Genomic DNA, 72,089 nt, shown 5'->3' with positions numbered 1-72,089 from the left:
AATTGATCCAAGAGAATAAGATCAAGTTTATAGTCCAAATATTATTATGAGACAATAATATTTGACTTTTCTATTTTTGACAGCCAGTCTAAAAATAGACTTTGATCACCCACACTTTGGTCACCCACACTTTGATCACTCACACTGTGATCACTCACACTGTGGTCACCCACACTGTGATCATCCACACTGTGATCAAAAATAGAACTTGCGCCATAATTTGCCTGCGGGCCCACTTAGTGAAGGCGACTTTTTTCACTAAGCTCCATCATCTTGTTGCAATCTCAGCAGAAGGTGCATTGGTAAGGCCAAAAGGCATGACCAAAAATTCATAATGACCCTCATGAGTTATAAATGTTGTTTTCGAAATGTCTTCAGTCTTCATTCCGATTTGATGATATCCTGAACGAAGGTCCAACTTGGTGAAGTAAATTTCTCTATGTAATTCATCCAATAATTCATCAATGACAGGAATGGGAAATTTATCTTTAATAGTGAGCTTGTTGAGCTCCCTATAATCCAAACACATGCGCCATGATCCATCCTTCTTGTGCACCAATACTACTGGAGTAAAGAAAGAGCTTTGACTAGGTTGAATTATACTGGCCTCTATCATTTTTGCAACCATACGTTCAATTTCACTCTTTTGGGCATAGGGATATTTGTAAGGCCTGATGTTTGGAGGAGAACTTCCTAGAATCAAATGAATATCATGATCATGATCACAAATAGGTGGGAGGCCTTTGGGAGTCTCAAATACCTTGGAATGATTGTACAATACTTTTTGGATATCTGGAGAAATAGATGATTTCGATGTGGAAATCTCTAGCAAACATAATTGTGCAATTACGCACGTTGTTCTTTATTTAGAAGATTTGTCATGCCGTTAGAGGTGATTATCTTTCTCGGTTTCCCTGTGATACCCATTAATTCGACTTCCTTTTGTTATGATTTATTTTTCAAGAAAATTTCTTGAAAATTAAAAGCTATTGTACCCAAATATTGTAGCCATTGGACTCCTAGTACAACATCACCACCACCCATTGGAATGGAAAGAATTGGAATATTCAACACATATTCTCCCATGGATTACTTGATATTATGGCACTTTCGAGAGAAATTTATGGTTCCTCCATTTGAAACCATCACTTGAAACTCTAGTGCCGGATATAGGAAGCAATTCAATTCCTTCACTATCTTAGAATGAATAAAATTATGGGTACTGCCCAAATCAATCAACATAATTACCTTTTTCTTATTGATATGTCCTTCTATATTGATAGTTTGAGGAATGGTAATTCCGGACAATTCATTACAAGATATGGTTGGATTCATTTCTTCTTTATTTAGGGTTTGTTCCTGGTGTGTATCCTCTTCTTTTGATGTTTCTTGTTCCTTTTCTTCTCCCTCTTCACAATCTATGTAAAATAATTTCTTCTTAGCACACTTATGACCTTTAGTGTATTTGCTATCACAACTGTAACAAATCCCTTTTTATTTTTTTTTCTTCCAAATGTTGTGGTGTCAACTTTGTAGGTTGTGGAAGGCTAGGGGCAACAACACTTCCATCGTTTTAAGATTTTTGTATCAACGTTTCGAATCCCAAATGGGATCCATCATCAGGATATGAGAATGATGATGAGCAGAAGAGCAACAAAGAATTGATAAATAGTGATGAGGAAAAATAATTAAAATGACAAACTGTCGGCTGCCATAATTTTGATAATTTTAATTAATCATTAATTTGTTTAATTGGTTTTATTAATTTCATTAATTATTTTATAATTTTAATTATTTTTAATTTTTATAATTTCAATTAATTTTATAATTTTATAATTAATTATTTTATCATTTTATAATTTTAATTAATTTTAATTTTTATAATTTTAATTAATTTTATTAATTTGATTTATTTATTATGTTTATTAATTTAACATTGATTTATTAGAATTATACCTAAATGAAAATAGCACTAACCCTAATAAGAAACTAACCTAAACCTAAAAGAAAATAAAATTAACTCTAAAAAGAAATTAATTAATAAATTGTTTTATTAATATTATATGAAATTTTTTATTAATTTGTATTAATTAATTAATTAATAATCTATAATCTTCTTTGCCTAGTATGATAAAGAAGATAATATTAATTAATTTTAATTAATTATATTAATTTGATTTATTAATTTGCTTCATTAATTTAATTTTGATTTATTAATATTATACTTAAATCAATGATCACTTAGGATTATTTTCATTTAATTTGATTTATTAATTTGTTTCATTAATTTAATTTTGATTTAATAATATTATACTTAAATCAATGATCACCTAGGATCAATGATTTAAGTATAATATTAATAAATCAAAATTAAATTAATGAAACAAATTAATAAATCAAATTAAATGAAAATAATCCTAGGTGATCATTGATTTAAGTATAATATTAATAAATCAAAATTAAATTAATGAAGCAAATTAATAAATCAAATTAATATAATTAATTAAAATTAATTAATATTATCTTCTTTATCATACTAGGCAAAGAAGATTATAGATTATTAATTAATTAATTAATACAAATTAATAAAAATTTTCATATAATATTAATAAAACAATTTATTAATTAATTTCTTTTTAGAGTTAATTTTATTTTCTTTTAGGTTTAGGTTAGTTTCTTATTAGAGTTAGTGCTATTTTCATTTAGGTATAATTCTAATAAATCAATGTTAAATTAATAAACATAATAAATAAATCAAATTAATAAAATTAATTAAAATTATAAAAATTACTATTAATTAAAATTATAAAATGATAAAATAATTAATTATAAAATTAATTGAAATTATAAAAATTAAAAATAATTAAAATTATAAAATAATTAATGAAATTAATAAAACCAATTAAACAAATTAATGATTAATTAAAATTATCAAAATTATGGCAGCCGACAGTTTGTCATTTTAATTATTTTTCCTCATCACTATTTATCAATTCTTTGTTGCTCTTCTGCTCATCATCATTCTCATATCCTGATGATGGATCCCATTTGGGATTCGAAACGTTGATACAAAAATCTTAAAACTGTGGACTCTCCGGTCATGAATTCAAAAGATTCAACCCACAGATCTCTAAAATCCAACACTTCCATCTTTATAGTTGTGATTGGTAGGTTTCCTTGTTGCCATAATTTTGCTTTCAATTTTTCTTGCCAACCTGAATGCCTTTTCCAATGGATCAGGTTCCCAGAGGCAAACCCCATGTTGGATGCTATCCTTTAAAGCCCCTATGAACACATCAATCCTATGCTCCTCTAGAATATCTTTTACCCTTATATTAAATTTTTGGAAGTCCTCATTGTGCTCCACCATTGAACCCTTTTGTTTGATATTTATCAATTGGCTAAAAAAAGTGTTGCTTTTTGTATCCTAATAATGTGCTATCATTTCTTCCGTAAAAATTGCCCAAGTGGAATTTTTTTTACGAGAGCAAAGCCATCGATACCATACAAACTGATTTGGTTCCAAATATAAAGTCGCAATGCGTACCTTTTGGGTGTTTTGCACATTATGGAGATCGAAATATTGCTCCATCTGTAATATCCATGTTATGGGATCCTTGCCATCAAACTTCCTCATATCGATATTTGGAACATGGTGGGTCTTCAATCCAACATTAGAGTCTATGAAATCATGACTAACATTTCTTTTGTTCTCATTATGAGTTTCCTCTACTACCTTTTCACCATTAGGAAGCATTTCTTGTAGCAACTTTGCCAAACCTCCTTTCAAACCTTCCATGTATTTCTTCAAATCTTCAATGTTTACTTCTAAACCATCCATCTTAGCTTCTACGCCATCCATCTTAGCTTCCACGCCATTCATCTTAGCTTCCATGCCTTTCTTTAAACCATCCATCTTAACTTCTGTTACTTTTTGTGAGAGTGAAATTTGTTGCACTTGGTCTCGTAATTTTGATATATCATGTTGCATTTCTTCCTCTTCTTCACGAGTCATGCTAGAGATTTCAGGTTTCTTGCTAGGTGTTTCCATTTTCTTTCTTCAGGGCATCAATTAATGATAATTATTCTTCACTATGTCCTTTGAATTCCTTCAAACTAAATTTTCAAACCAAACTTATGCAAAATTTTAAAAAGAGTACACACCTTTTTTCGCTTTGTAGGAGCTCGATATTGAATCTGTTATATCTCTGTAATTTGGATCTCCAAGGCCTGAAATCACATCATGAGGTATCCCTATTAGGTCTTTTTCCAACCTTGCAAGTCTGATTAAGATCAGATTCTCCAAGAAAGAGTTATTCCAAATCTCCCACGATGACCCGATTATAGACTAGTTCATTAGAGCGAACTTGTACGAGGTGCCACGTGTCACTATTTCGACCTTCGAACCGGAAACAATACAAAGAAAACCAAAATATATCTTCTTTCTATACCTTTTTACGAAATTTCAATCTGATGCTCAGAGAGAAAGTTATGACGATTTTCCCCAGGTCATCTGTTTGAGATATAATCCGGGAGCCTGCAAAAACCATAACTTCCTTGGATCATATCTCAGAAACTATAGCGAGACAAGATCCAAAATTCGTACTTGAGGTTCATCAATATTTTCTATCAAATGGGTTTTAATTTCAACTTCTAAAACTTTGTAGAAAAAAATTATAGCGAAAGTTCCACGATGACCTGTTTGAAGCAGCGAAACCCTAGAATCCAAAGCTCCGATACCAAATGTTATGCAACCAGCTCAAAAAATCGAAGAAAAGATAGATCAACAACTTCAAAATAAGCCTCTTCGAGGGGGTAACCTCTATTACATTACACAAATGAAATTTTTTTCGATGATACAAATGACAAGACCTCCTTTCTATATATAGGAGTCTAAGGGGTCACAATATAATCAAAGCCGAAATAACAATAATAATGTAAGGGCACAACAATAACAATAGTGGGCTTCTATGGGGAACAATAATAACAATATGCGGACAAAATGTGCACAAAAATAATAATAAGGGGCTACAATGACAATAATAACAAGGGAATACATTAATATTATAGAGACCTAACAAATGCGGGTTGAGGATATATTCTTGTGAGATAATAGATATTAAAGACACGATAGTGTAATGCAGACAAAACTTAATTTGGGTAGGAGAATTTATACATACAACCTCTAAAATAATAGGCGTTTTAGTGGCATAATGCACATAACTAGCTTATAAAGCCTGGATACAAGATCCCTCAATTAAAGGAGGTCTTATTGTAACCAAAAACATCCTTCCATCATTTCATAAAGCTATCATATATTGTGTGAAATTTTCCCAATCAACTGTGGATAAGAACAAACAAAGTGAAGGGATTTGAGGAGATCTCATGCAATAAGAGAAGCGAGTGACTATCTATAGATTCAAAGCTTATACTATGCAAACAATGAGTCCTATTTGTGATTTGGCATGTGGCTATTAGTGATAGGGTTTCATTAGGGGATATCTAGTTTGCTACAATACACCCTAGATAGATGATGAAATTGACAGAGAACCTCTCCCTCAAAATAATACCTCCAACATAAATATTCATTGCACTAAGCTAAAATTTAGAGAAATAACCATAATATGGAAGTAAAAGCAACACAAAAACCTATCTTAAGAAAGATGTAAGAATGAAAATCATCATTAGTTATTATTAATATTTGGAATTAGAGTTACATTTTCATAGCAATGTTAACTTCACATATACATGGTTTGATGGCTTTAATATTCTCCCCTCCTAGTAAGCAAAAACCTTTATTATAATAACGTATAATTATATATAAACATGTCATGGAAGTGCAAAAATCTCACATCATACTAAGCAAAAACCCTTATTATAATAGTGGAAGGACTATATATAAACATGTCATGGTGGTGTAAAAGTTTCAGAAAGTTTTGGAAGTTTATTTGTCTTGTACTCAACTTTTCATAGCCATCGGGTGCATGCCCAAACACGTCATTTCCTTCTAAGATTGGAACATAGCGTTCAACAAGCTTGCATTAAAACCTTTACATTGTCTCAACAAGTTTGGTGACCATTAATTTTTTTACATTCACATGATACCAAACCCTATGCTACTATTATATTCATAATATACCAAAGCCTATTACATTCATAAGATATCAAACCCTATTAAATTCATAAGATGACAAACCCTACTCTACTTGATATACATCACGACTTTCCCTTTATATACATCCAATTCAAAGGGCGAGTTATTATTCTTGCACCTTACTAGCAATATTCCATGTAGTCTTTTTAAATTAGATTCTAATTTGAGTTATAAAATTAATGTACTCATCTAGTGTAGCAACTTCAACACCTTTAATGAGGGGCTATTCTTCATTGGGGCACTTGGTAGCATCTTGTGACACTTTCTCTTTATTTTGTGTCATTGTTGCTATGTGTTGTCCCCTAAGTCATCCTAAATCTCACAGGGGATGAATACTAAAGCATAATGTGCAATATTACCTTCTTATGTCACTCTAAGCCTTCAAGCCAATCCTCAAGCTAGAGGGGGGCTACCCTCAAATGTCTTGAATATATTAGTCCTACATGCCACATGAGAAATTTTTTATTTATGATGCCTCGATTAGATTTATTGCAAAGACATGGTGATGCACAATATTTTGCTATGCATTTTTTTAAATATTACACAAGTATTGTGTGTAGTGAAAGGAAAAATTGCTAAAGACTATTAGATATAAGGTTATAAGGGTGCTTTAATCATGTTTTAAAGGACATAATATAAAATAAATATGAATGTACATCACAAAATGAGGTTGAACACTACTTTCTTATTTAGCATATTAATGAGACTAAAAATAAAATTGGCATATATTTAGACATAGATCCATTCATTCCTTCAATGTCGGAGTAAGACAAAATATGGAAGAACACCAACATAACCTTTTTGAAATTTATTATTTCATCAATGGTAATGTGTCTTGGTTCTTATTGTAGAATAAATTCAATAGTTATTTTATTACAATGAGCACCAAATTAGACGGGGAGTATAAAATCTTAGTCCTAGTCCTTTATTACTTCCCTTCAAAAATTTAGATCTTACAAATATGTTTACACAAAACAAGAGGAGTAGAGTAAAGAAGAAAATGGATCCAATGTGACATATTCTCCAAACATGGAGCTAATAAAAATTATACAATGAAAGGATTTAGCTATCTCAAGATTCTAACTGCCTAATAATATATAATTTCCCAATGCTTGGACCCATTACTAAGCTCTCTTCTTATGGAATTGGTTAGGCTACTACTATTTCTCACTACTCCCCACTTTCTTAGGAGATCAATTATCTCATTAGGGTCATCACTCTCTCTTAATGCTAGTTGTAGTGGTGCAATTATAGTTCTCAATACATAGGGAAACAAATTCTAGGAATGGGTATGCCTAAGGAATGATGTGTTAAGCCAAGCTAGAGGTCTATTTGGGGGTCTTTGTTTGTTTCTATAGGAATTGACCATAGGCCTCTATACATTAGGAAGGTGTAGCATATTGTACAACTAGGGTAGACGCAAAGGGAAAATTCTCTTTGAAAGAGGGATATTTAGAAGATAAAATGTAACTCATGTACAAATGATAACTCAAGGACTAAAAGAAAGACTCTTTGGATATATATATATTCATGGTGGAAAACGTTATTAGAAGGGAAAAGCACTAGGTTTGGGTGAATGTATAACTTACATAATTAAAACAATAGTACCTAGTTGGTGGTAGTAAGTGTTGATTATAATAATGGTAGAAATATCAAATTTAAATGATGGAATTTAGAGGTATTGTGATTTTTTCCCTTTTTCACTAAAGGTCACATTTTCTTTAGGTTTTCATGTGAAATTAGGGAGGATGAACATTTTTCTTTTATTTTAATGGTGAAAACATCTCTTTATGTGAACATTTGCTTTGAATGTAGCCTATAAATGGAAACACAAGGGCCATCATTTTCCTTTTTGGGAAAGGATAGTGGCAACATCCCATTAGTAGGGGAATATAGCCTATGGGATCTTAATTGAATATTTACCCTAATTGGTCATTTCTCATTCTTTGTGCGCAAATATTGTTGAGGTAGTGCCACAATTTTTAACACTAATAATGGGTTGTCATTGCAAGAGATTGTAGTTCATTGATCTTATGGGATGGGTAAAATGCTATACATTCATGGTGTATCTAAATTTTGGGACCTAATGGAATTGATCTTCATGATATGACATGGATTATCGATTTGCCTTGCATTGGTGTACACTAGTTGTTTGTGGCATTTGTTTTTGAGACCTCCACACATTAGGATTTCCCATGAGTTGAATCCTTATAAATATCCTCAAGTGGGGATAATATTGACCATTCATAGCGGCATAAACTTTTTGAGCCTTCAATGGATTTGACACCCACGTGAGGGTGTGGGTCATCAAGATATTTGACTGGGAGAAACCTCAATCATTCATGGCATGCATTTCTTTTGGGCTCCCAATATTTTCACCTTCTCACAAACAAATAAGAGTTGTCGATTTGATTGATTAGGAGAAACCTCAATTGTTTTTTATAATCTTAATATTTCACTTCATTGATGGGTCAATATCCTATGCATGTCTGATGACCCTACATTTTTCTTCATGAGGTTTTATTGATTTGTTGATGCTCCCTCAGTGTAGAGTATCTACTCCCCCACCCATGATACTCCAAACCCGATTTATAATGGGGATCTTGTATGCGACTCAATGGATCACTACCATAGATAATCATTTCTCAATTGTACAATGTGGGAGTGGATTAATTAGAATATTTTTAAGCACATGGCCATAGAATGGGATAAGTATATAAACTTGTAGGGTCAGTGTTACTAGAAATAAGGGGTGAAACTTAATGGAATTAGGATAAGGACCTGAAAGGATATTTTTTTTGGGTTTGGGTGTCCTAATTCCTAAGGTGACAACTATTTCTCCTTATATGGGATGGAACCTCCTTAAGATATGTTAAGAACCAAGCCTTGGGTGAATCAAACCATTGCCTTGTCCATTAGGCCATGGAGTTGCAATTGGTCTATGTAGTCAAAGTGTCTATTTTAGATTTCTTCAAAAAGCTTCATGGAATTGAAAAATATGAAAATAAAGGGAAAAAGGGAAAAAAAAAAGAAAAATATATTCTACTATAGTACATGCTAAATATTTCTCTTTTAGATTCTTATTCTCAAGCAATGAAATGCTTGAGATGCTTTCCCTTCATAAGAAAATCTAGTATTTGTCTCTCCTAATTTTCCCAATGGAAAGAATAGGGGACCTCTTCCATCACATAATGCACTAGCCACAAACTAAACATTCCATGTTTTCCAAGATCCTCATGCTTATATCCAATAACATGAGGATAAAGTCCCCTTCTGGAAATATTTTGGGTTTTTCCTTTTTTTATTATTATTATCAAAAATTGATTTCATCTTTTGTTAATAATTTTCAAACCTATGATACATCTTGTGGCTTTTCTTTTATACCTCCACCAACTCATTTATCTTGTTCTTGTTCTTGTCTAGTCTAGACATTATGTCTTGCAATAATTTCACAACAGTTAATTCCAACAATATAGGCAACATTTCCTCTAGACCATATACCACTAAGAATGGTCATTTTCTTGTGGGCCTCTTTGCATGGATCCAACCACCAATACTACATACCTAAGCTGAGAACCCCATTCTCTTGTTGTTTGTTAATTTTTTATTTGAATATTTTCATGGTATTTTAGTTAGAAGACTCAACCTAGTTATTTCCCTCTGGATAATACGTGGAGGAATCCTAGGATCATGTTATAATTTTATAGAAGCCACTAACATTAATGAATTAAAAGTTTGTGAATTATTAGTCACAATTTTCTACAATAAAGAAACATGGATATGATATTCTATTGAAAGGAACATAAAGACAACCTTATCTATCATTTTTAAGAACAATCTGTGTTGGCCACTAGAGGGTGGATGTATTTCTCTTATGAAGTCAAGACCCATTGCTAAAAAGGTGCCTCCACTTGGGTAGGCTTTAATGGTAGGAAAGACGTCCTTTGTCTTCCAACACATATTTTACAATCATGGTTGACCCTAACATATCTATAAACATAAATAAACAAGGTAGGATAGTAGTATCCAAGCCTCAAAATTTGTGGGTTATTTCCCCTGTCTACATAATGTCCTCCATAGATCCCTTAATACATTTCCTTAACTAGATAGTTCACTTCAATTTCTAGCATGCATTTGAGTAGCAGTCCATCAAGGTCTCCCAAATCTAATTTAGCATTCACTACACAATATTAAAACTTTTATAACTTTAATGACCTTCTTTGTGATGTGTCTATCCCTTGAGGGCATTAACCTGTGGTTAGTATACCAGGGAGGTGTGTCATTGCTTGATATGGGTTCCCACTTCTTCTTCCTGAGAATTTTTCATGCATGCCTCAACTATGATGACTCATATTGCTTGTAGATTCACTTCTACCATTAGTTTTTATAGTCCTTGTCCTTTGATCAACTTGGTTGGGCTATCACCATATTGTATTCTTGAATCTTGGTGTTCCACTTGCCTCTTTTTCCATCAATATTTGGTTCACACAACATAAATTTCATGGAAATAAGAGGTGCATAGGAAATCATTTGGTCTTGCAACACATTTTCCCTAAATTATTTTAAATACTTGACAAAGGTGTATTTTTGCTTCTCCATGATACTACCGAGGGCCTTGTTGAAAAAGGAAATTGGTGGTTCAGTGCCTTCATCTTTTTTTTGGTAGTAGCATTTGTAGCTATGGTGTGCTTATAAGCAAAAGGGAAGGTCATAAAATTGATGGTGTAATTAGGGATTATTAAAACATGGGTCTCTCCAAGAACCTTCTTTATTGCTAGGAATTATTCCCTAGTAAGGTCATCCTATTTTATTTCTTTGATTTTCTTCAACATCCTACTCACATTCTTAGGGAGTTCATTAAAGTTGTGGTTAAACATCTAAGGGACCTTCATTTTTCCAATGAATGATTGAATATTTATTTTGTGTTTGGATAGGGAAATTGTATTTATAGCCTCAACCCTCTTTATATCAATCTCCACCCTTTAATCACATACATTAAGTCCTAGTATATTTCCTTCCACCATCCCAAAGAATGATTTCTTTGGGTTGAGAGATATGCCAAACAATCTACACCTTTTCAAAGAATTTGTTTATGTGCCCAAGGTGATAAGATACCTTCTTAGATAAAATAATGACTTCATCAAGATATATCACAATGAAAATTTCCTTGATGTATGCAGAGGCATAATCCATGGCCCTTTGAAAAGTGGCCCCACATTTGTAAGTCTAAATGACATCTTCACATATGCTGAAGTGCCCCACAAAGTTGTAAAACAATCTTCAACACATCCTCAAGATCAAATATAACTTGATTGTAGCTAGAGAAACCATTCAACATAGAAATACTTTCATATCCTACCATATTTTGCAATATTTGATCCATTTTAGGAAAGGGGTTGTTATTATTAAGAAAGGAATTATTCAAATTTCTAAACTCAATACATACCTTATTTCTTTGTTATTTTTTTTATAGGCACTAGATTGGCAACCTAATCTAAATACTTGATAGGGATGATTATTTTAGTAACACAAAGCTTTTAATTCCTTTTGAACAAGAGGATATCGTAAAGGATTTAGGCACCTTTATTTCTTCTTGAAAGGCTTGATGTATTCTTGAAGTGAGATTTGATACTAAAAAATAGATGAACCACAAGTTTTCAAATTCTCATATATATAGGAAACAACATCCTTGAACTCCATGAAAAACTTTGTATATTTTCCCCTTTCAATAGGGGACAAGATTTTGGACAACTTGACAAATTTGAGATATTCTTCTATGTCCAAATTGCATTCTTCTATGTCAATTTTTTTTGGCTTTATGGAAGGCTTTAGGGGGCACATTATTCAAGTAAAAAAATACTTTCTAGAGGCACCAAACCTCCAGGGATAAAATGTATCTTCAATTGAATGATATTTTGTCCTCCCAATAAATTAAGGGTAATAGAGTTATAAGATTGTCCTATGTATAATTCATATCCTTCTCACTCCTCATGTAATTCTATATCCATGTTTACATATTCATCCACCATGGTGATGAATCTCTTGATTTTATCATCATCTACAAACACTTACATAACCTAACAATATTATAATTAGTAGAAATGTGCAAAATCTTGATGGAATAAGAAAAATTGTTGAAAATAGGAGGTTTGATTTTACAATAGTCAACCAAATTATTAACCTCCTGGTTTAATTATCTGGGAACAACAACGATGTTAACAACATCAATGAAGTTATTGAAAATATCACAAGCCTTGTGATTATATTACTTTAACCTTGAATCTTTAGTGTGGTAGGCCCCTTTACTTGGTTTACTATTAAATCAAGATTCCCAAAAGACTTGAGACTTATACCCATCTATCTTGAAGTGTTCAAACCTAGGATTAATGCTTCATCTTTTGCCGCATTCTTGGAGTCTTCAAATTTCCATCTTTAAACCTTGAGGAAAATCCTTCCCATTTGGAGAAACTAGGAATACCCTTACACTCTTCCCACTACTATTATAGGCCCAAACAAAATGAAAGGTACATAAACCAAAAGGATTAGGCTTTTGTTCCTAAAGAACCAAACTCTCACACGCATATATATTAGTCAATTAATAAGTTAGAAGGATATTTCCAATGTCATTTTAACTATAGGAGGGAAAGTGAGATGGATTACTAGGGTCACTAAGGGTATATGTCATTTTATGTCCTCTATAGGTATAGTGGTAAGTGTCACCCCAAAATATATGTATGGTGGCTTATGATAGGTCAAATGACATGTTGTCACCTGCAAAACTTCCCCATTTCCTTAATAGCAATATTCCATACGTGGGCGGGACATCTGCAATAACTACATCCATCACAATAAATGTTCTTGGACTTTGAATCATTCTCACTATTGGGTATTTAATCATCCCTAGGCATTAGGCCCTTTTGGAATCAAACAAGTATAGGTCTTTATAGGGCCTTGTGATTTCCAGTCCCAAATTGTCCATGATTGCTAAAGGAACACAAAATGAGAGGCTCTAGAGTCATGTAAACAATTGTGGAGATGAAGATTTTGGAGCTCTAAAGTAATATAGAAAAGGGTAGTAGGCTTATCCCTTCCATTCGATAGATTTCACAGTAAAATATTTAGGGCATAATCTTGTAGGATGATCAAGTCAACATGTAGAGTGATTTCATCTTAAAGGGCCATGGCATTTATGTAATATCCCGGTTTTCACCTTTGGCATCTATTAACTGAAAATTATGGAAATTTTGTAAATGTGCTAGCAAGGATTCCTAGTGCGAAGCTCAAGGTCAAGGCTCAACTAGTGAATAGTTAGGCATGCATGATGTAAATATACTTATGTAGACCATGTGTTAAGATTTCCATTGTATAGTCAAGTTATATAGATAATAATGTTGGAATGAAATATAATGGTCTAATATAGCAGTGTAAAGCATAAGAGGGGATATGATTCCACTAAAGGGGAAGAGAAAAGGGGGCTTGTGGAAAGTTAATGTTAAATCTCCTAATACCAACCTAGATTTATTTTCTCATGGAAATTATTTATTCCCAACAATTTATTTAATTAACTAAATAAATTCTTAATTACTAAAAAATTCACTAGTATTTTAACATCTTGAAACATATGCATTGGAAATAAATCAGAGATATCAATCACACATTGCAATAGAAATAATCCACCTGCAAAAATTCTCTGTCGTTTATTAATCTAAAAATCAGGGTTTCAACCCATAGATAATTTACAAAGAAAAATACAGTGACTAGAACATGTAGCTCGACCCCACTAGAATAATTCGGTCCAAGGAAAATCAACCAATTGGAAATCGACCTTTGAAGAAATTTAACATAAAGAAAATTGGCCCACCTCTCACTAGAAAATCAGCCTTGCACCTAGCTCTCACTTGGCCCCTGCACACTAATAACTTGGCCCCGGTAAATCATCCTCCCCATCAATTGCGCCTCCTTCTCACTTCAACAATTTGGCCTCTCCAATTCCTAGCAAAATCGACCTCCTAGAAACACCCTAAAATTATCCTTGTATTCTTCTTCCTTATCCTTAGTCAAATTGAGCCTCACGCTTTAGAGAATTCACTCTCTCCTTGAGAAAATTTCTTTCCCAAAAATGTTGTAGCTACCTCTCTCTCTTGTGTTCTTGTTTCTTCATGTCTTTGTTAGGCTTATTTTATAATCCTCATTAAGCCCAAATCCCTAATCAGTATAACATTAAGAAATTAGATCTACTCTCTAGATCTCACAACGACATTTAGGGAAAATATTTGGAGGAGAGAGAGGAAAGTATCACAAATGGTAGGATTATATGGGGAAATGAGATCTATAGTCCAAATCCCATCACGATACTTTGTGACAAGGGGAGGGCTTGATGGGGAAAGTCAACATTGTTAGATAAATAACTGAGATTTCCTTTTCTAGTGTAAAAAATTGTGGTGCAACCTCCACATATATTCCTATGAATATTTGCCAAGGGCCATAATGAAGTGAAAGGAGGTTATGTGAAGGGCAACCATGACAAAATGGTTATATTAAAAGCTAAAATGTACACACCATGACACATTAGTGGATTTTTTTCTTTTTTCTTGGTATAAAAATAATTTTGAGCTAAATTTTTGTTTTGGACATAATTTGAGCAAACAAACTCCAATGAAGGTGAAATTTAGGTGTAAGTCCATAGTGGAAAAGGATACAAAAGTGTGAGTGAAGATCAATTTACAATTCCATTATGAAATCTTAGATTGTGTAAAATTTCAGTTTTTAGAGAGCTAGAGTGTATTCACTTCTAGTGGTTCCATCAATAACAATTATTTTATAGTATGGAGTGGGGGAAGATATGAGAAAACCTAGTTAACTATTTGGGAAAATTATAAAGGGTTTGGCATAGAGTTGGATAAATAAGACATGATACATTATTGCAAGAAACTTTTTGGAACTTTTTGAAACTACAAGTGGAGGAAAAGTGAATCAAAATGGAAAATATGGAGAAAATGAAGATGCTGCCATTTGATAATATCAATAATTTGGATAACTTTGTTATAGTAAAAATTTTGTGGATCCTCATCATTTGAAAGGCATTAGCTTTTGCAAATTTTTCAAGGTCTAGAAAACATGTGAAAAGTGGAAATCTAACATTTCTAGTGTGATGTATAAATTAGAGCATTCAATTAGTGGGATAAAGGGTTCTACTTGCTGATAATCATAAATACTATTTATTCTTGATATAAATGTTTCTCCATTTCTTGCTCATTTTTTCTCTACAAGTAGGGCAAGTTGGTCTTAAAAATTGATTGCACTAGTAGAAAAGGTGCACAAGTTTGACATAAAGGGTAACTCTAGGTACTATAGATTTAAGCTCAAACCACAAAATTGAGTGTGGGTGTAGCCATTGGAAAGATAATCCATAAGAGAATAATATTGGAGGCTTGTATTATGAAGGAGTACTTCTTAATCCTCAAAAATTTGGGAGGAAAAGAACCTATAGCCTTTATTTGACAAAAATACTGTGAATATGGGTAGTTTCCAAAATGCATGGAAATTAAATTCTTTATAATTTTGAGGATGAATGTATCTAGCAAGTGTGATTGTGTGAACACTTTTACAAATACATTAATGTACCCAATACAATTAAAGGCCAAAATTCAAAGTAATTGAATTAATAATCCTTGGTCTTAGTTGGGTCAAGAGATTGTGGGTGATACATAAAAACCTTAAGAATTTGAAACATATGGAATGAGTGAAAATATATAACTTGGAAATGTAGAGACAAAGTCTAACGAAAGTAGAAATCATGTGAATCCTCTTGATATTCTAGAGACTATGAGAAGTCTAAGAGTGGAGTTACAAAGTTGTAGAATATACTATGAAAGGATAACAAAAACTCAAGAGGAATGAAAATAGTTGGATGTAGCCATGATCCAAATTTTACAAACATACAGAGAAAAGTGAACCATGGACACAATTTATAAAATTTTTGTAGGATCAAGACATAGCCATATGAGTCATCTTCATGAGAGGTCCCATTGTGCAAGAAGAAGATCTAGACATAGGATATATATGTCATTATAATGCTCTTCCAATGATTAACCTATCCCTAAGAACTAATTTAACAGTTTAATATATTCTTCTTATAGGAAGAATATTAAGAAACCTCTTAGAGATAACTCTTATGGAGAATTTCAAAAGTAAAAACCCATTGCATTTGATGGTGGAGCAAAATAGATACAAGAAGTCAAGGCTTGGATTCTTAGAATGAGGAAGTATTTCCAATTCCATGATTACTATGGGAACATGAAGGATAGAGTGGCCATATTCAATCTAAATGGTAGAGCATAAATTTGGAGGGAGCATCTTAGGGAAGTTAAGAAAATATTGAGAGAAATTGTTTCGAAGCAATTCAAGAAGTACTTAAAATAAAATTATCTCTCCAATAAATACTATGATGGTAAAATCAAAGAGTTCCTTGACTTAAAGTTCGGGAAAATTACCATGGATGGATATGCAAATAAACTCTTAGAGATAAAAAATATATATTAGGTACATCACACAAGAGAATTTAAAGATCCAATAACTTTTAGTGGATTACTTTAGTCCTACAAAGATAAAATTGAGTTTGATAAACCTAAAATTCTATATTAAATCATTAAAAAGGCTAAGTGTTACTATGAGTAGAATCAAAGCGAGCCAAAAATCCATAAGCCATGAAAGGAAAAGAAGAGGAAGAATTTTGATCAGAGAAAGAAAGGGTTCAACTTTCCCATTATAAAATTTAGCAAAAGCCACCAACACAAGGTGAGAATAAGATAACAAAGTTAATATGATAATCTAAGGGATACCATTCAATGTTTGGGATGTGGAGAAGACCATTTGCTTCGAAATTGTTTACATCAAAATGGGAGTGTCAAGAATTTTCACAAAATTCAGGAGGCCATGATTATTAAGGATGTAGCAGGGGTTGTTCCCGTTGAGAAATCTAGGGCAAACAATTATGATATTTATTTAATTTGATTTCTCTTCAATCCATGACATTTTCTCGTGACATTATTATTATTAATATTTATTTATGTTCATCATTAAGACACATGTCGATAATAATATCCCAATGAAAACACAAGAACACCAGATGTAGGTTGCTAGCTAGGGCCAAAACCTCTCATAGAGAGTAAAACCCACAAAAATCTCTTCTTATAGAATTTCAATTAATAATTCCAATACATTGACCTTGACCCAAGACCAAACCTTTCAAGAGATGATCCATCCAAACCCCAAAATTGTCTCTACAAAATTGGAACTGGGGAAACCCTGGATCCTCCAAAGAACTCACACGCGTGGGTAGGTTGAGACAAAAATTCACTCCTTCTACTTCCTCGCTATCCTCCTCAGAAATTCACTCCTCTTTCTGCTGGATCAAACCTCTTCTATTTGCGCTGCTTGGATCAGAGGTCTATATTCATGGTGTGTACCTAAAATGAGAGGAGGACCCTCTTTATATAGGCTTCCTTAGTGTAGATTAGGCCTCTTTAGGCTGACTTGAGGAAGGTTGGCCGACCCATCTCTTGGAGGCTTCTTGACACAAGGAATTGAAATAAATATTTTTCCTTCTTGTAACATGGGCCCTAAAGTGCTCAATGGGTGCTTTGACCTAGGAGCACAACATGATGGGCAAGAAACCCATTTCAATAAATTTTTTTTTACTTTTACAAATAAATTTTCTTTTATTTTATTTTGACAAGTACATCAAGTCTTGACTCAAGTATAATTATGATGACTAGTTTCATTTCAACACTCCCTCTTCACTAGGGAGGTATTTATAATTGACCACAGGTACAAGGACAATATTTTTGTTGAATCATTATCATAAGAAGAGTCAAATTGGTAAGCCATCTTAAGCATCAACATTTTGATGAATATACAACCAACATTGTCAACATAGCAAGGCCTTGACTAACAACCTCTATCTCTCCATAGATCAGAGCACAATGCTGGGAGATTTTACATGGGACACCATACTACCTCTTAAGGCACATACCCCATCTGAATATTCACAAGGTATGTCCTTTCAAGACCAATTCCTGTCTTGGATTACACATCCTCAAGGAATTTCCTCTTTGACTACTCTTACCTATTGGATGCCCTACCTCATCCTCAAAGAGTACCGGTCACCAAACTACTTCCTATCTTGGATTCCAAATCCTCAAGGAGTATTTATCTCAGATGCTTACCCAATCCTCTGGATTCCATTCTCTCCTCATGGCCTTCAATAATACTTACGGTTGTTAGTCATGGTCTAGTGCATGACACATGAAGCAAAGAACCATATCCGTCACTCCCTCTCAACCAGGGAGGAGCTCCCTCTCAACTGTTGAGAAATCTAGGGAATTAATAATTAAAATATTTCTCTTCTTGATAATTTCTTGTGACATACTTTTACTTCTAGCTTATGATCTTTTCTTTGTTATGTTATTATTGTGTTCTTTTCATCAAGACAATTACCAATATGCACAATAAAATACAAGTGACACAGTATGTAGGCTTGTCATCCAGGGCCAAAACCTCTCACCTCTTGAGAGGAAAACCCGATCAAAATTATTCTTCTAGATCTTCAATTGATGAGTACCAAGACCATGACACAGACCCTTGAATCTAGTATCCTCCCAAGAGCCTTGTCACTAACCTTGATGCTTTTCCTCTTCCCTTTCACGCCTTTCTTCTTGACCTCGAACTACTCTCCTCAACTCCTTCTAGAGAAACTCGGTATTTATACTTTATATTGCTTCTCTTCAGCTTTCCCTAAAGAATCTCAATCTCTAATCTCCACACTTCTCTTCTTGGCTACCTCTAAAGAATCTCGGTCTCTAGATCAGAAACCCTAGTATCTATATTGCTTCTCTTCGATCTTTACTAGATGCCTTTGATTATTTTTCAAAAAAAATACCCATAAGAAACCTTCCTTCACTAACCCTAGAAGAATCTCTCCTTGTTTCCCTAGAAGAAACTTCTCTTTGCTGCCCCAAAAGAAACTTCTCTTATCCTTTTCGCACTTCTTCTTGATAACCTCTTCTTCACACTTTTTCTTCAGCGAATTCTTGTCGAGTTACTTGATCTAAGTGAGGCCGAGTGTGGCTTATATACATATTTCCTCATGTCCTTTAGGCTGACATGATTACTTATAGTTAGACTGACTTCTTCTAGTAGTTTCTCCCATAGTTGTAGGCTGACTTGAAAAGGATAAGTGACAAGGTCTTGGAGGATAGTTTACATAGACAAGTTTGACCTTTTACAAAGTGTAACATGACTTCATTACATGAAAATGACTCTAACATTTTATGACTATATGAAAAATAGATCCTAAATACTCCAATAGGAGTCTTGACTCAAAAATAAAATCTCTTGCTCATGAAACTGATGAAGCAAGCAATACAATAAATTTATTTTTCTTCTTTACATCTCATTACATCTCATTATGAAGACTGAACGTAGTTACACTTTTCAATACTCCCTCTTAACTAGGCAGGCATTCATAATGGTACTTGGACTTTCTCAATCTGCAGAATTTATCATAAGAAGAATTCAGATTGGTAACTCATTTGTGTTACATCATATCAACCAACATTGTTACATAGAAAGGCCTTGACTAACAATTCATTATCTCCACAAGATCTGAGCTCAATGTTGGCGAGACCAATGACTTATAGACACTCTCATCATTATCTCTCTTGGAACATCCCTACCCGTGTACTCAGGGTGTGTTCCAAGAGGACTACTCTTATCTTGGACTCACCAACCCTCCAAGAATATTAGTCCTCCACGACTACTCTCCTATTGGATGCCTTATCTCATCCTCAAACAATATCAGATGCCAAATGATTGCCCAATCCTACATTTTGTCTTCCCAGGTGAAGACTAGAATGACATGTTTATCTCTCCCTTTCAAATAGGTAGGACACATTCCAATAAAGGAATGTACTCATTCCTACCGAAAAGGAATGTACCTAAGCTCCCTCTTGGCTTAGGAATTTCCAAGTTTCTTCCAATTAAGAAACTTCTTTTTAGGCTCCCTATTAACTAGGGACCTACAATAACTCCTCATGTGGAACATCCAACTGCCTGAAGAAATCCTCTCTCCTTCGATGTCATAGATTTATTTTTTCATGGAGTCGTCATCTTTCAGGGATTCCTTCATAGGGCATAGACCATCCATCACTTTCATCCATGAGTTAATCATGTCCTCATTTCATCAGAAAGTGATCCATCACTTTTCCATTTGGATTTTCTTAATGTATTTATGCTTTCATGCCATATTTTCCGGATGGATATTACATCCTTCGATATGGTCTTCCTGGAAGTCATCCATAGATCTCACCTTTGGTAGTCCTACATAAGACCATCCAGATATTAGTTCAAAATAAGAGATGAACACTTAAATCAAAATGAACATTGTGATGGTCTTTCATCATGACATATTCCTATAGCTATCAACATCTTGCACGCAGATTGACACATTTCCCAAAGATATTCATTGTCAAGGGTTTCCATATTTTTCCGACTCCTATCAGAGTCTTCATATATTTCTGGGAGATATTCTAGTCAACTCATCTTGGTATCAGATGTTGAATGCCTTCTTATTTTGTTGCATATTATCACAATCTCTTCCTTTCTTTTCACACTTAATTCCCAGGAGATTCCAATCAGAGGTCCTCAATTGTAGTCAACTTCCTCATGATTCATATGAGGACATATTATGTTTATTTCATATAGTGTGACTTATTCCTTTCTGCAATCTTTAGGAGGAGGAGATCCCTTCTTCTCTTGATCATATTTCCCAAGATGGAAATAGTGATCCATATTATTTGTAACCATATGACACGACTTTCATAATAACCTATGTAAGTGTACATACCTCATATTTCCTTTCGGTCATTCAGACTTCTTGTAGCAGATTCATTTGAATGAAAGAAATTTACCCTTTAGACCTGATTTCCTATTATGTCATCATACCATCATCCCTTGAATCCCATGAGCTGGAATTCATGATAAAACTCTTGCTTCCTTTCTAAATTGATGAATCCTTTGATAAGGATTCCATCATAGAAACTTGAGGATCTTTCATATCCTTACTTGGAAGATGTTTCCTTATTGACTATAGTATGATGATTTCAGTTGATGATGACCTCTACTTCTTTCTATAAGTATCAATGAGGTTTCCAAGAGCCCTTATTCTTCATAATAAATAGAATTTATTCCAAAAATCCCATATCAAGAGCTCTTACTTCTAATGGTTCTATGATGCTATTTTCTAATTTGATGCATACTATCTTATTTACATTGCTTCCTATCTATAAATTTCAAGTGAAAAGTACCTTCTAGTGAAGAAGATCATCCTAGTCATATTAGAGATCTTTTTGCTTCTTCCTTCTTAAGCTTCTTTATCTCAGGTTCTTTCACTTTCTCAGTAATATCGGCTTCTTCCTTGTCCCTCTTACATTTAGGAAAATTTCTTCTATAGTTCCCAAGTCTCTGAAAACCGTAGCATATTTCCTTAGCCATGTTCTTATTTTTCTTTGGAGGACCAAACTTTCCAAATTTCCCTTTTCTTCATTGATTGATCCCTTCTATCTGAACTTTTGTTACTTTATTTCTTCAACCTGTCTTCTTTTGTCTTGCAAAGAGACCATAATTTGATGAATGGGATGGCTTCCTCTTCCCTAGTAGATATGAGGTTACCTTTTTGGTCATTTAATGCATTTAGAATAACAAAGATCATTTTGTTATCAGATATCATCTCTCCTAGATCCTGCAATTGACCTTTTATTTGAGATGCTTTTGGGAGGCATGATGATATCCATTCATCCTTTGATACTTTCAATTTATATATATTAGATCTAAGTGATATGATATTTTCTATCGTGCTCTTAGAGAAAATTTCTACCAGCTTATTATCTATTTCTTTAGATGTCTCCAGCTCGGCTACATAGGAAATGAGAGGATATTTAATGGATTCCTTAATAATATTTTGAGCCTTGTGATCCCTTTCCATGTATTTATATAATCCTTGTTCTTTAGATGGATTGGAGAAATTTCCATGGACATGATCAATGACTTCATTTACTTTGAGTACTATGTCTATCCTTATTTTCCATGCAAGGAAGTTTGATATCCCAATCGGCTTATGGTTCTCCTTGAAACATGAAGTCATTTTTATTAAATTAGATTATAAAGAGGGTACTGACTTGTGAAGATAGAATCGTCAACTTGATGACAAACTTGTTGCTTCCGAATATCCTTTAAGAAGGTTCTTACTTTGTTGAGGAAATACTGCCTTCTTTAGGATGACCCTTTTCAAATGAGATCCTTGCTTCAATGGAGAGAAGATTTCTTTTCAATATAATCTTCCTGAGATATGAAGATCTTCTACTTCTTTGGTGATGTATGATCTCTGAAGTGCTTCTAGGGTTTTGGTATTTCTTCCTGCTTCCTTCTTGAAGATAATTTCAAGACTCTTGTTGGTGTAGATTTCCTTGATCTAGGGTTTTGAAGATATTTCCCTTGGTAGCCCTTGGATTTGCTACGATCCTTCTTTGAAGCTTGATTCTCTTGTGTCTACTTGCTTGAATGCCCATTCTTAACTTCAACACCTAATCTTTGATCCCATGTTGAGAAATCTATGGCATTGATAGTTAAAAGATTTCTCTGCTTGATAATTCCTTGTGATATACTTTTACTTCTTAGCTTATGAATTAATTTAATTTAATTTTTTTTTTTTTTTTTAATTTTTATTTTTAAAATTTAAAATTTTAATTTTAATTTTATTTATTTATTTATTATTATTATTATTTTATGTTATTATTGTGTTCTTTTCATCAAGACAATTACTAATATGCACAATAAAATACAAGTGACACAATATGTAGGCTTGTCTGCCAGGCCCAAAACCTCTCACCTCTTAAGAGGAAAACCCGATCAAAATTCTTCTTCTAGATCTTCAATTGATGAGTACCAGGACCATGACATAGACCCTTGACACTAGTATCCTCCCAAGAACCTTGTTACTAACATTGATTCTCTACCTCTTCCCTTTCTTGCCTTTCTTCTTGATCTCGAACTTCTCTCCTTGACTCCTTCTAGAGAAACTCAATCTCTATACTATATACTGCTTCTTTTCATCTTTCCCTAGAGAATCCCAGTCTCTAGATCAGAAACCCTAGTCTCTATACTGCTTATCTTCGATAGTTACTTGATGCCTTCAATTCTTCTTCAAAACAAATACCCAGAAGAAACCTTCCTTCGCTAACCCCAGAAGAAATCTCCTTCACACTACCTAGAAGAATCTCTCCTTTACACTTCTGAGAAGAAACCTTCTTCTCTGCCCTAGAAGAAACTTCTATTTGCTGCCCGAGAAGAAACTTCTCTTATCCTTTTCACACTTCTTCTTGATAGCCTCTTCTTCACACTTTTTATTCAATGAATTCTTGTTGAGTTTCTTTCTCTAAGTGAAGCTGAGTGTACTCGCTTATATATACATCTTTCCTCATGTCCTTTAGGCTGACATGATTACTTGTAGTTAGGCCGACTTCTTCTTGTAGTTTCTCCCATAGTTGTAGGTTGACTTGAAGAGGATATGTGCTAAGGTCTTGGAGGATACTTTACATAGACAAGTTTGACCTCTTACAAAGTGTAACATGACTTCATTACATGACAATGACTCTAACATTTTATGACTAGATGACAAATAAATCCTAAATACTCTCAATGGGAGTCTTGACTCAAAAATAAAATCTCTCGCTCATGAAACCCTTCTTATTTACATCTCATTACATAAAATCATAATTACACGTCATTATGAAAAACAAACCTATCTACACTTTTCAACATCAACTAGGGAGAAGTGTCAATCATCAACTACTATGATAGTAGCACTCAGGGCTCTATCATTATCATCACATGTGTGAGATTTCTTTGAACCTCACAGGGCCTTCTATATATAACATCATTATGTTATAAATAATCTTCAACTTCTTCATCATGGAGCCTTTTTTCTTCATAACTTCTTCGTAGGGCATAGGCCATCTTCTACATCACTTCCCTTCAACAAACCATAGTGTTGAACCAACAATCATGTCATTCTTTTTCTTCCTCGGAAAGCGCAACAAACCATAGTGTTGAACCAATAGTCATGTCATTCTTTTTCTTCCTCAGAAAGCGATATTTTAGTCCACATCTGGTTATCCTTCATACACCTACCTTTTTCAAGTCTTTTTTATTTTAGGATCTTCCATCCAATCACATGAGTACTAGTTGTAGGTGACTTTCTACAACCCTCTTTCGGTAGCCCTATTTCAACTCAACCAGATGAGTTCAAAAATCAAAATGAACATCAAATTAAAGTTTCCTCTTTATGATGGCCTTATGTTATGTCATCATCTTCATCATATTCACAAACTAATCATCATCGAACTCGAACATGGCTCCTTCTGAATATCCGTAAAGTGATCCACCAGGACATGATCATTGAACTGTTAGCAACTTGTTCTCACATCTATCATCGTGGTGTACAACAAATCCTTTGGACCAAGTGCTAAGGCAGAAACCCAGTGGAATCATATTATGACTATCACACATTGTTTTCATAGCAGGATTGCACATAGTATCATGTTTTCACCAACATCATGGTCTTCTTTCAATTATCATCAGAGTCTTCAACAGAACATTGATATCATGTTTTGGCAAATTATCTAGTCTTTCACATCATCTCATTATGTTGCAATCCAACTAGTAGGATTCTAAGATACCTGCTCCAAAAAAATATAGAATGGATAACAATCATCATGGTCATTATTCCAAGCTGAAGAAGTCACTCCATGACATCACAAAGGAGGGTCCAAAAGTAATCCTTTTTTGCAACAAAATCTTTATATCAGCTAGCTGACTACTATATCAGGTTCATGAATTCTTTTGTTTGATGTTATTAACTCAAGCATCCACAGTTGTAGGATAATATCATGAATCTATTAGAGTGCCCAAGGATCCAAGGCTCCTTATAGTTCCCTGCTTCCATCATGCTTACCAAAATAGAGGATCTGCTCATCCTTTACTTCCTGTATTTGCAACCTTCATTGACAAGTACACCCAAGCAAAATATACAATGAAAAAATCATGATGCCAATGTATCAATCTAAGGTTACCATGAGACTAGAGGTTGTATTCCTACGGTTTTCAAGTGCCAACCCTAGATAAAGGGTTTCATATATAACCTATCAACCTTATCCATTTCTACTTGACATGAGACCTAGATTGTGTACAAACCCTAAAGACCAAGGGTTAGGGTTTCTTTGAGGGAACCGAGTTATGGTTTCCATATGAATAAGGTCTTACTTATGCCATTGAAGGTTTTCAAATATGAATACCTATATCAATAGATTTAACAATAAAACTTATAACCACTAGCCCCACAATAGTTCATGGAGGACCCTTAATAAAATATACCATATATACCTTAAGGTTACATACCTTTATCGAAGTGGTCTGCAATTACAGATTCCATGATTCCTTCATCAATTTTCTTCAAGGTTAGCATCTTCACTGTATTTATTTGCTAATATTTTCATGCTTCAGGAAAAATATACTATTTCTCTTCTACTTGTTTATCAAATATGCACATATCTAGAGGACTATTTTCCTTCACAGATATGATTGTCATAACATTGTGACCCTACTTACTACCTCATATTGCTATCCCTCTTCAATATCAACAAACCGCTCTTCTTCTCAATCCACTTTGAAAGATACAGGTCACTGTAGGTGTAACAACAATTCTTATACCCAATAATTTTCTTCAAGGTGTTGACTAATAATGATTGATAACAAACACAAAATTGTCTTGTGTTGATTTATTGTCACAATGATATTCCCACTGCCTGTAGATATATTTCCTTCCCATCATGATCTAATGAATATGAAATTTATTCACTGATGTCTATACCCTAGGATTAGGGTTCCCAAAAATAGAGATCCTTGACATTATTTTCATTGTAGAATGCATAGATTCTTCACTCTTTCGTGGATCTCATACAAATTCTTATACATGCTAGCGAATGCTATCATAAACAATGGTGACTGATGCCAGATGAATATACTCTCTAGATAGGCCTAGAGTTCCTATACCCAATTTGATCTAGGTATCCTCTTGTGAATTTTGAGAGATAGATACACAGGTTTAATGAATAGGATGTTATGCTTTTAACCAAGCCTATGTGATTTCTCGGCTCCTTGCCACAAGATGATTGAAGCCTTCACTATGCAAGATGACATTCAAACCATGCTCAGGACTTGCACTTTGAATGCATAGAGGTAGGGAATGGATTTTTGATTTGCATTGACACTTTCCTTCATAAATTAAACAACTTTGACAATGATTTACAAATATGACTTATGCTCAAAATAGTCCTCCAATGAGTTCATTCTAGGATCAAAGGTATGTGCAGGTGAGAGATAATCTCGACTTATTTTAGAGTCTTCTTTTGTAGCACTTATGCTCAGAATAATATCACAATTTTTTTGGATCTCTGATAGAAATAGAGACTCCTTTCTAGGGATATAGGTATGAAATAGTATGATGCTACAAAAATTTGTACTATGCACAAAAGATTTGTTTCCTTTCTAGAGATATTGTAGATGTCAAAAGATAGTCCTTGGATACCTTGCAATGCTAAAAAATAAATCTGCATACATACCAGACATATAAAGATGCTTCAAAAATTTAGATCCTTGGATGAGCGATGTAGACATTGAGATCACTTTTAGACCTTCGCTTCTATATTAAGAAATGAGGCCTCCTTTGATTAGATTGTCTAGCCTTTCGTTCCACTGGAATAGACCTCTTTATGTCCCCGTTCTTCTATAGATGGGTTTGTGACCTATAATTAGGGCTAATGGGGATGCCCAAAAAGGTTCGATCTTTTTTCCAATGAGAGCGACCTTGAGTGTGCTTCTTATTTACCTAATTGGTTCCTTAAAACATTGTTTAAGTTCCCTTCAAATGATCTTGGTCTTGCACTGTAGACTGTGGTCTTATCTCTGCAATTTAGGGCTAGAAGAAGTGCCCAAAAAACTGATTTAGATGCCTCCACAAATTCGACCAAGGGTGTTTGTCTTCCTTGAGAAGATATAATGCCAAATTTATCTTCTTTCCACCCTTTATTCAAAGCCCTATCTATAATACTATGTTGATAAATTTAGGGCAAAAAATTATGGCATTTATTTAATTTGATTTCTCTTGAATCCATGAAATTTTATTGTGACATTATTATTATTATTTAGTTTTGTTCATCATCAAGAGAAAATCCAATAAGAAGATCAAAATGTAAACACAATAACACTAAATGTAGGCAGTTAGCCAGGGCCAAAACCTGTCCTAGAGAGGAAAACCCACAAAAATCTCTTCTTATAGAACTTCAATGAATACTTCCAAGACCTTGACCTTGACCCAAGACTAGACCTTCCAAGAGATGAGCTAGCCAAACCCCAAAATCGTCTCTTCAAAAGAGGATTTAGGATTTAGGGTAGCCTCCCCAGAACTCTGCTCCTCTTTCTGCTAGATCAAACATATTATATTTTTGTTGCTTGGATCAGAGACCTATCTTCATGGTGTGTACTTCAAATGAGGGGAAGCTCCTCCTCAAATATGCTTCCTTGGGTGCGGATTAGGCCTCTTTATGCTGACTTGAGGAAGGTTGGCCGACACATCTCTTGGAGGCTTCTAGACACAATGAATTACAATAAATATTTTTTCCTTGTTACATGGGCCCTCAAGGGCTAGTACATCATAACCTTGACTCTTGACTTGACAACAAGACCCCTGGAGCACTCAATGGGTGCTTTGAACTGGGACCACAACATGATGGGATAGAAACCCATTTCAATATATAAAAAAAAATTACAAATAAATTTTCTTTTCTTTTGACACATACATCAATAATTACATCAAGTCATGAATCAAGTATAATTATGATGACTGACACTAGTTACATTTCAACAGTTCCTAGGATCTATGTTGCACTAGAATATTTCCAAGTAAACCACCAATTAGTTGTGGTTGAGGTTAAATATAAGTGATGGGCCTCTTAATTATTGTATCATGAGGGAAATTTTTGAGATATTATGACCAACGTTGTATTCCATGATACCTCTATTGACCATGATTAATCAAATTATATTGGGTTTTGTGCAATTGATTATTAATTAAATGATTTGGATGATTAAATATGTGATGTATCATAGTTTAGTTATGATTTGATGACTACATGCATTCTAATGATGTACTAATCTAGAGCTCAAGAAATTTGAATTTCAAGGATATCATTCACCAACATTTGCATTAGAGAAAAGGGGGGATAGTGTCCCCTCATCAACCTCCAAGGCTTGTTAATCATTCAAGAACCTAATGAATCAAATACAACATCATATCCACTGAAATTGTTGATTTAGAAGGGATAATCTAGAAGGGAATTTGATTTGTAAAACATATGCCCCTAATCATATGTGTTCAGTCAATTTAGTGTCCTAAATTGCTACATAAATTATCAATCCGGGTATCGTAAACTGATGAAGTGTAGTGCACTATATGTGCTAGATGACCCTCTTACCTCACTGTTTTTGAGTTTTATGTTTGTTTTGGGGTTTTTTTCTTTTGATTCCTAATGTTTTGCAATGTAGTCTACAAAATCTTAATCTACTACTGCTAAGAATGAAATGAGATCTAAAAGTGCTTTTAGGCCAAATTTGGAAGTAAAGTTTGTAAACAAGAAAATGAAAACAGAGCCTCTCTTCTTGCTATTATGATTGTTTCCAAAACATGAACTGAAAGGACTTTTAAAACTACTATCTACTCAATTACAAAACCAAAGCTTAAATGATAAAATGAGATGGCAGCTATCTATGATAAATCAAAAATGAAATACTGGAATTAAGATTACCTCTACTGTCTAATCTATTGTAGAATTAAAGCTTAATGAACAACTGAAGATGGAACTGCAACTAAACTAAGTGAAAAACTAAAAATGAAATTGCAATTATTCTATTTATGAAAGCAAGGCTAAATGAAGTATTGTTGTCACTCTGCTACATAACTTAGGGAGAACTACCTCCTTATGATAGAAATTTTGAGAGATTTCATTCTTCATCATTCTAAGAAAAGTAAACATGAAAATGCAAATAAAGACTCATTCATAAATAAAACATTTCACCACTTAGTTTTAGGATTAACCTTCAACTGAAAGGGTTCTTGGAAATATCCATTTATATCATGAGTTACTAAACTGATAAGAAAATGGCATTGAACAACTTAACTAATGAACAACAATTGTAATGAAAGACTCATTCATAAATGTAACATTTCACCACTTAGTTTTAGGATTAACCTTCAACTGAAAGGCTTTTGGAAACATCCATTTATATCATGAGTGACTAAACTAATAAGAAAATGGCATTGAACAACTTAATTTAAAATCTAGAAACTAAGGAACAACAGATGAAATAAATCAAATTATGCTACTGACATCAACTTAAAACTATAGTTAAGAAACTAAAAAGCAATGGAAACCAAAGGACTATTCTACGCTGGAATACAACTACTCTTGAGTTAGTGAAGAAATGACACACGCTGCATTATACATAGAGTTAGAAAATGATTATGAACATGATGAAAAACACATAGTGAATTTACAATTAAACTAAGAAAGACAAACATAAATAAAATGTACCCTTGACCACGCAGGGGCCCTCTGCAAGGTCTCGGATTATCAACACGGAATCAACACTTCACAAGCGCTTCAGGTATCCATTGAAAACAGAGTTTTTGTATTAAAACAGAGAAATGAGTTCTTCACACTACAAAGCAGAAATTTGCACTATTACATAAGCAAAAACTTGAACTTGTTCTGCGTTCTACACGCTGGTATTTATAGGAAAAATATACAACTGTTTTGAGGAGAGAAATCAGCTGTAGCAAAACATGTAGACAGGTAGTGTATGCGGAATTCTTGTCTTCAGTTGCCTTGAAACATAAATATTCTAATAGTGGTTGTTGGATTCTGTTTGTGCAGGTGGCAGATGAAGTCCTTGGCTTCAGGAGACTGCCTCGGATCCATCACTGAGAATCGTGTGAAAACAGAGTCCTACTTGCCATAGGTCTCCTACAGTTGACTTCCCTTTGACCGGAGTCCTCCTCATCGATCTAGACCAAATGGATAGGATACAATCCATGCTCTGACGTTTTCCAAGGTACCCATGTGGTCCGTTTCCTCTCTTGACACCTGTAACCTACAAAAGCGTGGAGATGGCTGCGGAACAACCAGTTAGCTGCGGAATGTGGCTGTGTTCCATAGTTAAAAGACAAAAACCTATTCAAATAACAAACATAACAATATAACTTGTAAATCACTGAAATATACTCCTTGAGGCAATGTGCAATGGATTTTCATGACTAAGGATGCATTGTTCATGGAAAAGCAAAGGAAGAAGGATGAGAAAGTTGCTTAAGAGAGAGGCAGTTTTGGAACTCAACAATATGGATCTTTAGAATGAAACCCCTCTAATGAAGGACTAATTAAATGGATTATTAATGTAGTCCTTTCTAAAAACTAGGAGCTCAGGGTTATTGATTTCTACTCTTTTTTTTTAGAATTAGGAACACTTAAAGAGCTAAGGAACTCAAACCCTTGGAGAATGTATTGTTGTCATGGATTAATATTCTAATGTATAAAGTTTATTTTTTGTGGTTTTTTTTTTTTTTTTTTGCTCTCTTGGTAGTATTTTTAGGTTCCTTGTAGAAGCCTTGGGTATGTCCTTCTTAAGGCTTAACAAGGAGCCTTTGTGTGGTGTTACGTTTCTTTTATTTCATCTATCTTTAGTCCATTTTTTTCCGTTCTATGTTGTTTACCATTTCCTACAAGTAGCCTTTGTTTCTTGTAGCAATTTACAACATGTTATTTCTAGTAAACTTAATGGTTTTATGTCATTGACGAAGAGGGTACTATTAACTCTATTTGCCTAATCTTCGTATCAAGTCACTTCGAGTAGAAATAAATCTATTTTCTAGTGCTTTGATTTATCTTTTTAGTGTGTTAATTGAAGTAATTTTTTTTTGATAATACGTTACTTCTAACATTATTATACAACAACCTAATTAGATTTATTTGGGTTTGTAGCACTTCATCTTGACTCTCATTCATGTCAAGTTATGTAGGATTAGTCTCTAATTGTTAGCTGCTTTCAAATTTTGTTTTGCAACTCTTTTCATTCAATCATTTTGCATCTTTCCTTTGATTATTATTTAGTACTTTATTGTTCAATGAAAAAGGTTGAATCAATTGCTGCTCAAATAGAAATAGAATGAAATATGGAAGAAAAAGAGGAATAGATGGAAAGTCTGTTGAAGCAATTGGAATAGAAGATGGATGAAAATAAGGAACAACTTAGAAGGTTCCTTATAAAGGATCATATAATCCCTAAAAGGGACCCCCCCTAAAATTGATAATGTGATCAAAGGGGCTCATGAAAATAAAGGTAGTGCCTAGGTTGAACAACTTTCCAATAATAAGAATTTTTCACGGGGATTTAACTACAATAATGGAGTTAATTATGGATGGTTTCTAAAGGAAGTGAACTTTCCCAAGATTGAATTAAATAAGTTTGATGGAACATATGTCTTTACCTGGGAAAATCAAATATAACAATATTTTGAATTGCATAATATTATGGGTGATAAGAAAATGATTCCCATAGTAGCTTTGAACTTTGAGATAAAAACCTAACAATGGTATCAATGGGTAGTTAAGAGGAAGCCACATTATTATCATTATACTTGGGGTTTATTCATAAGAGACTTAGAAACACAATATGGTAAAGTTTGGGAACAAGACTACTTCAATCAATTAACAATATTCAAGCAATTAAGATGATATTGAATATTATAATTGAGAATTTCAAGTATTGGCCACAAGGGTGGATTAAGGGAAGACATTAAACATGAGCTTCTCCTAAAACATCTCGAAAATATTATAGAAGCTATGCAATTTTCTCATCATATTCAACCTAAGAATAAGGCTACACACAAGCCTACCATTGGAACATATGTAGGAAACAAAAAATGTTTTGGGATTCATAAGACTATTGGAATCTTGACAATACTAAGAGTGGGCGTGAATCAATATTGTGTCATGGATCACCAAATTAAAATTTTCGCCTTCTTTAACCAATAACTGAATCATTCATTCATTAGTAGTATAACACATAAGCAAATCACTTAAGCATGTAAATCATATGAGCAACTAAACATATAAACAAATAACCATGAGCAACAACACATCATATAAGACACAAGATGTAAAGTGCAAACCCTTATGGGAGAAAAAACACCATTTTCTTTGCTTTGTTCTACTTCTTCTTATGATTAGTCAGAATCTTAGTTTTACATAATCACTGGCCACCACCAATGTGCAAGTCACAACTTGTGATCATGCGAGCAACTACTTTCTCTAGGACACTACCTGAGGGAAGCCACCAGTTCTTGAACTTTGCAGGCCACCACCTGCTGGAATAAACCACTCCCATGAATATGTAAGCCACCACCTACTGGATGCCCCAACACCAAAATATTTCCAACCAACAATAGATGAAATCCACCACTCCCAAGATTTCAGGCCACTATCTAAAGGATGTTGCTAATCCCTAAATCAATAAGCCTCCACTTCCCTCACTGAAGTCCCAAACCTTTAAGCTTGTGTGGACCTCATTTCACAATGTTTCATATTGGATCCATTGACATCAACACAAACCACCATGGGCCTATTTCATCCCATTTTTAGACTGGACCCACACCAACTCTAGGATCAACAATAACACAATCAACTGCCTCAATCTCTTCAACTCTACTAGCCACTCACAATCAATCTGCCCTCACTCATACATCAACATATCACCAACACCCTGTCCTCAACAAAAACTTAGCAACATACATATATTAATGGTATAACAAATTATCCATCTTAGCACAAAGATATCTCTCATACAATGCATAGTATCTCTGCATACAATTCTCTCTGACAAGAACATACACACTCACACATAGACCCTCACTAACAACACATAGCTTTACATGGCTTCAACAATAATACATGGCATCAACATTGAATCCATATTCTAGCACCACTCCCACGTGTTACTACTAAGTCAACATATAGTCTGGTAACTAGATTCTTGTAGCATAGATAGTCTGATAACTAGAGTCCTATAGTGCAAGTAGTCCAGTAACTGAAGTACTTTAGAACGGTGAGTAAATCATTACCATGTGAACACACCATTCATTCAATCCAATCACACTAATACACTAAAGCTGCCACCATCCACCATGCTTTGTCAATGCACTGAATGAAAGTATTCTACTATAAGTTCACATATAAGTCACTCTTCTCATCATTTCTCTGGTGAATACACAATTAATTGCTCCTCTACTCTGCCACAAGATCTCTACAACAATAGATCAATCGATCTCTTCTATACGCACACCAACATTGACCATGATCAACTACATGTATCATTGTTGGTCTTTGCCATCTTATGCACATAACTACACAAAATACTCAGCTACAAGAGATACAATATTTGCTACATATGTGTACTATCTCTATCGTTTATACGTCATTCTAAAGCTTCATGTGCGCACAGGCTCTAATTCAATGATCTTTGCACTACATTCTCTCTAATCCTTGCACTCTACGCTATGCCACACACTTTCCACATATTGATATGGATTGGATCATTATATTGTTTGTCATCCATCTCGATGGTTCAAGAGTGGAAAAAGTGGAGGAATCAGCTCTAACAACCATTTTGAATGGTGGGACCAAGTTTGGCAAATTGGGGTCTAAAACATTATGGGAGAATTTTGAGGTATCAATGATGTTTTTTTGGGGGTAAAATTTTCCTCTTTAGTGCAACACCTTTTTTTTCCTTTTCTACACACATATACCTTTCGAATGACGCAAGAATCATGTCAATCAAAGTCTGTATGTGAAAATTATGGCGCCTATAATTTGACCTTCCTGTTTTCACCACCATAATTTGAGAGGATGCCATGTCAGCCCCCATTATTCATGAAAAAGGGTCTAGCCACGTTATTATGATGTAGAAGACTCTATAAGAGTCTATATTTTAACTCTGGTAAAGAGTTGAGGTAGTCAAACTTGACCACTAGTAGGCTATCGGGTTTTGTTATAACCAGGCCACTAGGAGGAAATGAAGTTCCATTCTTTTGAGTGAATTTGTTAGATAGTTGAGAAAAAAATAACCAAGAGGGATAGGAGATAGAGCACATAGAGACGATTTGTGCACTGTAGTACTCGACAGGCCACATGCCATACTTCTTTGTACTCATAGACATTTTCTCTTTAGAGAAAGAGAGCATAGTGACCTCACCTTCCAATTGGTTTTTTCCTCCATAAATGGTTTCCCAGGTCATACCTTGTGTCAAATGTGTGTGATATTTTATTTTGTTGTTCTCTATTTCTACATAATTTTTAATTTGCATGCATGCACTATTAACAATATTCTAAAGACACATAAATCTAAAAGGAAATAAAATTGTAATAGTGTATACTTTCAAAATTTAAATATGATTGCATCATATTTGCTGTGATGAAATGTTGAGTGGAATATGCATGGCAGTTTCTAGATCATATTGGTATCAAAGTAGGTTTCTTTGGGTATGTTATGGAGATTTGCTGGGAATCTAGATCGACTAGGCCAAAAGTTGTAAAATCCTAATCATGGCCAACGAATATGTGAATAACCCTCGTGATACTATAGAGGAGAGGCTTTCATGACTAGAACAACAATTCTATAAATCGTAATGGAAAGTCCTCATGGAAACCTTGAGTAATAAGCTTGGGATATTAAGAGAAGATGGGGGTTATAATGCAAAGGGAAAATTAGAAGGGGGATCAGGATATCAAGAAGAAATGGAGAACCATCTGAAGAAAGAACCTAGAAAAGATCAACCCAGTTCAAGTGTTGTGAATCAATCACACACCTTGTTCAAAACGGAAGCAAAGGTTGATATCAAGTCATATCATAGTGAGATCGACACTTTGAATATAAACCACTGGTTGCAACAACTGAAAGTGTATTTTAGTGTCCATAAAATTAAGGAAGAACAAAATATTTAATTTGTGCGACATAAATTAGAGGGCCATGCCCTAACTTGGTGGGGAAGCCTTGGGGAGACTTTAAGATTGGAGGGAGAGCCTCCAATGACTAAGTGGGAGGACTTCAAAACCCTCATTAAGTCACACTTTTACCCTGTTGGGTACATAGAGGACCAATGGTTCTGGTGGCACTACTTCAGGTAAAATCCAAGATGGCCATAATGTTGGGTATCTCCCCAAAGAACCTAGATGTACTCCTCAAGTATTTGGGGGGTCTACACCGCCATCTACGAGAGAAAGTGATGTTGTTCAATCCCAAATCAGTGAACGAAGGTTATGTACAGGCACACTACTTGGAGAACATAGGCCTGAAGAAATCACAATCAAGTGGATTGAAGTAGAATGAGCAACAAGATTATTCTAATGAGGGGAAGAAGGAGAAAAAAGGGGGAAAGATAAAAATATGACAACCACAACACACTAGTGAAAAGATCCCGAAAATCACTGCAACCACTACAACATTGACGGTCATATAAAGGAGAAGTGCCAAAAATTGGATCCAAAGCTTAACTTAAAGAACAAAAAGAAAGATAATAATAAGAAGAATCTCATGGCCATTGACTCGAGCAACCAAGTTGAAAGCAACTCATACATGGATGATAAGGTTTTTTGCACGTCAGTACAGAAGGAGGTGAATCTGAGCAACCTTTAGAAATAGGAAGAGAAAGAAATAACTAAACTCTTTCATATAAAAATACATGTCAAGAAGACCAAGACTGATATTATGTTTGACCTAGGATCGCAAGTGAATCTCATTGTTGTAGAGTTGGTCAAGAAATTGGGATTGGAAGTTTGTGATAATCCAAGCCCATATCCACTGGGATGGGTAAATATGGATGCAAAGCTGGAGGTAACAAAGCAATGCAAAATTAGATTTTCCATCTGTGCTGATTTGATTGATGAAGTAATACTGAATGTGGTTTTACCCTTGATGTAAGTGGAGTTGTGTTTGGAAGTCCCTACATGTACATGCGAGATGCAATATTCATGCAAAGATCCAACCAACATAGAATTATCAAGGATGGAAAATTGTTCACCATCAATGTGCACAAAGGCAAGTCGAAAATTTCACTGGTAAGTGCCAACTAAGGCAATAAATTGATTTTTCCATCAAGAACATGTTTTATTATTTTTAAGAGAAAAGCAATGCGTTGAAAAGTTAGTAAGAGGTAAGGCATCATTGGAGGGGTGTACTAAGAAAGAGAAACAATAACTAGAAGAGTTGCTGCATGCATACATGGATGTGTTCTGAGAGCCTAAAGGTTTACCACCTAGGAGGGAAGTGGAGCACAAGATCTGGCTATCATCGAACTCCCCATTGCTAAACATTGGGTTGTACAGACAATTTGTTATAGAAGCAAGTGAGGTAAAAAAATAATTGCAAAAACTATTGGAACAGGGCGTCATTTAACCGAGTACGTCACCATGTGGGGCATCCATCATCATTGTGCCAAAGAAGGATGAGACTTGGCATATATGTATAGATTATAGGGCATCGAACAAAATCATGCTCAAGAACATGCACCACCTGCCAAGGATAGATGATCTATTGGATCAGTTGCATAAAGAAAAATGCTTCACCAAGTTGGAATTAAAGTATGGATATCAGTGGGTTTGAGTCAAAGAAGAAGATACTTGGAAGACTGCCTTCAAAACAGACAAGGTTTGTATGAGTGATTAGTCATGCCATTTGGCCTATGTAATGCACCGACTACATTTGTGATATTGATAAATAATGTACTTCACCATTTTATAGATTCATTTGTTATTTCCTATTTGGATGATACACTAGTATACAATTATAAAATGCTACCTAGGAGGAGCACATCTCACATTTGACGCAGGTGCTAGAGACATTAAAGAAGAAAAAATTGCGAGCAAATCCCAAGAAGTGTGAGTTTGCACAAAAATATTTGGTGTATCTGGGGTATGTGATAATGGAGGAGAGATGAAGTAGATCCTGCCAAGATGGAGGCCATCATGAAATGGTCGGTGTCTACTAATGTTTTTAAGGTTAAGAGTTTCATTAAGGCAACAGAGTACCCGAGGAAATTCAAAGCCTCATTTTTAATGGTAGAAGCACTGCTCCATGCCATAATGGTAAATGGCAAGAGTTTTCAGTGGGGAAAGGGTTAGAAAAGGGCTTTCGAGGAGCTAAAGAATAAGACTAGTCAAGCATTAGTTTTGGCATTACCAAGCTTGCAATGACCCTTTGAAGTGGATATAAATGCGAACGAGTATGATCTGGGAGCAGTATTAATGCAGGGAGGAAGGCATGTATGATACCATTCTGAATTATTTCATGGGGCAGTTCTTAACTGCCCTACCTGCGACAAGGAGCTCTATGCCCTAATACAAGCTGTGAAGAAGTGGAAGCACTATATGATGGGAAAGGAGCTAGTAATCCACACAGATTACCAACCACTAAGTACTTGCAGGCCCAAAGTAAGCTACAACAAACTGAACATTACAAGTGGATGAGGTTTCTTCAACAATTTCATTTAATGATTAATTACAAGAAGGGAAACACAAATAAGTTGGCTAACATGATTTCAACGCCACCCACACCAAAGATCACAACTTTGGGAAATCTAATGCACATTGATCCATTCACCCATGATGCATAGAAAGAGGCATATTTAGAGGATTAGGACTTCAAGGAGGTGTATCAATAGTTATAGAGTGAAAGTTGTGCAGGATGGCGACATCACCGTTGACTACCACCTCCAGTGTGATTTACTCTACAAGTTGGATAAACTACATGTTCCTAAAGGTAAGTGATTGTAGCTGATTAGAGAGGCTCACACCTCCAATGTTGTGGTGCACTTTGGTGTAGGGAAGATTGTGGCCAACTCATAGAGGTATTTATATTGGCCCAAGATGCAAGAGAAGGTAGCTAGGTTCACAAGCGGATGCATGCTTTGTTGTACCGACAAGCATAGCAACAAGAAACAAGGTCTATATAATCCCTTACCCGTACCCACTCATGCTTGGGAAATAATTTCTATGAATAACAATGTAAACTTTGAAACGAGAACTATAAACTCAAAACGGGAACTCTGGCCAAAAAACCCCAAAAAAACATCAAAAACAGTGCTGAAAATGAAAAGTGTTGATGCTGGAATAACACTTTTTTTTTTTCTTGGGTAAATTTTCAACATGTTTTAAAAATGGCGGTGAAAACCAATTTTTTGCACAAAAATTATCCAAAAAACACCCTCAAAACGAATAGTGTTAATTCTGGAAGAACACTTTTTTTTTTTTTTTTCGAAAGTAAAATTTCAACATTTCGAAATAATGGCGTAAAATATTTTACCATGACCCCGAAAAACATTAAATTTTAAAAAAATAATGAAAACATAAAATTAAAAAAAAAAAAATTAAAACATTGAAAAAACACAAATAAAAAAAAAGTTTAAAAAATTAACAAAACATAAATTAAGATATATAATAAAAACAAAACACAATAAAAATATAAAACTTAAAAATATATATATATATATATATAAATATCAATCATAAAAATGTAAAAAAAAAAGATTAATGGTAAAAATTAAAAAACTAAAAAATAAATAAATTATAAACAAATAAATAGTGAAAATAAAAAATAAAAATTATCTTGTAAACCATCAAAAAATTGGCAAAAAAAAAAAAAAATGGAAAAGAAAAAAAAAAAAACATTTAAAAAAAACTAAAAATTAAGTAGGTAAAAATGGAAAAATAAAAAAAAAAATTAAGAAAAACAAAAAAAAATTAAAAACAAACTAGATTTAAAAAAAATAGAAAATTAACAAAAATAAAAAATAAAAAAAATTAAAAAAAAAATTATCTCACAAATCAAAAAAGAATTTGGAAAAAAAAATAAATTTAAATATATATATATATATATATATATATAAAATTAAGTAAGTAAAAACAGAGAAATTAAAAAAAAAGCATTAGCAAAAACCGGGGAAAAAAAGAAAAAGAAATTAAAAACAAACTAGTTTAAAAAAAAAATAGAAAATTAACGAAAAGAAATTAAAATACTAGTGAAATTAATATTAAAAAAAAACAAAAATAAATTAAAATTATAAAAAAAAACAAAAAAAATGCATATTTTTTATTAAAAAAAAAAATCTAATTATTTTTTATTAAACCTGCCATTTTTATTTAAAAAAAAGGAAAAAAAAATTAAATTTAAATTTTATTTTAAACAATATTTTTCTTTAAACAATTTTTTTTTTTTTTTTTTTTTTTAAAATTTAAAAATACACATAATTAAAAAAAAAATATTTTTTTTAATTTCAAATTAAAAAAATTATTACAAAAAAAAAATTAAAATTTAAATTTTTTTTTAACACATTTTTTTTTGTTTTTTATTAAAAAAAATATATATATATTTTTGGCCCCGCCCCCCGGCCGCCCGTGGTGGCGCGGCCGTGGGTGGAGGGCCTGCACGACCGCGCCACCACGGGTGGTCAGGGGGCGGGGGGTCGATTCCCGGAATCGACCCCCCGCCCCCCGGCCGCCCGTGCTGGCGCGGCCGTGGGCGGAGGGCCTGTTGACCCACCGCCCCCCGGCCACCCGTGGTGGCGCGGCCGTGGGCGGAGGGCGCGCCACCACGGGCGGCCGGGGGGCGGGGGCCAAAAAAATATATATATATATATATATATATATATATATTTTTTTTTTTATAAAAAACAAAAAAAATGTGTTAAATTTTTTTTTAAATTTTAATTTTTTTTTTTTTTTTTTTTTTTGTAATAATTTTTTTAATTTGAAATTAAAAAATTTAATTTCTTTGAATTTTTTTTTTTTTTGTAATTTTAAATTTAAAAAAAAATGTTAAAATTTTTTTTATGATTTTTTTAATTAAAAAAAAAGTTTGTTTAAAAAAAAAAAAAATTAATTTTTTTTTTTTTTTTAAATAAAAATGTTACGTTTAATAAAAATAATTATTATTTACTAAAAAAAATAAAAAATATGCATTTTTTGGGGTTTTGTTTTGTTTTGTTTGTTTTGTTTTGTTTTTTTTTTGGTTTTTTCCTTATAATTTGAATTAAAAAAAAAAATCAAAAATAGGTATTTTTTTTTAAAATTGTAAATGTTTTTTTTATTTTTTTAATTTATTTTTTCATTTGAAAAGACATATATTTTCTGCCATTTTCATATTTTTTTGGTTTTTTTTTTTTTTTAATATTAATTTTACTAGTTTTTTAATTTTTTTCGTTAATTTTCTATTTATTTTTTTAAACTAGTTTGTTTTTTTATTTTTTTATTTTTTTTCCGAGTTTTTGCTAATGTTTTTTCTTAATTTCTCTATTTTTACTTACTTAATTTTTTTTATATATATATTTTTTAATTTTTGTTTTTTTCCAAATTCTTTTAGGGTTTATGAGATAAATTTTTTTTAACATTTTTTATTTTTTATTTTTGTCTTTTTTATATATTTTTTTATATTTGTTTTTTAGAGACAATTATTTCATTTGGATTGAAAATTTAATTAACAATGTATAAATATGTAGAATATCGAAAATGCAAAATATCGACCTTCTTCTTTAAATATGCAAAACAATAAAAACCTCACTAAAAAAAAAATAAAAAAAAATAAAAACAAGATAATATGAAGAAGATGACCACTTCCAAAATTATTAAATTTAAAAAATAATTATTTACATTTCATACAATAAAAAAATTTAAAGTCAAAAAATAGGTCTTTTAAAAAAAGGGTGTGATGCAGAATAACCACTTTTTTAAATCAGCATGAAAATCACTACCATTCACTACCATTCACTACCATTCTAAAACGTAAAGTACATAAAAAAAATTAAAGTGCCAAAAACTATGCTCTAAAAAAAACATGTGTGTTTTGCATCACCCCTTTTCAAAATCGGGTCACTTTTTTGCTATCTTTACAAAACGGGTAACAGTATCAGTTCCCGTTTCAAAGTTTACATTGTTGAATTTTGTGGGAGGTTTACCAACAACTAAGAAAGGAAATGACTACCTGTTCATGGTAGTTGATAGGTTCATCAAGATGTGTGTTTTGATTCCCTATAAAAATACCATTATTAGGCAAGAAGCAACAAACTTGTTCTTTGGACAAGTATGGGTGCACTTTGGGATACCAAGGAACATTGTTTTAGATAGGGAGACAAGATTTATTAGTGCATTTTGGCCTATAATATTATGGGAGAAGATGGACACAAAATTGAAGAGATCTACAACATTCCATCCACATATAGATGGGCAGATAGAAGTAGTCAACAAGACTTTGGTGCAACTTCTTAGGGGATACAACCAGAAGCATCCAAAGAACTGGGAGGAAAATGTGGTATATATACAACATTCTTACAAAATAGCAGTCCACACTTCTACAAGAAAGTCCCCATTTGAAACTTGTTTTGGATATTTGCCTCCTTCATCTTTGGATGTTGCATATGGAAACAAGGAGGAGTGAGGGAAGGTCTTATAGGAGACTCCTTGAGGGTTGGAAAATCTATAGAAATGACTTGGCAAATCCATATACAAGTACAAGATACATTGCAAAAGTCACATGAGAAGTATAAGGCTAGGCATGATCAACATAGAATAGAGAAATTGTTGAATGTAGGAGAAAGAGTATGGATAAAATTGAACAAGGAGAGGCTACAAGTGCCTAGTAAGATGATCAAGGCTCTACGCCATGGTCCCTTCGAGATACTAGAAAAGGTCGGTGATAATTCCTATTGACTCATTTTACCACCATATATGTTCATTTATTTAGTTGTCAATGTAGAGAATCTGAAACTCTATGAGCCCTCCATGCTAGATCAAGAAGAGGAACATGTCCTACCTTTTGTGGAGGATTTGGCACTAGATGCCTAGGCAGAGTTTACAAAAAATACAATTTTATAGAAGAGGTCCAAAGCTATAAGATAGGGGAAGCATGACTTGAGGCAGATTTGGTTGAAAGGACAACTTTTAGGCAAAGCTAAATGGTACACCCAAGAGAAGGTGGAGGAAAAATTTCCTCACCTCATTTAGTAGAAGATTTTGGGGACCAAAATCCTCCCAAAATGGGGAGGTAGGATTTGGATTGGATAATTATATTTTTTTCATCCATCTCGATGCTTCCAAAGTGGAAAAAGTGGAGGAATCAACTCTTAGGACAATTTTTACCGGTAGGACCCAATTTGGAAAATTGGCGTCTGAAAAATTATGGGAGAATTTTTTAGGCATCAGATAACGTTTTTTGGGGGTAAAAATTTATTGTTCTAGGGTGGCACCTTTTTTTCCTATTCTACACACATAGAACTTTCCAATGGCCCAAGAATTGTGTCAATCAGAGTTCGTATGCGAATGTTATGCCACTCATAATTTGACCTTATTGTTTTCACCACCATAATTCAAGAGGATGTAGAAGGCTCTATAAGAGTCTATTTTGTAACTCTGGTTAAGATTTGAGGTAGTCAAACCTAACCACTAGTAGGCTATTGAGCTGTGTTATAACTAGGCCACTAGGAGGAAAAGGGGTTCCATTCTTTCGAGTGCATTTTATCTATAGATAAGCAAAAAATAGTTGAGAGGGATAGGAGATAAAGCACATAGAGATGATTTGTGCACTGTAGTAGCCCACAGGCCACATGCCATACTTATTTATACTCACAAACATTTTATATTCAGATAAAAAGAGCAAAGCGACCTCACTTTCTAGCTCGGTTTTCTCCTAAAAGGGTTTCCCATTTCATATATTGTGTCAAATGTGTGTGTGAGATTTTATTTCATTGTTCTCTATTTCTTCATAAGTTTTAGTTCACATGCATGCACTATTAAAAATATTCTATAGACCCATAAATCTAAAAAGAAATAAAACTGTAATAGTGTATAATTTCAAATTTTAGATATAATTTTTGTCAAATATGTTGTGACAAACTATCTAGTGGAATATCCATGGTAGTTTATGGATCACATACACTTGTTACTCTGTTACAAAGGCACAATGCACACTACCTCACACCATATAAACCATTGCACCTCCTACTATCCAACCAAAGCTTAGCGATCAAACTATGTATATAAACTAGATGTCCAAGGACTAGATCCACGAAGTTCTAACAACCAGATCAACTCTTCATTAATGAGTTTACACATGTGGAAACTAATCCAACCATAACTAGATCAGTTCCACTAGGATTGACCCAACCCATTCCATAACATCACTTCTATGGCATCAAATGCATTCACACTCAAAGAGACGAGATCAATTTGACCACTTCAATGATTACTTCAACCCATAACAGTTTGTTCTATGTGCACTCTGTTCATTGACAACCACACGATCCAATAATGATTAATTTATATACAAGAATGTTTGTTTTCCCCTTGGAATGCACAACATATAAATACCCTTTTGGTCCATGCTACAACTAAATTACTATTGCATCATACCTTTTGAATACCAGATCAAACCATTAAAAACACATTCCACTTTTCCTCGATGATTGGGTCAACCAACAACTAAATCACAGTGGACCAAATGATTAATGTATCCAATGATTTTCCACCAAATTAATGGACCACCCAAAACATAACGTTCTTGACGAATCACTGATTCAAATCTTCAAATCACTTGGTAGACAAGTCCACCGCAAAAATTCCAGCACTAGTGAATTACGAGAGTATCAAATTCTGGTAGCAAACATAGATAGTCTGGTTCTCAACGATTGACATCAATGCCAACATAAGTATCTGACTGGATGAAAGTCTCGCAGGTTTGACATCAATTCCAACACATTGTGTCACACGGAATGATTCGATCTTGCAGACAAGATTGACCTCCCTAGTATCTAACGATATCTAGTGACAAGCAAGCCAATCAAAAACTATCTTTCTCTAAATATGCAATTTATAAACAAAGGCAAACAAGTGTTTTAGGCCTACCTTGGGTCCAATGCAAGTTTGTGGAAGCCTCGCTCTTTTGATCCAAATGAGCTCCCTTGTAGCGAATCTGCAAACACAAACAAGCACACAAATTAAATAGCACCTGAAAAGCCAATATCATAAAGCATACTTATCATGATGATCAAGGAATTCATGAAACAAATGACATAAGACAATTTATTGAGAAAAATGAATCTGATTGTATTAATTCAAATCAAAGAAGAACTTTACAACCTGTGCCTTGATGCTGTACAAGCTCCTCCCAGGGTCCAACAAGAAGTCTCCTCTACTTTGACAAGTTTCACTCTCTTCCCAATGAAGCCAAAAGGTATGTGATCTCTCCTCTCAAGCTTAACTAGGAAGTCTCAATTCCACCAGCATTTACCCTAAAAAATTTTCAGCTTCTAACCTCCCTAGAAACCAGCCTAATGCCTTAATTTATAGTGCAATGGAGGGAAGTTACTAGGTCCTCCTTCAAAGGGATAAAGCCCTCCTTCAAAGGGATAACTCCTCTCATCAAGGGATTAGCTCCTTCTCTTTTGGGATGCATGAACCACCTAAGAGCGAACAATCCACGTCAAAATTCCTTCTAGAATCATCTAGAATTAACCCAAAGTGAGTTTTTTAGAATAAACTTGCGCCTTTTTGACTTTCACAGGGGTCCGCACCCACTCCTTTAGAGACAGAGCGGGCAGGTCCGCAGGTAATGTGAACAGGGGGTGCGGGACTGCAGGCAACAGTGAGAGAAAGTGCGGAACCAGAGCTTTGTTGATTTTTAATGTCTTTCTCTCATTTTCAAAGCTTGACATGAAGAGCTGAGGTCTGAGACTTGCTTAGGAGGACAGTATAAGTGATGATAGACCCATACTGACTGCAAATAGTCATGGTGACGATATTTTTGTGTAACAGATTGCCCCCTAAAGTGCGAAGTCTGTAGTAGATGAGGATTTCATTTATCATCTAGGAAGAGTGAAGTACTTTATCATTTCGAGGATCATCTTGTGGAGAGCCTGGTTGGAACTTGTAAAAAACATTCAATGCAAAATATATATATGAGATCATATCATCGCTGAGGTAGGCATTCCCATACTCAGATCAAAACTGACTAGAAAACTAACTACTGCTCTGATATAGGAATGATTTTGTAATACATCACAAGTATAGACACATGTAGACACAGTATGGGTGCAGCCATCTGTTTATGAATAGTCCACAGTATAATGAATACAAAATTCCTCGCAGCCTGGATGGCGGAAACTAGATCCAGGGTCTTCATTTCTACTTCCCAAAATAGTACGATTATATCCATGCGAATGAATGTGTTGAAGTCTAACATGGTAGAAACCACTTGATTACCAGTAAATGATGTAAACTGTTAACAAGTGTGAGAGAAACCACCAGTAATGTCAATGGCTCTCAAAGTACTTAGTACAATTCATGAGATGTGAATAGATGTGTTGATGTCGAACATGCCACGGAATCCTTTGATTGAAGGTCAATGATGCAACCTATTGTCGAAGGCGAGAAACCTGCCATTGAGGCATGCAGATCCCAAGGTACTGACGATTTCTAGATCATCTTTCTAGATAATGAGCTGAAGTCGATAGAAAGCGACCCGTCGTAGGCAAGCCCACAACACGAAATCATAGATCAAGTTTGAAGAAATTTAGTTGCAAGGATTGACTCAGGGATGGTCAAGATGGATGACAGATATTTTGCAGATGAATGGCTTATTTGCACTGACCTCTTGAACACATAACGACATGGCAGATGGTTTGGTGACAATTGACCCAAAGTTAATACCCAGAAACCACCTGAAGACTTTCAATGTGGTTTGATCAACTGTTAGGAAAAGGATTTCCCAACCCAAGTGAATAAAAGTGTCGTGTTCAAGAGTGGTTACAAAGTATGACAAACATGCTCATTTTTCTCTCTTTTCCCCCACCATTTCTGGCAAGTACCTCTTTATTTTTGACAAGCTTGAGGAGGATAACATTTGCTTGATTATAAGCTCATCCTTCGGATGAGTCCAACTTAGTTTAAATTTGAACCCTAAGAAGGAGTGGTCCGTTCCTGTTTGTAGTTGAACAGGTCCTTTACTGTTAAATTTTAACAAGTCCAGTATAGGAGAAACTCGGCGTTTTTCAATTTTAGAGAGTCTGAAAAAACTTAAGAAGACTCCATGGTTGATTTTTTTCGTAAAGTTGTGTCTCCCAAGCCCGAAAAAGTATAAAATAATACCTGAGAGAACCGCTTGATCATTACGACCAAGGAGTACTTTTCGTAATTAGTGCCTCTGATCCGAAAAAGTAAAAAAGCGATCAATGACACGTCGTTTTATAACCAATATCGAATTTGAAACGACAAAAATCCGGCAATCTTTTCATGTTTTTACGGTCAGGAAAAGAGCTGTAAGTGGACCGTCTTTTTAGTTCCATTTTAACGAGTTTAAAAAGAAAAACTCGGTGATCTTTTCATGTTTTAGGAGTCAAAAAAGAGCTTAAAGGTGACTCTAATGTTTTTTCGTCGAAAATGACCGATTTCACCTGAAAAATCCGTTATCCTGAACAAAAACTCAAACATTACTCATACCTGTTTAAGATGGATAAAAATGCTGCAAAAGTTACCTTTCTAAAGTGAAACATAAACAAATTAACAACTCATTTATTCAAAAAACTTATAAAAAGGGCTTTCGTCAATTCATTTTTACCGTTTGAGATTTGGGTGAGAAAATAGAGCTTTTGGTCAGAAACTTCCCATGAATATTGCGGAAAATCCGTCCGTTGGAATCGAGCGCTGTCTCCTCCAGGTAATCCACATCATCCTACTCTTCAAATTCATCCGTTTCAAATTTGTTTTTAGGTTTTAATTTCATTTTTTAGAGGATTTTTAGGCTAGAAACCCGCACGCGGGGGCCCGCAGGCACAACACAGGTAGCCTGCGGACCTCGACTTTTTCGCAATGGGGAAAAAGTCAGGGGTCCGCACCTGCCGTGAAGGTAAGGTGCGGACCCATGCACTGTCTCTAACAGAGAGGGTGCGGTCCCCGCAGCAAGGGTTTTTAACCCTAAATTTCTCAAAATAAACCCAAAAATTTCCATTTTTTATATTCTAATTCGCCTTTTTGTTGGATGTAGAGTATACATCATGCTTGATTGGCGAGAATGGGAGCATGAGGACGTAGATCTTGCTGCGATAAATCATCAACCTTCGATCGATGCATTGAAGGCATGCGGCTTGTACAAATTCTAGGCCATACCTGGCATGAGGGCCCAGGTGGACTTCTTGCAGTGGCTGGTAGACAGGTGGAGCATACAGGACCAATGCTTCTTCATTGGTGGTCACCAACTCGAAATGGAGCCGGCAGACATATACTTTTTGACTGGTTTGCCTAAGAGAGGTGAACACTTGACTCTATTCGGGACTAGGCTAGGTGGCCAGTCTGTCGATAGCCTCCGGCTAGAGTTCTGTAACAACCAGACTAGAGACAAAGGGATAGACATCAAAACCATATCCCTTCCTGAACTCATGGTAATCGCATTTACTGTTACCAGGCTTTGCGGGAGTGCAGCACTACATATAGCCACTGGATCCCAAATGCGGATGGCAGTTGACTGCTTTCGTGGCACCATCTTCAACTGGTGCGATGCTGTGTTGGCTAATGTAAAAGGCCAACTGACTAGAGCCAAGAACGGACAACTGAAGACCTTTGGATATGGTGCTTTAGTCGTGAGCTTTGGTCTGGAGAGGGTCCTAATGTTGGTCCCACAGCACCTCACTGTTGGAGCTGGACTTCCTCGAGAGCTCAAACTGATGCGATGGGTTGCAGTTATGGCCCGTCATCTTGAGGAGGGGACAAAGGTCGTTCGATTCACACCTGAGTATTTCCATTGGTTGGAAAACCAGGTTTTTGCTATTCAGGACTTTCCTTACGCTGGAGTAGATTTTCGCGGTGACCCAGACATGGATCTTCCACCAGGAGAGTAATGGGATGACTCAGGTAAAATCATTTTCAACATTTTCCTAATTTAATTTTTTTTGTTTTTGTTTTTATCTCATCCCAAAATTGATAGTAAAAGTTTCAAATGCAGATGTGGGTCCACAGTGACTAGCCGCTCTCCGACCTTACGAGAGGAAACAACCAGCTGCAGCGGCACCAGCCCCACAGGACGAATCAGCAGAGACCTTGGCCGAATTGGAGAGCCATCTAGAGCGTTTGACAGGAGACATTCCGGAGACCGGCATAGATGACATTCCTCGTCGACTACAGCGCTATGTGATTGGGGTCCCAGGACCTTTCAAGAGGTTCCTTTGTAAGGTGGCCCGTACAGTGGTTTCTTATCGAGATCATCACCAGTGATAGGATGATCGCCTATTGTAGACACATATGACATTTTTGCTTTTCGTACTATCATTTTTTCCGATCATAAGGTGTTTTTCAACCTATGATCAAGGACGATGTATATTTTGACACACTCCTATATTATACTATATTACTATTATCGGCTTATCTTGTAAAACATGTTATGGAATGTTTTTAAATTTATTTGTATGATTATTGCAAATGTCTACTTAACATTCGAGAAGCAATTGCATCTGCTAATGTATTTAAAGATCTTGGAATATGCTGATATTCAATATAATCAAATTCACGTTCCAAGAGACGCACTCTCAAAAATAATCTCAATAATACTGGATTTCTAATGGCATATACTCTATTAAGCTGTAATACAACGAGTTCAGAATCTAACCTCACTATCAAACTCCGAATCCCAAATGAAATAGATTCAGATAATAACTCAATCACTGCACTATACTCTGCAATGTTGTTCGTTGTTTGACCGAGGCTTACCCCATGCATAGATACCAACTCATCAGAGGGCGAATAGATAACCCAAGCTGCGGAAGAAATGTTTCGTGTATTACGACAAGCACCATCAGCAAAACCAATGTATGTTTGGAGAGGCGTCGACATCTGCAATATCAAGAGTAAAACCAAGATAAGCAGGAATAATGATGAAAAACACTCTCTAAGCTAAGCACACTTTTAAAACTAAAACACACCAGCTAGAAAGAAAACTATCCTAACTAAAAATCTCCACACCCATTTTTAAGCATAATACCTCTTCAGGTAAAGACCATTTCTGGGTTTACCTAAAGAGACCCCGTCAAAGTCTACCAATTCATAGGCCCCTTTTGCCAGCTTTCGCTTGAAAACATAGGGACCATGCCACATAGGTACGAATTTTCCAGCGCCTAATTTATCATTTGCTTGATCGTACAATAAGACTAGGTCTCCTTCCGAAAAATTTCGAGGGGTCACATTTCGATCATACTGAGCTTTAATACGTTTTGCATGAGTTTCGATTGCCAATGCAGCATCACGTCGATTCTCATCTAGCTGAGCCAAGTATAACAAACGTTTTTCCTCTTCAGAAGTGGCTGGAAGTAACTCGATGGCCATTTGCAATGACGGGATTTCGCATTCAATGGGTAACACAGCTTCCAGACCATAAACTAGTTGGAAAGGAGTGAACCCTGTTGACGTTTTTACTGAGGTTCGATATGCCCAAAGCGCTGAAAATAACATGTTATGCCAATTCGACCTGTGAATCCCAATGATTCGTCAGATCATGATGACTAGAACTTTGTTGATGGCTTCAACCAGACCATTAGCTTGTGGATAATATGGAGTTGAACTATCGTGACGCAAGCCAAGCTGGCCTGTAAGTTCAGTCATCATAACATTTCAAAAATGACACCCATGATCAGTGATAATCGCTTGTGGAACACCAAACCTAGCAATTATATGATTGAACACGAAAATCGCAGCTGTTTTGCCATCTGCCTCAAATGTAGGCATCGCCTTGGCCCACTTGGTAAAATAATCTACCGCAAGGATGATATACGCATGCCCCCCGCCGAGTGAGGGTTACATGTAATAAAATCGATACCCCATTTTGCAAATGGACCGACGACAATTATAGGGTGGAGAGGAGCAGGTGGAGCGCGCATCTTTCGATCAAAAATTTGGCAGTTGTGGCATTTTCGGACCGCGTTAATACAATCTTTAAACAAAGACGGCCAGAAGTAGCCAGCGCACAATATCTTTTGGGCTGTGGCATACCCAGACATATGACCACCACACGCTCCAGAGTGACAGTCATTTAGAACCCTTTCAGCTTCCTCATGAGTTAAAAAATGTCGAAAAATAGAGTCCACCCCACGACGATAAAGAGTATCTCCAATAATTCTGAATTGTTGGGACTGGAATCGTATTTTTCGACGTTCTGACCTTGATATTTCTGGCCGAAAGGATTGGGTCTAGAGATAAATGATGATATCCCCATACCATGGATCTAAAGTGCTGATTAGAAACAAGGATTCGTCCGCAATGGGCTCCTTCGCCACAGTTTCCGTGTCAACATGCGGGAAGTCACACATTAAAGATTTCTTCGACTTAGACTTTTCAAATTCCAAGTCGAACTCCTGTAGGATGACAATCCATTTGGAGTACTTGCCCCCTAGCAATTTCTTGGTCAAAATATAGATCATAGGGTTGCAATCAGAAATTACTGTAGTTTTACGTAGTAAAATGTAATGACGAAAACGTTGGACAGCTTGAACAGCTGCCAATGCCAATTTCTCCACATGTGAGTATTTTAGCTTAGTTGAATTTAAAGTTCGACTAAGGTAATATATCACATGTTCAGTACCGAATTCATCTTCCTGAACTAACACCATTCCAATGGTGGAATGGGAGGCGGCGAGATACAAGAAGTAGTCCTGGTTGTAGTTGGGAGGATGCAATAATGGTGCATGGGTCAACGCGTGTTTTAGTGCATCAAAAGATTTCTCAGCTATCTCATCCCAAAAGAATGGAGTATTCTGTTTCAACAACCAGGTAAAACCCTTTGTAATCTCGACGTAGTTAGGAATGAATCGACGTAAAAAGTTTGCTTTCCCTTGCAAACTTTGGAGTTGGCGAAGACTCGAAGGAGGAGGAAATTTGACAATAGCTTGAACCTTCGAGGGATCGACGCGAATGCTGGCTTTAGAAACAACAAACCCCAGCAACCGACCCGTTTCTATATAGAAAACACACTTGTGTGGATTCAACCTAATCCGATAATGCCTACACCTCATAAAGATTGCTCGTAAATGGATGAGATGATCAGCTCGATGTAATGAATGAGCAGGCAAATCATCGAGATAGGGTTGCACAATGTGCTTGATGTCATGAAACACATAAGAAATGGCCCTTTGAAAAGTTTCCCCTGCGTTCTTGAGCCCAAAAGGTAATTTGCAATAAGAAAATGTCCCCCATGGACAAATGAAAGCCGTTTTTGGTTGATCAGCAGGTAGAATATTGATTTGATTATATCTGGAAAAACCATCCATGAAGGAGAATATTTCACTGCCGGCACAATCATCAATGATTTGATCGATATAGGGAGTTGGGTAATTATCTTTTGGACAGGCTCGATTAATGTCCCTATAATCGATACATATTCTTATTGTCCCTTGCTTTTTGTTAACAGGAACAATATTCGATACCCAATCCGTTAACGGAATCGGATAAATGAAACCTGCTTTGAGTAATTTTTCAACTTCTGCTTTAATAGCAGCAGCTTTTCTCGGGTGGATCTGACGCAAACGTTGCCAGACGGGTTTAACGTCCGGGTAAGTTTTGATTTCATGAACAACAATTGCAGGGTCAATTCCTGGCATTTCCTCATATGACCAGGCAAACACGTCGCAAAATTCTTGAAATAGGGCCTTGCATATTTGAATTTCATCTTCCGTACACGAGGCACCTATATGAATGTTTTCAACAATTCCAGGCTTAACCGAAATATCAATAGGAATAGTTCGAGAAATGTTTCCCAAATTTAAATCTGAATCAGGATTTTTCATTGGATTCTGAGGTTCCTTGACATATTCAATCGTAAAAATTGATGAAAAATCATTTTCAAAACGATCACTCTCGGGTAGAAACGAAGATCTATGATGAAGATCTTCCCATGGTAAATCATCGACACATAGGATTTCACGAATTTGCTCATCAGTGTGAACAAGTTCAGAAAAAATTGTTGAATCCGAGTTTGATATTGAAAGTGGTTCTTCATGGACCACATTCATTAAGTCAATTTTGGTTGAAGATGGGTCGGAAAACGACTGCACGGCCTCATACGCAATTTCATCTGGACTCAAAGGCATAACATCACCAAATGAGTCCATCTCAGATTCAGAAGGTACGATCCAAGGATCATCATAAACAATAGTGTCTGACGAAATCATATGAATGGTTGCAGTAGAAGACGATGCGTTGATAGGAGGAAAAGGAAAAGTTCCCAGTAAACCAACATCTTTAACTAGTCCTACTCCAACATCCTTATACGGGATAGTCGTTTTGCCGACATGTTGAATACTTTCAGAAGAGGCTGGGTCGGATGAAAAGTAAGTCAGCTGGTCTATAGTTACGATCTTTCCATTATGAGGGAACTTTATAAGCCGAAAGACCGATGAAACGACAGCTGTCATAGCGTAAGACCAACTACGACCCAAGAGAAGGTTGTAATCTAGAGGGGCATCAACCACCTCCACATCTAGATTAACAGTTTTGCCTTCTACCCCTATAGGTAAATCCTGTAGAATGCCAAAAGGATGAAACCCACGGCCATCAAAGGCCTTTAGAATCGTCGGGGATTGATTTAGCAAAGGAGAACCAAGTGATCTCCAACACTGTATTGACATAATACACGTTGAGGCTCCCTCATCAATCACAGTCCTATAAATAGGTCTGTTTTTGACTAACACTGGGATCTGGAAAGCCATTTGATGAGGTAAGCGTGGTGTACTATTTTCTAGATCGAAAATTATAAGGTTCGAGTCCTAAACGTCAATAGCTCCTATAGCCGACAATAGTAATTTACGCTGTGCTGGACATGATTGCAGCACTTCTAAAGCCGACATTGCTGAAGGTGAAACAGCCAAATCTTCAACAATGTTATAGTTCTGAGCCGCTCTCACATGTGGATTGAAAGCTGACTTTCGAAGTATACCCTTGGCGGGCAGTTTGATTACTAAGTCTGGATTAGGTTTCTCGATTTGTAGCGGATCAGAACCGGGAGCTGAGGTTGATGGGTTAGAATGAGAAGATTCTGCTTCTTTACCATCAACAGGACTTTTACTTCCATAATCATGCGATCGAGTCGCAATCCTAACATGGGACATCATCAGTATGGGTTCTTCGTTGGCATTTGAGGAAGAACCTATCATCTTACTGTCTTGACTTGGAAAAGGATCCTTCAAAACAGCAGGTGTTTGGGAACCTTTGACAATTTTCGCAACCTTTGCTCGATGAGGGCAGTCTCTTGTAAAATGCTCTTCGTCACAAATGAGACAAGGATAACGAGGTTTGCGTTTCTCATCATTTGATTCCGCTTTTTCTGGTTTCTCTTTCAAATTTTTATCTGTTTTATTTTTCTTCTTCCCTTTCTTCTTACCGCCGGATTTTGATTTGGCTGTAGATGACTCTACAACATGAATATCGGCGGAAATTTCCGCAGAAGAATCTCCTGTCGGGGAATCTGGCAAGGTTATGATAGGAGAAGAATTCTTGGAAGATTTCTTCTTACTTTTGGTATTAACCGTACCAATCATACCATCAGCGGCATGAGACCCTGAAGGAGCTGCAGCGATTTGATTTTTCTTAGGAAGATCGGGGATTTTCTCGTGTAACGTACCTGACTGTGTATAAACTAAGTCAATGTATTGAGCTTGAGCAATTACTTGCTCCTCAGTAACGACTCCGGCCTTAGCTACATCCTCAGTGATCTTTGGAAGTAAAGATTTTACAAACCATTCGGCTAAGATCTGATCCGGAATAAAAACTTTCACTAAACGCCGTCGACGTCTCCATTCATGAATGTGATCTGAAATGTAAGTGGACATGGACTGCTTTAATGAAGTCAATAATTCCGTGCCATTGTCATATCTGACAGGCAACTGAAAATGAGTTAAAAACGAAGTAGCTAGCTGACTGAAATTATAAAAAGTGGCTCGCGGTAACTCAATGTACCACTTGGCCGCAAGACCAATTAGAGTGCGCTGGAAAAGCCTTAAACAGATTGAATCATCTGAAATGGAATTAGACGCACACCAGAGGTGATAAGTCATCACATGGTTCGACGGGTCCTCTCCTGATTTGCCTTCAAACTTAGGAATATCACTAGGCAACTTATTCGGCATTGGCGGCCAAAACGGAAGATAGTTAATGGGATCGTTCGTAAGGCGCGACAAGTCAGGCAAGTCCAAAGTTGCGATAAACGGTAACTGACGATTAGGGTCCCTAAAACTCTGGGTCATGAGACCAGCCCCAGGAGGAGGATATCCAGGATAACTAGGAATTGGAATTGCATTTGGGATATTGTATCCTCCCAGAAAACCAGGATTAACCGGACCGTACTAGGGTTGTTGAGGTTGTTGATATGTATACCCAGGGTACGGTTGATACTGATAGACTGGCTGCTGCACAGCTGGACCGAATTGGTACTGTCCCTGGTACGGTTGATAAGTAAATTGAGGTTGACTTGTGACAACCGTACTTGAACCAGGTTGTCCTACAGGCATTTGAACTGAAGTTTGAATTGTGGATCCAGACTGAGGTAAAGATGTCTGAGGAGTTGATACAGGAACAGTAGAAACTGGAGCTGTCGATACTCCAGAAGTAGGTGGGCTAGATTGAACAGATGTTGCAGCAGTTACAATAGCCGTTTGAGGCAGAGTACGAGGCATACTAGGCCCAGGCTGAGAAACTACAGAAGGTGTAGAAGTTTGAATAGTGTACTGGACAGGTTGCTGGGGTGAACCAGAAACCAAGGGTTTTCCAGTTTGAGATGACAACTGTACATTCGGTTGCAAGACCTGTTGAGTTTGAGATGGATCCCACACTAAGTTCATTCCGAGGTACGGACCCATAACGGGTTGAGAATATTGAGGACCATAACCGGGTTGAGGGTAGGGTTGATAATTCAACGGTACATTTCCAGTTCCTTGGACATATGATTGACCTGAAGGTGGTTGGAAACCTTGGTTCGAGTACTGACCTTGAGGTTGATAACCTTGAGGCACGTACTGATACTGGGGTTGACCTTGAGGTACATATTGATACTGGGGTTGACCTTGAGGTACATATTGAGTCTGGGGTTGACCTTGAGGAACGTACTGTCCCGTAGGTATGTACTGTCCTTGAGGTTGCCCCCTAGTCGCAAATTGGGTACCTTTAGGTTGCCCCCCAGGCGATAATTGAGGACTTTGAGGCTGCCCCCCAGGTGGTAACTGGCCACCTTGAGGTTGAGGATTAGGAACAGTACCTGACATCATGAGAATATCTTCTACACTCAACGGCTTAGTACCATTGTTTCCGGTTAATAACCCTTGTTCAATGGGTTGAGGAGATGCTCCCGAAAAAGTACCAGTAAGTGACTGATACCCAGAGGGAACAAAAGGACCACCGTACAAAAAGGTTTCTAGAGATTCAGAAAACATGGACGACTGTCTTGACATATTTAACGGAGGATAGTAAACCCTAGGTGTTGGGTGATAAGGAATACGAGGTGGTGAAAAACTTAGTCCCGGGTTTTCCAAAAAATTGGTCAATGAAAGATACCAAGCACTGCTCCTAGGTGGACTGTAAAAGATTGATTCACGCTCCCTAAGTTCTATAACAGGTTGATTTTCAGGGATAGGGATACCTTCTTCTTCCGGAGTAGCAAGTTCTTCAATAGCTATAAGTCCAGAAGGAAGATTTTGGGTAATTATTCTTTCTACCCTGGGTGAACCAGAACCACTAGAAGTTGGAGAGGTAAATCCCGATGTTGGAGTAGCAGCAAATTCAGTTTCAGGTTCGGATATTTCAGGTTCCTCACCTAAATCACTAGTAGATGAAAAGCTACCAGTAATTTCAGAAACAGACACAGATTGTGGATTATAATCTGCTACTAGAGCTTGAAAATCAGGATGTACCACCAAAGAAGACTCTCCTTCTTCAGGTGACCCAACTCTACTGTCTCTAGGAGTTACGAGGGCTCTTAACCCTTCAGGCTGGCTCGGTGAAAACTCAGGAGGTTGGCCCCGAAGTCTACGGGACTTCCTCGGTAATTCAGCCACGATTAAATATTTTAACTACTTCACACGAAAACAAAGTAAAATCTCAATGAAAACCACCTAAAGCCTCTAAAGAACCAAACAAATTTGAATCACACGCCTAAAGAATCTAGGAGATCAAACCACACACAAACAGTAACTTTCCGTACTGAAAACACTAGTTGGTGATGAAATCCAACGTCGCAGAGTTCAATATAGAAATGGCGGTTGGAACAGTTACCTCGGCAACCTGCTTAATGAATAGACTGGCACAAGTTCCTCCACTAAACCGTCTCGAGTGAAGAGAACCCCCAGAAAATCCAAGTGAGTCTAGCCGACGTCTGCTCCAAGTACAGTGGGATCTTCCCTCCACCGTCACCTTAGGAAGAATCCTATAGAATATGGTCACTATGGTTACCAATGGAAACAAATATACCTGGGGGAACAGTCTATGATCCGATACGCACGCAAGGGCAGAGTAACAAGCTCAATCCTCTTGAAGGCTCCTTGACATAATCCAAGGTTTACCAACAAGTGACCCCAGGCTCCTCGACAATGGTTAATTCGAGGTTTACCGTTTTTAATACGTGAATATCTGGCGTCATTCCCAATGAGGAAGGATTGATTCCCACATTGGTTCGAACACGATCTCGTGTTCCCAGAGCATAGATGTAACAATTGGATTTTTCTCCTACCGCAAGATACAGCTACTTGTTTGTTTTACTATCTTGGAGAGTTAATTACTCCCTACTCCAAGACACTAGCCTAAGCTATGTTGGTGTAATAGAGCCCTAGAAATAAAAAGATTACTAGATAGATTTTACTTTAAGCGTTATTTTTATTGGTTTTTGTTTAAGTCAAGAGGTGCGGAGATGAAACTTGTGGTGTGAAGACTCGACTCGAAATCACTAAAAAATGCACTTAAGATGATAAGCAATCTTTTCCCTTCAATGAATTTCTAGCTAGGAAAGAGTTTGAGAATGCAAATGCTCGTAAACACAAATCTTTCTTAACAAGCAAATTAAAATAAGAGCTCTTTGTCTTTTCCAATGCACTCAAAACGAGACAACTAGTTATTTTCACAAAAATTTCCCTTTTCTTTCAAACACTCAAATACTACAAAAACAAACTTTTTCCAATAAGAGATTTTTTATTTTTATAAAAAACACTCAAAACTATGGAAATATCTAATCTTGAGATCTATAAATTATAAAAACTATTTAAAGTCAAAGCTTACAAGATGTCTTTTTCAAGGATGTTTTACTTAGCTATAAGCAAACTAAGGACTAATTTTTCCAGAATCACAAATCAGTCAAAAAACAACCAATTTTTGTTTTCTTTTCTAAAAATGAAATCCAAACTTTTAACACAAGTCTTTTCGAAGTTTCGCAAAGAGAAAACACAAGGTGGATTCCTCAACAAAGGCAAATTTTGCAAATGGTCAGACTCATAAGAAGGCCAGTAAAAACCAAGGTGATCTGAGGCTTCTACAACTTCTAAGCTCTGAGCTACTACAAGACCAAAATGAAAACCAAGCCTGGCAACCAAAACTTCTAGGAATTTCAGCTAAAACCCTAACACCAATGGAATCAACCTAAGAAAAGTTCCTGACAAGTCACATGCAGGTCTGGGCAGGGGATAACAACATCTAAACAAAAACTAAGCTGACTGAAAGAGAAAATCTTAAGTTTTCCAAAATTTTGACAGGGTCCGCAGGCCCACAGTTCACACAGGTGCGGTACCGCTCTATGTGAAAAGCAAAAGTGCGGATAGGTCCGCACTGTGTTGCAAACCGAGGGTGCGGTCCTCTCCCAAAGTTATGAAAAACAAAAAATAATCCAAGATCTACTAATCTACCCAATTCCACACACAACAAGCCAAAAACAGAAACAAAAATACAGTTTCTCAGGTCAAAGTAAAGCAAATCAAGAAATCAAGTCCCCAGTATGGTCGCCATTTTGTCACACGGAATGAGTCGATCTTGTGGACAAGATTGACCTCCCTAGTATCTAACGATATCTAGTGACAAGCAAGCCAATCAAAAACTATCTTTCTCTAAATATGCAATTTATAAACAAAGGCAAACAAGTGTTTTAGGCCTACCTTGGGTCCAATGCAAGTTTTTGGAAGCCTCTCCCTTTTGATCCAATTGAGCTCCCTTGTAGCGAATCTGCAAACACAAACAAGCACACAAATTAAATAGCACCTGAAAAGCCAATATCATAAAGCATACTTATCATGATGATCAAGGAATTCATGAAACAAATGACATAAGATAATTTGTTGAGAAAAATGAATCTGATTGTATTAATTCAAATCAAAGAAGAACTTTACAACCTGTGCCTTGATGCTGTACAAGCTCCTCCCAGGGTCCAACAAGAAGTCTCCTCTACTTTGACAAGTTTCACTCTCTTCCCAATGAAGCCAAAAGGTATGTGATCTCTCCTCTCAAGCTTAACTAGGGAGTCTCAATTCCACCAGCATTTACCCTAAAAAATGTTCAGCTTCTAACCTCCCTAGCAACCAGCACAATGCCTTAATTTATAGTGCAATGGAGGGAAGTTACTAGGTCCTCCTTCAAAGGGATAAAGCCCTCCTTCAAAGGGATAGCTCCTCTCATCAAGGGATTAGCTCCTTCTCTTTTGGGATGCATGAACCACCTAAGAGCGAACAATCCATGTCAAAATTCCTTCTAGAATCATCTAAAATTAACCAAAAGTGAGTTTTTTAGAATAAACTTGCGCCTTTTTGACTTTCAAAGGGGTCCGTACCCACTCCTTTAGAGACAGAGCGGGCAGGTCCACAGGTAATGTGAACAGAGGGTGCGGGACCACAGGCAACAGTGAGAGAAAGTGTGGAACCAGAGCTTTGTTGATTTTTAATGTCTTTCTCTCATTTTCAAAGCTTGACATGAAGAGCTGAGGTCTGAGACTTGCTTAGGAGGACAGTATAAGTGATGACAGACCCATACTGACTGCAAATAGTCATGGTGATGATATTTTTGTGTAACACATTGCTTCCAACATTATCCCCCTTTGGAATTAATGGAAACCTCTAGTCACTCCATTAAACTGATCGTCTTCTCTTCAAGTTGATTGATCTTTATTATGTACTAATGGTTGTGTCACTCTCCCCCTTTGACATAAATGGCAAAGGGAGACCTTTTTTCACTGAGACACCATGTTGACACCATACTGAAAATTGTTGATACCAATAAGAAAGGTTGATACCAAATGTTTTGCTGGTGAAATCGAATCAACTACCAACACTCTCAACAAAATAGGCACTGGGAACCAAGAAAAATGCCGCCACATGCCAAATAGGACAACACCATCCTATACTCTTTGAAAATTCTCCCCATGAACATGTAATGGTGGCTGCAAACATCTTCTCCACATTGTTGTACAAACACTTCTGCTGCTTCCATTGCCTCCTTTCCATGTGCAAGAGGCCAAAAAATGGACCAAGGCTCCATACAACTCATGAAAATGATAGAAATGCAAGTACACGGCTTTATAAGCATAATACATGACTACATCAATAACATCAAAGCCCACACATGAATTCCACAAGTGCTACTAAACCGAGCCAAGTAATCATGGACATACATGGATAATGGATGAAATAGACTCGCTAATATGCATGCCAACACATACTTTCTCCTACACATGGCTGAACCAAGACTTCTTCTTTGTATGCAAGGGAAAAATGACTCCCTCCAATGCATGATCAATATAAGGATTACACAACCAACTAGACCTAACAATGAAATGCAATAAGGTACAGGGTGATGTCTTGCACACAATTGTGCTTACCTGGTAAAATGGATACTCTCTTTGATACATGCCAAATAAATGTCTCAAATTCATGAATAATGCAAGGGTTTTTAAACCAACTAACAAATGTTACCATTACAAGTACATAGAAGGTTGATTTACATTCCTTTTTACTCATGAATACAATATGAGGATCTGCTACAGAATAATGAGTGAAAACAAAATAAATTGACATACAACCTTGAAACCGAGGGAATGCATAACTCCACTTGAGATGATTATACCTTCAATAGGCAAGTTGATGCTATGGACCTAATCTTGCATGAGGCTCATGATCACATCATGATGCTACTTCTACAACTTGTACAAATGATCATACTGCCATACATTGCCATGCACTCCTTCTGAGGTAATACACCTTTCATATACTTCTGCAGTCTTTCATGAATATGCATAAGGTAACCAAAGGATTGCAGTGGGGGCTGATCTATCTACTTCACAAGCTGCCACTCCTTCTTATTCACCCACATTTTAGTGGGCTATTTCTTGTCATTTCCCTTTGATTTTTTGCTAGGTCTACTTTGTATTTGTTGCTCTTTTTGCTAGATCTGCCTTGAAGAACTGAACAACTAGAAATATCTAGTCATGTGACCAAAGTTGTGACAAGCATAGCATATCACATGACTAAGATATGTGGTTAGAGGGTCAAATTTTCTACTTCCATGCTAGATCTATCCCTTGTATAAAATGTGCCTCTATTATGTGGACTAGATCTGCAATCAATTACCTTGTGGCCAAACATGTTACAAGTAAAAAAAAAACCATTAATAGCACTAATATACCCGAAGACTGATCTCCTAGGCTGCCCATACTACTGATTAGATTTATGCATTATGTAGTTGGCTACCACATGTCTAAAGTTGTGACAGATATAACATTCTATACCATCCATCAAAGGAGCAAATGGATTGTTGCTTCTCCTTTGAGGTCTGTCAAATCTGCCACAATCTCTAACCCTAGGAGCGAAAGGTCCTCTTGACATGGGTGATCCTTTAGTTACTCTTCTAGGCTACTAAATCTGCTGCTTCATTCCTCCTTTTCTACTCTTGCTACTGTTATTTCCTGCTACAAAATTCTTAGATTTAACATTGTTGTTATTTCCTACATGTGTAATATCCCCAATTTTGATTTTCGGCATTAGAGATGAGTTTGGGGAGAGGACGCAATTTCGGTGTTGGGACTTAGGAGGAAAAGGGAAAATTGTAGCTCTAGTCGAATGTGGGGGCCACAAGAAAGATAAATTCGACCCAAGGAGGGAACTCACACTCTAGAGGAGAGAGGAAAGAGAAAGAAGTGTGAATTATGAGAGAGAGAGAGAGTGGGGACCACAAGGAGAGAAGGGGCCACAAATTATAAATAGAGCTTGGGGGTCTCACTTATGGGCATCTTTGATCATTTGAAAATCTAACAATTGTTCTCTTAAGCTGCTTAGCCAAGACAACTCTATTGCTTAGCACAAGGAATTCCTGAGTGGGAATTCCACCCTCCTTTCAGAGAACTTCGAGTGTCTCCCTAGTGAGGTAATTTGGGGAGCTCAATTCAAAGTTTCCTTTGGGCATCATTGCAGGAGTACTTAGCAGTACACATTTCTTGGGCGCAGAGGCATTTCCGTGGAGCAAATTATGGGAGCAAGCATCGATTGTAGGCTCCGAGTTTTTGCAGGAAATTCTCTTATTGTTTGACTTGAGTTTGGACAAGGATTTTTGGGCTGGATTGGAGGCTATTGCTTGGGTCGATTTTCCTATCTCTTGACAGGGACACAGAAGCTAAATAGTGGCGCTTGTGGGAGGAGATTCTTGGAGAATTTCCCTTCAAGAATTTACAAGAAATTTCATTGAGGGAGTACGAGGTTATGGATTGATTTTCAGGGCTAGAGGTACTTGATTTAGTGTGGGACAAATTCGCCTTACTAGGGCCTATGCAGTCATTTTATGGGCTCAGCTTGCAGCAATAAAATCACTTAGAGTTAGTGGGATTTGAAGGCTAGAACTCTCACTTCTCTTCTGGGAGAAATATTGCAGGAATTTCCAACTCAGTGGAGGAGTTTTGGAGCAGGGATTTAGCAGAGATTTCTGAACTAGGTGTTGGGCCAACAGTTGGAGGAGAATGCACCAAATTTAGGTAATTTCGGGAGGTCATAATTAGCCCAAATCATTTTTGGGTTTTTCTGGACTATCCTTAAGGATTCAGCTCCTATTTTTGTAGAATATTTGGAGGAGTTTTGGTGCTCCAAACTAGAATAATTATTTGTCAGCTACTTGGAAGGAGTGAGCTCAAATTTTGGGTTCTAGGTGGTCAGTAAAATTAGGCCCAACCCTTTCTGGGTCTTTTTGGGTTTATTGAGGAGAGGCTAAGATTAATTTGGTGGAATTTTCTAAGTAGTCTAGAGGGCTCAAACAGGGGTACCTTTCTAGCCAACAATGCAAATTTCCAGTTCAGCACAGAGCCAAGAGAGAGCAACAACACATTTTAGAGGATTTCTTATTGTTCATTTGGGCTTAGCTAGATTTCCTTGAGTAAGCCCAGGTGCACTCTTTCCAACACCTCATTGTACCCTCTTCATATTATAATAAAATGGCTCAAGAACACAGTTTTTGGTGCAAAATCATGGGTTGATTCATGTGTTTGATTTTCATGGTTTTTATGTCTATGTTTGTTTTGTTATTTATTGTAAAAATTCACTAGAAATATTATAGTGGTATTAGAGCATGATCTTGGCCTAGCTAAGGGTAGCTAAAAGATCATGGAATATTTTAGTATGAGTGCACAATGACGGGTGAAACCAGAGACAAACCCATGGCTCAAGGGAAATCTAGTATGCAAAAATTCTGGGGTGGAATCTATTGGGACGATGAGAAGTTGGCCCAGTTAAGGAGGGTGATAGACTAGATCCATCCTCACCCTTACAAAAAAGACAATAGAGGTGAGTAGGTGATGGGGGTGCAACTATCTACATCATGTTGGGAAAGTCGAAATAATCAGAGCACTAGATCTCTTGAAAAGTAGCAGGAAGGACATGGACAGTTAGAGGGTGAGACCAGGGGGTGCTTTTTCTAGTGGAGACCTGACTTTAGATATCAAGAACCTAAGGAGGAGGTTCAATATGATGCTAAGAGCACAGAGGATGGTGAGGATCACATCAATATACTCGGTGTGGCGCAGGAGTCACCATTATTAAAGATCTTTTTGATAGCCCTAGTTGACACCTTGGTGGAGAGGATAGAGCCTACACACATATAGCCATTTGTTGAGGATGTGCCACCCATGGATGAGATGCCAACAATTGCTAAGGTATCGAGAGATGTGACCAAGTCTGCAGGTGATATATTCCCATGGAAGTTTCATCAGATCTAGGATGACCTTCTAGCATTGAGAGAGAAGGTCACGACAATGTGAAAGGCTATTCTGCAACAAAACGAGGGGTTGGAGGTCATGAGAGCAGTTTGTGCTGATTCATTGGCCAAACTGACTCATGTTGAGGAATGGTTGGATTCCCTAATGGTCCATCTATAGTGCACATTAGAGCATCAAAGAAACCCTCTTCAGAAATACATATATGGGGCTTGCAACACTATTGGGTTGCCTTAGCACATTGGAGAGGGAGAGGCATAATTACCTCGACAACTTTTGGGTGTTGACCAGGATGGTGAGAGGAGGTGATATGAGTTGCATAGGGTGCAACACTGTTATGAAACCAACTCAAGAAAAGATATAAAAGATAGATCAACGCCTTAGAATTCAGCCTCTTCGAGGGGGCAACCTCCTTTACATTACATAGATGAACAATTCTTGGATGATACAAATGAAAAGACCTCCTTTCTATATATAGGAGTCTAAGGGGTCATAACATAATCAGAGTCGACATAACAATAATAATGTAAGGGCACAATAATAATAATAGTGGGCTTCTATGGGGCACAATAGTAACAATATGGGCACTACATGGGTACATCAATATAATAAGTGGGTTATACTAATAACAATAAGGGGTTACACTAGTAGTATAGGCGCCTAACATGCCCCTCTCCTTCAAAAAGAGTTGTCCTCAACGCTTGAGTAGTTCTTGATGCTTCTGTATAAAATTCTTGTCCTCCCATGTGGAATATTCAGCGGGTAAGTTCTTCCACTTGATGAGATACTCTGAAATTGATCGATTTCGTAGCTGTCGGGTTCTTGTTTCTGTTACTGCTCCAAGTTCCAATATGATTTTTCCTTCCTCTTCAATTTCTGGCAATATTGTTTGAATTGGGATCTTTTGCAACTTTTGAATAAGTGGCCATACTTCTTCGTCCTTCTTCCATTCATCCCTTGCTTCGTTTATCCAATCTGGTTGGATAATAGAAATAGCACAAAAGAATGCTTCCGCATCCTCATCCTTGAAGAGTCTTCCCATTTGGTAAGGTCGCCATTTTTTAAGTGCATGTAGTATTGCCAACATTTCCTTCTCATAAATAGCTTGCTTTAGATGTAGCAGTAAAAATACCCAGTCGCCTACATCAAAACATTTTTCACTATGATGTTGATCTACCTGTTGTTTCATTTGATTTTGCACCGAAGTGGCGTTATCCTTTAAAAGTTGGAGAACTTGTTGTTGATGCTCAATGTGATCTTTCACTACTTGAACCTTTTTCTTCTTGATATGTCCTTCTATCTTTAGAGTTTGAGGAGTGGTAATTTCTTCCAATCCTTTACAAGATATGGTCGGATTCATTTCTTGACGCTCGATGTGATATTTCACTTCTTGAACATTTTTCTTCTTGATATGTCCTTCTATCTTGATAGTTTGAGGAGTGGTAATTCCGACCAGTGAATTACAAGATATGGTTGGATTCATTTCTTCTTTCTTGATGTGATATTTCACTTCTTGCACCTTTTTCTTCTTGATATGTCCTTCTATCTTGAGAGTTTGAGGAGTGGTAATTCTTGCCAATGCTTTACAAGATATGGTCTGATTCATTTCTTCTTTCTCTGTGGTGGGGTCCTGGCATATATCTTCTTCTTTTGATGTTTCTTGATCCTTTTCTTCCTCTTCTTCATATTCTATGTAAAATAATTTCTTCTCAGCACACTTATGACCTTTAGTGCATTTGCTATCACAATTGTAACAAAGCCCTTTTTCTCTTTTTTCTTCCAATTGTTGTGGTGTAACCCTTGTAGGTTGTGGAAGGCTAGGAGAAACAACACTTCCATCTTTATAGTTGTGAGGGATACGCTTCCTGGTTTCCATAATTTTACTTTCAAATATGTCACAAAGCCCTTTTACTCTTTCCAATTGTTGTGGTGTTGCTCTAAAGAAGGTGTTGCTCTTTGTATCCTCATAATGTGCTATCATTTCCTCTGTGAGAATTGACCACGTAACAAGTTGTTTACGAGAACAAAGCCCTTTATACCATAAAAATTGATCTGGTTCTAAATATGAAGATGCAATACATACCTTTTGTAACAATAGTACACCATGTAGATCAAAATATTGCTCCATCTGAAGTATCCAATTTACCGGATCCTTGCCATCAAACTTCCTCATCTTGCTTTTTCTTGATTTTAGGACCTCGATCTTGAAACGATTGTAACTCTGTACTTGTAGATATTTAAGTTCTAAAATTGCTACCTGTAGTAGCCCTCTCTGTCCTCTTTCCAATGCCACCAGTCTGATCCAAATTGGATTCTCCAAAAAAGATTTATGCACAATCTCCCAAGATGACCTGATTATAGACCTTTCCAGAAGAGCGAACTTGTATGAAGTGCCACGTGTCAATTTTTCAACCTTTGGTTTTGAAAAAGATATACAAGAAACTACAATCTGTCCTCTTTCTATACCTTCTTACGAAATTTCAATCCAATGCTCAGAGAGAAAGTTATGACTATTTTCCCCAGGTCACCTGTTTGGAATGTAATTCAGGAGTCTGCAAAAAGACCAACTTCCTCAGATCATATCTTCGCAAAGATAGCGCAAAAATCTCTGAAATTCAAACTTGAGGTTAGCGTGATTTATTCTCAAATGGGTTTTTTTTGCAACTTCTGAAACATCACAGAAATAAAGTTATAGCGAAAATGCCACGATGACCTGTTTGGAGTAGCGAAACCCTAGAATCCAAAGCTCTGATACCAAATGTTATGAAACCAGCTCAAGAAAAGATAGAAAAGATAGATCAACACCTTAGAATTTAGCCTCTTTGAGGGGGAAACCTCCTTTACATTACATAGATGAACAATTCTTGGATGATACAAATGAAAAGACCTCCTTTCTATATATAGGAGTCTAAGGGGTCATAACATAATCAGAGCCGACATAACAATAATAATGTAAGGGCACAATAATAATAATAGTGGGCTTCTATGGGGCACAATAGTAACAATATGGGCACTACATGGGTACATCAATATAATAAGTGGGTTATACTAATAACAATAATGGGTTACACTAGTAGTATAGGGGCCTAACAAACACTCATAGGATGGAGGGCTTGTACCATGTGCCGGGGTTAGTGCATTCGATCCCTCTCTTGGGGTTGGATGGCGAGAGATTATGAGTTGGTACTCGATGGGGTTGGGATGGAATCATGGAGATGGTCATAGTTTGGAGTAAAGCTCAGTGGGAGCTCTTAGATACCAAGGATACTGAAGGCCTAGGTTGGCATTGGGATCTAGTGGGGCTCCCTATCTGATATCAGACATGTGGGATGGTTATGGCATTGATGAGATAGTCAACCTAGTGACTGAGCACATGCATTCCTTAGGGGAGTTCTAGTCAACACTAGTGGATAGGTGGCTTGTGAGCAGGTTCCATGGATTGTATTGGCATGTTAGTTGCACATGGGGTCGCAAGATGATTAGAATTATCTCATGGGGGGAGGTGGCATGGGTAGGCCACTGATCCAGGCATTTTATGGAGACGATGATCTCCCATTGGGGTATTGGGAACATTAGTCACCAAGGATCGACACAACAGAGATACCCCCTCTAGAAGACGTGGAGTTAGGCTACTCAGGTTTACCAGGGCAGATGAAGAGGTGTATATCACTTCGTGGTGGGTGTACTAGTAGCGTGGTGGAAGCATGGGAAGATATGAGATTCCCTATGGTACATGGGGGCATGACATTGCGCGTTGGTATCTAGTGGTGCATGGAGTTGTGCCACAGAGTTCGGTGCTATGTAGAGGATTTTAGGGGTACGTACTTGTGTGCAACTGAGCATGATGATGCACAACAGGTTGTCAAAGTGTTTCCACTAGAGAGATCACTGAACGAGGGCATCAAGCACATCATTGGGTTTGGCACACTCAGATTTGGAGAGTGAGTTGATCACAAGACCGGCTGTGAGCTTCCATTTATCACTCTCCAGCATTGCATTCTGACACAGGGGACTTGGATATCATCTCTTGATGCTCTCATCATGAGCAACAGGACCCATGAGGTTCATCTGAGATAGTTGGATGAGACATAGTGCATTGGGAGAGAGGCTTTCTAGTTGTGGCATATGGTCAAGAAGTGGGTTGGTGGATGCAGGCTTGGGGGTAGTCTGATCTTTTGCAGAGGTAGCAATTGCACCACCCTTGAGCCCACACTGATGGTGATGCATGGCCCCCTTTTGGTGAGACATCCTGAGGTGACTCTGGAGCATCTATAGCGGTTAGTGGACCTTACTTATAGGCATATGTTTAGACTCTGGGCAGTATTGGGGAGCACTTTTAGGAGGCAGAACGATAGAACCCACTGTGTGGTATGGTCGGTGTAGGGTTGTGTTGCACGCACCAAATTAGTTTGTGATATATGGAGTCCATATAATGATTTCTATCACATGGAAAATTTGGTTTTCCTTATTATCAATATGGATCAGGGTGGGTGTTGGATGGGTAGGATGTGACATCATGGAGTTTCTTGGTCTGGATGCGTTGGGACTCCATAGATATTCTGCTGTCAGATCCTAGGAGAGGAGGATAAAACTTGCACATAAGGGGCAGACATTCATGATCAGAGTTACACAACAACAACATAGTGGCACCCTTTTTAGACTAGCATGAGATTCAGGCATCATAGGACTTGGCAGTACAACTACCCTTGGGGATGAGTTGATTTCTACAGGGGAAGATCATTCATATCTTCCAATGGGATATGGTGACTAGATGATGGCATGGGGGACTTCATCAACATGGTAGGTTGGCTAGTAGGAGGATATTAGGGGAAGCCCATGTGAGAGAAACTTCATCCCCACAGGGAGTGCATTGTATCTTCAAGAGTTTACTCTTGGAGTGTAGTGGGTGGACTACTCGGCAGGGAAATTTCATGGGGAGTTGGAAAGTGTCATACATTATCCTAATGTTTTATTTATTTACAGTATCCAGAGGGCTTTTGGTACCTATACCTTGTTGGATAGTGAGTGGAGCAAGGGTTGCTTCACATTGATCAAGATGGCTTGGGATTTGAGTATCGAGGGATTCCTTCATGACCAGAAAGTGCATAGATTAGGGATGAATCAGTGGAGAATTTGGGACCCTGGTATAACTGATGGTGATAGTGGTGATCAACAAATAAAGGAGGCGCTTGTTCAGGCATTACTTGAGGACAAGAAATTTTTGGCGGGGAGAACTGTAATATCCCCAATTTTGATTTTCGGCATTAGAAATGAGTTTGGGGAGAGGAAGAAATTCTGACATTGGGACTTAGGAGGAAAAGGGAAAATTCTAGCTCTAGTGGAATGTGGGGGCCACAAGAAAGAGAAATTTGACCCAAGGAGGGAACTCACACTCTTAGAGAAGAGAGGAAAGAGAAGGAAGTGCGAATTAGGAGAGAGAGAGAGAGTGGGGACCACAAGGAGAGAAGGGGTCACAAATTATAAATGGAGCTTGGGGGTCTCACTTTTGGGCATCTTTGATCATTCGACAATTTAACAATTTTTCTCTTGAGATGCTTAGCCAAGACAACCATGTTGTTTAGCACAAGGAATTCCTGAGCGGGAATTCCACCCTCATTTCGGAGAACTTTTGTGTCTCCCTAGTGAGGTAATTTAGGGAACTCAATTCAGAGTTTCCTTTGGGAATCGTTGCAAGAGTACTTAGAAATACACATTTATTGGGCATAAAGGTATTTCTGTGGAGCACATTGTGGGAGAAAGCGTGGATTGGAGGCTCCGTTTTTTTGCAGGAAATTCTCTTATTGTTAGAATAGAGTTTGGACAAGTATTTTCGGGCTGGATTGGAGGCTATCACTTGGGTCAATTTTCCTACCACCTGACAGGGACACAAAAGCTAACAAGTGGTGCTTGTGGGAGGAGATTCCTAGAGAATTTCCCTTCGGGAATTCACAAGAAATTTCATTGAGGGAGTACAAGGTTATGGAGTGATTTTCAGGGCTAGAGGTACTTGCTTCAGTGTGGGACAAATTCACCTTCCTAGGGCATGCGTAGTAATTTTATGGGCTCAACTTGCAGCAATAAAATCACTTAGAGTCAGTGGGATTTGAAGGTTGGAACTCTCACTTCTCTTCCGAGAGAAATATTGTAGGAATTTCAAACTCAATGTACGAGTTTTGGATAAGGGATTTAGCAAGTATTTTTGAACTAGGTGTTGGGCTAGAAGTTGGAGGAGAACGCACCAAATTTGGGTAATTCCAGGAGGTCAGAATTAGCCCAAATAATTTCTAGGTTTTGTTGGACTAGCCTCAAGGAGTCTGCTCCTAATTTTGCATAATTTTTGGAGGAGTTTTGGTGCCCCAAACCAGAGGAATTATTTGGCAACTAGTTGGAAGGAGTGAGCTCAAATTTTGGGTTCCAGGTGGTTGGTAAAACTAGGCCCAACCCTTTCTGGGTTTATTGAGGAGAGGCCAAGATTAATTTGGCAGAATTTTATGAGCTGTCTAAAGGGATCAAACAAGGGTACCTTCCAACCAATAGAGTGGATTTCCAGTTCAACGCAGAGCTAAAAGAGAGAAACATCACATTTGCGAGGGATTTCTTATTGTTCATTTGGGTTTAGCTAGCTTGCCTTGAGCAAGCCCATGTGCATTTTTTCCAGTACCTCATTGTACCATCTTCATATTGTAATAAAAATAACTCAACATCATGATTTTTGGTGCAATTTCATGGGTTGATTCATGTGTTTGATTTTCATGGCTTTTATGTCTATGTTTGCTTTGTTATTTACTGTAAAATTCCCTAAGAATATTACAACATGCAAGATGGAATCTACCTTGTGAAAGACAGGGATAGATTTGTTCAATGGAGATCTATGGCTACTAATCATGCTGACCAAGCTGCTTATTTGAATGTCTTTCTATTCAAGTTGCTTTCTCATAGAGATAACTTCAACTTCAAGCTCTTAAAATTGGACCTCTATTTCTTTCACCTGATTGACCTTCACATCTTCAACTTTTTTTTAGTCTACCAACTTGGTCCTTAAGATGATAACTTCTTCTTGAGCTTAGCCTCCTTGTCATAAAAAATCTGCAAAAGTTTTTTCTGATCTCTACACACAACTGTCAGTATACTAATTTCAATAGAGAGTTTTTCTACTACCTCCATGGCTGGCTCATATTCATCTTTGAGAAGCTTAACATTATTGTCAGGATTTATCAGATATGACTAGTTATCATTGCAACTATGTAATGAATAACTCAAGAACAAATCATCATGATGTTTACCTTCAGATCTACTGAGGTGCTTCCAATTTGAGCCATTCACAATAGGGGGATGAGACTCTTCCCTTTTTGAGGCCTTCTTATTTTTCTTCTTCTTAGTCTGATTCTTGATCTCTCCATTGTTTCTGCCATATAACACCTGTAATCTGTCCCATATTTATTTGGTAGATTTCAGATCCACTATCTTCTCTAGATCTGCATTATAGAGGTTTTCATATATCACGTACTTGGCTCAAGCATTCAACTGCATCTCTTTAGATGGGGAATGATCTTGACCACAATCTTCACACACCACCTTCAAAATGTTATATTCATAAGCTAATAAATTATATTTAATTTTTTCTTGTTAGACATGGAAGTTTGCAACATTGAGGATAGATAATTTTGTTAAGGTGCTGAATTGTCCTCATTTTGACACCCATTTTCCCTCTCTTTCATACATTTCATACATATTTTTTCTATATCTACAAGCTATAAGTTTATCCAGGTCATACTCAATCTGAATATAAGGTATCATTCATTCATAGCTTGTAATCTATCATTTCTTTGTGAAAATTGATTGAAACATTACTATGGCTACCGAAAAGCGCATATTCTGTAGTTAATCAGTGTTTCTGTAGCTAAGTCCAAGGTTAAGCAAGTTCTTGCAAGCTTGAAGGTGAACAAGATACATGGATGGATGAAAAATGTCGAGCACATGGATATCCACCTATCATGCCTACCTGGAAGATCATAGAGCTCAATAATTTGTCTGGTCAAATTAGAAGTCAACTCTGATTATAAAAATCTATCCTCACATAGAATTTTAAGGCAGGCAGTTTCATCGTCAAACAAGCGTGGAATCAAGTGAGTGAGACTTGGATTTAAAGTTGATGATGTGTTGATCTAAAATCTTCATGATTTGGTCTTCTCGTAGCAAATCATGAGAAACATATTTCCTATTTTAATTAGAACATTTAACTGTTAATTAAAGAACTAGTTTCTCAACTTATATTTCTTTGAAGTTATTAGTCTAGATATATTATAAGTTGTTTTGAAAGCAAAGACAAGGCATCGATTATTCTAGTTTGTAATTGTTGTTATCATTCAAGATTCGTTTTTCAATAATACAGTTACTCTACTCTTAACAATACTTCACATGTGTTGGTGAT

Source organism: Pinus tabuliformis, chromosome 2_2 (genome assembly GCF_031772625.1).
Source record: "Pinus tabuliformis cultivar Carrire ecotype Pingquan chromosome 2_2, CPIR1, whole genome shotgun sequence".
Classification (NCBI taxonomy): Eukaryota; Viridiplantae; Streptophyta; class Pinopsida; order Pinales; family Pinaceae; genus Pinus; species Pinus tabuliformis.
This window is presented reverse-complemented; position numbering follows the sequence as displayed.